Below are 72,089 nucleotides of genomic sequence, written 5' to 3'. Positions count from 1 at the left end.
CCAATTACTGATTGGTCTAGATATTATATTATTTTATAGATATTCATATTACATAAAATATTACAAATTATTTATTAACATTAATAAACTTATATTTTACATACATTTATCTTCATATTAATTTAGTTAAGTTTCACTATGCAACGAAGAAGAACCCAAAAAATATTAGCTATGATCCCCCCTGAGAGTAGTGGGAGTTCTGGGAACGAATCTAGTGACGAACATGTAGATTATACATCCAATTATGATTCTTCTTCTTTATCACCGAACGCTGATGAAAATGAGTTAGATGTACTTTTAAAAGATTTCGAATTGAACCCAATTGACGAAGTAAATATATTTTTATAAATTTATAAATATGATTTATTTTTAATTTATACATATTATAATGATAGGTGACTAGAGCATTTTTTGATAGTATCGATGGAAATATAATTGAAGAAGAAATTTCAACCACCAATTTTTCACCAACTTTCGTGCCAGATATTTCGAAGCCAAGTACATCTGGCACTTCTACATTACCTGAAACTGAATTTGTTTCCCCACAGCCAAGTACATCTGCAAGCATGTCTAGTAAATCTAAACAATTGTCTACTAGAACTTCAAAACGAATTTTAAACTATAATGTAAGAGCGCCACCCATTCCTTTACCTTCACCACAACTCTCTCCATTACCTGAAGCTCAGTTTGTTTCTCCAAGGCCCTCAAGAAAGTATAAAATAGAACATATGCAATTTAAATGAAAAGTGAAAAACAATTTAATTTTGGAGTTGAAATTCCAAACTACGAATTTCATACTAATAATAAAGAAGTATTAACTCCTTATGTATATTTCAAACGATTTTTTTCCGATGATATTTTTGATTTAATCGTGCAAGAAAGTAATATTTATTCTTTTCAAAAATTCGGAAAATCTGTTAATATATCTTCTGCAGAGCTAGCTGATTTTCTTGCAGTTCAGTTATGGATGGGTGTAAATAAACTTCCGGCCTACACAGACTATTGATCAAATTTGATGGGAGTTCCTAAAGTACAAGATATTATGCCTCTTAAAAGATACCAAAAAATATTACGTTCTCTTCATTTTCAGAATAACGATGAATATGACCCCAATGATAGATTTTATAAAATCCGGCCATTTCTTAATAAAATACGTCAGAATTGTTTAAATCAAGAAGAAGGAAACCGTTATTCTATTGATGAAATGATGATTCCCTATAAGGGAACCAAAGCAGGTTCTCGTAGGCAATATATTAAGTCTAAGCCCAAAAAATGGGGCTTTAAGTTTTTTTATAAGGGCTTGAATTAATGGTCAAGTATTTGACATTTTGCCATATGGTGGTGAAAGCACATTTATTGATATTAAATTTACTGAATATGAAAACAAATATTTTGGTTTGGGTGGAAAGGTAAAGTTATGTTGGAGTGCATCCATTGTCAACTACAAGAAGGTATAATAAAACTACGAAGTCTAGAGTGGATGTGTCTATGCCTCAAATTGTCAAACATTATAATTCGCATATGGGTGATGTTGACCTCGCTTTCTTCTATTGATCTATTTTTTTTATAATATTTATGCATTTATTCCTAATAAAATACGGTTTATAATTATGTAACTTAAAATACAATGTTAGGTTAATACCTATATGTTTTTTTTAAATTATCATCCATGTTTACTCAAATAAAATAACCAAAAATCATAGCTATCTTTAAAATTTAGTCACATAATTTTTTATTCGAATAACGCCCTGTTCTTCCACCAACTAATCGTTTTAGATATCAAATAGAGCACATTTAAAACCCAATGTTAGCTTTTTTTATGAAAGCATTTTTAGTGTTCTATAAACTGTTTCTTTTTGTTACTTAACGTAAAAATACTGTAGAAGGATTTGTTCTTAAGACAGCTTAGTGGTGAAGTATTGGTGAATGCTCGGCTCAAAATGCCTGTATTATTCATAATGCACGTGCTAATTATAGTAATTATACAAATTATTGCTAGTGTTTGTCATTTCTAAACTAAAATTAAATGGTTAAAATCACATTTATGAAATGTATCTACCTATACAGCAAGTACTATACTCTTTTGTTTGTGTTGGTATACATAATATATTAGTTATAATATTCGTAAATTTCGAACGTCAATTGTTTATACAAAGTAGTAGGTAGGTATACTTTAATAACTATAAAATTTACTTTAAGAAAGTGAATAGAACACCTTTAACGTTGAAGTTTGAATCATTTTATTTTCTACAAAGCATCATGTTGCAAAACATATTCTCAGTAGTCAGTATGAGAGAGTTGAGGAATAGTCATCTGATCTAAAGTATCTACACACTAATTGAAATTATTATTTTCTATTGATTATTATTTCTAGTTGAAACTAAGATTTAGAATTGAGTCCACGGTAATATTTTATCTTAATGTTATCTTAATTACCCAATTCACAATTTTAAGAGAAAATATATTATCACCTGGTTGAATATTGTGAATAATGTGTATTTTAAATTTCTTCTCTAACTTAAAAAATAATAAAAACAAACTATTAGGTAACGAAAAACAAAAAACAAAACATTTTAAACTAAAATTAAGGGCCTTAAGCTAATTCAATTATAATTTTATTCATACAAATAAAGAAACTAAAAAAAATCCTAATAGAATAATTATTTTAATATTTTAATAATTTTTACATTGAACCGTTACGTAACGTGAGAGGTTAAACTTGAGATAAAATGCAATTTATAGAAAGTTATATTTTAATTATTTTTCCCGTTGGATTTTTTTCCCTACCTAGTTGTATTTTTTTTGGGAATTTTTCCCAGATATTCTTCCTATATTCATTGAATTGAGTATTTCTAGACTTAAAATTATGTAGTACTCTATTGCTCCATTAGTGAACACTTGGTAGTTTAAGGTAGTAAGTATACATACACTCTAAAATAAATATGAAGTTAAATTTTTTTTTTTATTCTTGTAAGTATACATTAGTATACATATTATAACACCAAATAAAGGTTATCAGTGTTATGACTAGGGTTGAGGACTTCTGGTTTTTTCAGATTTTTTTAGGAAGATCGTAGAAAAATTCTAGTGATCAACAAATGTGTTTCATAACACCAGGAGATCTAATTTAAAATTTTATTTTGCATATTTTTTCATTATTGCATATAAATGCATATTTGAGTATATAAAAAAAATTAAGAACATATTTTGTAATTTTCGAAATAATATGTTCTTAAATTAACTTAGACGAAAAAAAACAAAATGGTAAATTTTCCATTTATAAATAAAATTTTCAGTATCGGTTAGGTAATTTACTATTAATTTACTATTAGGAAGTTAACTTTAGTTGGTTTAGTTGTCCGTCATATTTTAGCGCGTACCAGCGCCGGATTGAAAATTTTCGGCCAACCGAAATTTTAAATTTCTATCGCCCCCCCCCCCCCACAGGTACGCGACTGAAGCTAATAAAACTAATTAAACACGGGTCTACACGGCGCAGCGGCACGGCAATTTTTGTCGTGAACCCAGGTTCAAAAGCGTCTATGATACGCAGCTTATTCTCCCCGGCTCCCTCCGACCACCGGGCTATGCCATTACATGTTACGTTTGCAACTGACAGGTATCAGTTTCACTGAACCGGCGACCGTCGTAATGAGCCGTAATGACCCGCAGAAATGACTAAAATAGTATTTCTATCGAGTATGGAGATAGCTATTAATAGGTTTTCGATTTTGTGACTTTCAATATAATAATAAACAATGAAAACGATAAAATATATTTTAACCCTTTGTAGACCAACATTAAATGGTGATAGAAATTTGGTTTTTTTTTGCACCTTTATAAATTATTATTTTTTTGATGAATTTAGAAATTAAGAAATTTAAAATTGGAGGTTTTTTAATATTTTTTTAAGGAGTGGGACAAATAAGTCCCATTGGTCATTTAAGGACTATACTTAAAAGTCCCTATGGTCAGTTACGACACTACTATTTTCTTATTCCCTATGATAAATAAGTAATAATAATAAGTAATTAGTTAAAATTTAATTAATTAATTAATTAAAAATATAATGACCATTTAAATATGTATATAATTCATGTTTCAAATTAACAACAATATAAACTTAAAGAAAATAGTTATAGTATCAAAAACTAAATGGTCAATTTTTTTATATAGCAGACTAATATTAAGAACATTGAGTGGTTACTATGTTTAATATTATAAATGTTCAATTCATAATTTATCATAATAGTAATGTACAAAAAAAAAAAATAATAATTATAATTTTAAAAATGAACACATTATTTTGAATGATATTCATTAAAACATGGTTTCTTTTCATTTAAACATAAAAAAATATTACAAGTAGAACATTTAGTATATGGTTTAGATTCTATATTATTTTTGCTGCACACTTCACATCTACCTCTTGTTTTACTAAATTGTAACCAGTGGGCCCCTAAGTTCCCTAACCTCACATCTGAAGTTGTTGAAAACAACTGTTTGCCCCTTCTTGGTTGTAGACATGGTCTACCTTTTGAAGTCCCTGGAGATATATCCGTTGTTCTTTTTAGGCCACATTTACCTTGTGTTATTAGTCCTTGGGCAACTGCTCTTCGAAACTGAAGAACGGTTAATTTTGATTCACTAAGCTTGTTATTAATAACAAATGAATTGACAAATATAATATCAATAACACCCCAAAACAATCTATGCCACCATTTTTTTGATTTACTATTGATATTATATAGAGCTCGTAATTGATCTGCTTTGTCTACTCCCCCCATGTATTTATTATAATCATTAACTACAGTAGGACATTTTATAGTTTTTTTTGTTCCATCACGTTCAGTTCGCAATACACTACTTTCTTCAACACCATGGAAATTAGATGCCAAGTGTACAATTCTATTATCCTTCCACTTATAAACACTAATACCTAAACGAGAGGTCTTAAAATCATACATGCCCCTTTCTAAAGTTTTATCATGAGCTAGAAGTGGAATACCCTTTCTATTTGATCGTATGGTACCACATGCAAAGGTGTTTTCTAGCTTTAATTTTTCTAATAAATGTATAGATGTAAAATAATTATCAAAAAATACCTTCATTCCTTTATTCCAATAAGGCTTTGTTAGGTTTAGAACTACTCTCTCACCCAAACCAAAATCCACAAAGTCATCAATTACTTCCTCTTTCCCTTGATAAACAGAGAACTTACTTATATATCCATGTTGATCAGCCAACACCATATCTTATAACCTCTTTTTATTGGCTTCATTGGATTGTATTGCTTTATTGAGCTACGTCCTTTGAATAAAACCATTGACTCATCCACACTCACTTCTCTAGTCACTTTATATAATTCCATGAATCTAATATTGATAGAATCAAGGAGTGGTCTTAGTTTAAAAAGTTTATCCTTATTATCAGAAGTCTTAGCATTATTGTTATTAATATGCAAAAAACACAAAATATCATCAAACCGCTTTCGACTCATAGCATCAGAAATTATTTTTACACCTAAATCATTACTTGTTGACCAATAATCTTTCCAGGATGGTAATCTATTATATCCCAATATCCCATTACAAAATTAATACCAATAAAAGCTTTCAATTCTTCAATTCTTAAATTCAAAGTTTTCCCTCGTTGAGTGGCATACAAATTAGACTGTGCACAGATATTTTCCAAAATAGGGCCACACACTTGAAGAAATACATCAGTTGGACTTGCACAGTTGACAAAAAATCCATGAATTGGTCCTATATAACAATTTCAATAACAATTTTATTTTTATATTAAACATACTAAGTACCTATAATGTACCATAAACAATTAAATTAAATTATGAATAAACAAGTAATATTAAAAATACCTTCAAAATCATTATAGTCTGGAATATTGACATGGTGATCTAATTTTTTTTCCAGCCCATGTCACTATCAAGACGATTTTTCTTTTTATTATTTCTTTTTTTTTTCTTACTACATTGAGTATCTGTCTCTTCAGAACTGTCATCAACATGATCATCAAGCACATCTTCAAACATAGGATTATGCATTGGCACAGCATTAGATGGCCCTGCAATATTTTCAGTCTCTTCGGCAAATTCTATTGGAAGATCTATACAAAATATAATATTATTATATTTATTTATTATAATAGTAAACGGGATAGGCCCTTGACATTTATATGACATTAATAATTAATAATATAATACACTATTACATACATAATATTTAACAGATAATAATATAAAATAATATATATAATATATTATATTATATATTTATATTTATAAAATAATGCAAAAACAAAATATTATAATTATATTAAATACATTTTTTTTATTGATTACATACCCATTATATTTATTTCTGAGGTTTGTATATTCGTGCTTGAATCTAAAAAGTCTAAATAATTGTTTTCTTCGATCAAATCATCGTCACTTATGTCTTCGAGATCAGTTAGACCACCATCATCGCCAGGAATTTCAATTAATATATCTTCGATCTCACAATCGTTTAATTTTGTAAATTTATTCATTTCACCAATTAAATAAATTAAAAAAATTAACGAGTAAATAATAATTAATAAATGAACAAACAACACTCAAGAGCGAAAAAAATAGCATGCGTATAAACAATATACTTGGCGCGCGAGTGCTTGACTGAGAATATTCGTCAAAACTATAAAAATGTCACAATAGACCATAGGGACTTCAAAGTCCGTTGTGATTATTGTCAATAAACACATATTTATACACAATAATAATGATATTCAATGGTACGTTCTGTTTCTCGGGATTATAACGAAAAGAATAATAATAAAACCCATTGCTTATCTATACTGGTTCGCGCTGTGGCTATTTATATAAATATCGATATTTATTTTATGGGCTAAACTATATTTATTTTGTTATGTGATGTATTTAACGCTATCCATTGATTTCACAGAAAATTTTCGGGAACATTATTGATTAAAAATGGAGTGACTTATAAGTCACTATGGTCAGATAGTACTTAATTTATTTAACCTATGTTTAAATGGACAAAATACACAGCGGACTCAAAAGTCCCGTTGGTCGGCAAAGGGTTAAATACAAATTAAAATATTTCTATACATTATTATTTTTAATAAATTATATTATTTACAAATAGCTAGTTTATTTTTAAGGAGAGACGCAGTCTCAAAGTCTCCCCTGACGAGCCGTCCCTGGTATTATACAGTTGATGCATTTATTGTTTTAACCATGTATTTAGATCTATATTTTACTATATCACTATCTAAAAATACTAGACTACTTATGTCCAAAAATAATAACGGCCCAAATTTTACGTGGCCCACCGAGATTTTCTCCGTAGCTTGCCGGTTTAATCCGGGCCTGGCGCGTACTCATTTTATCATTGCGCGTACTGCATGAAATATTTTCGTCGCGTATAATAATTTTGTCTATTTCTAACTTTTTTAGTAATGTTTTTTTTTCATTTTCAAATATAACAAATATGTACCTAGATTTCATGATACACAATTTATTTAGATTATAACTTAGTTAAAGATAATATTTACTTTCTGTGTGTTTTTTGGTACTATAAATCATTAATAATTTACAGATGTACCAAAAGCTCTTACACCAGAAAAAAAAAGAAGAAATGGTTGGTCTCCGTTATCGTCCACAAAAAAAGTGAAAGGTAAATTGAGTATTATAATGATAATTAATTAAATAAATAAATGATAACTTGAAAATTTATTTTAACACATAATTCTAGTATTCATGGAAACCACTACATCCAATGATTTAACCAATATTATTTGTGATGTAAAATCCACACCCAATGCTCGTCATGACAAAAGTATGCAATTTGTATATATTTATATATATTAATTAATTATTAATATATTGGTTTTATGTAAGTTGTTACAAAAAATAGTTCTGTACGAAAACAGCTTTTCAAGATGTCTACATCTGAGACCATGACTGAAATTGGTAATTCTGCATCTTCCAGCCATGATTTGTCAATTGGTAATAATTTGATGCAACAATTTAATTGTTTTATTTTTTTTTAGGGAATGAATTTGAGAAACGTGTTTTAAATCTATTGGTTTATATTAAAGTAGAACTGAAAAGTGCAAATCATACACAACATAAAATCTTAGAAAGAATTGACTGTTTGGAAAAACAGATTGAAGGAAAGGCTAACAAGTTGAATCAAAGTGATTTATCAGAAGTTATTGATATGCAAGACTGTCCACTTCCTATAGTCGGCGAAGTAGATTTGACCATCTTAGAAGACAAAACATTGGGAGATAGAATGTTCAAATTAAATTTGGTATTTTATTTAGATTTTATTATGGGTGATCAAAATTAAAAAAATAATGTGTTTTAATTTAGATTTATGAACTTTCATGTATTGGTGGAAAAAATGCTAAAGCTGCAGTTAATAGGATAATGGCAAAGCTCTTCACCAACAACTTCTTAAAAGAATATTCATTTTCTGGACGGAAAGGGAAAAAAAAGTTTTCAGATCTGTAGGTACTGGTACTAGTAATTCAAATTATATTATCGGACGGTAGTTGAAATATAAATTATATTAATAAATATCAAAATGGTAAAACAAGTCATCAATGACTGGTTTTATGTACTAATTTTTGTTTTAATGTATTACTTACTAATAAATAAAAAATACACTTGTGATATATTTTTTTATACATATAATGTTTTTAAATAGGTTTAAAGTCATTATTATAATAGATTTTTGAAATATTTTAGGGCATTAACATCCCAGCCCTAGTTATGAAATTATATATACCTAACACAAAACAGAATGAATATTAATATTTTATTGTAATTTATTATTGACTGCAATATTGATAATACTTTAATTAATGATATAACTGTATAAATACTTATTTATGTCATTCTCCAATTTGTCAAAATTTTATATATGCATATTGCATGTGTTACGGTATCATATATATTATATATAATATATACAAAATAAATTGAACCACAGAAAAAAAGACAATAGGTTCGTTGGGAAAGGCTTTCACATCGGTAGTGTTTTAGTAATTTTAGTAAAATATACCATACACATATCTAACAAATAACATGTGTATAAATATAATATGAAATACAACTATTATTTATGTTTCTACTTATTTTATTTAGAAGCAGTTAAGAAACAAACAAAATTCAAAAACACAACAAATCAAGAAATAGAAGAAACTAATCGCACGATTTTGGCGCAAGCTCCATTTGCAGAAAAATATTATCAACATAAGAACAAAATATGTACTTAACAATTATTAATTCTTTAAATTAGCATAAGATATGTTGAATAAAAAATTAATATGGTTATACATTCATCTGAGGAGTTGATTTTATTCTGCATTACCTATAATTTTATATATATATATATATACAGGGTGTAACAGAAAGAACTGACTAAAAATAAAATAAAAAATATACTAATTAAACCTATGACAAAAATTGTTAATATTATATATTATAATATTATTTAATGATTAAATAATTTAAGAAATATTCTCATTTCAGAAAATTCCCAAAAATCATATTTTTTAAAAAGTATTTAGGTACCAAATTAATTTTATCAAAAAAATACTGATATTTCAAATAAATTCTAAAAAATAAACTACTTGACTTAGATAAATCTTTTTACCATCAAAATTACTTTTATAATCAGATTCATAAATTAGCCATTTTGAATTTATCTAATTTTTATTTTCAGTACTAAAAAATTTACATAAAAATAAATAAATTTTACATATAGCTCTAGAGTCTTTTAATGATAAATAAATAAAAAAGTTAAAAATATTAATTAGAACAAAAGTTATTCAAAAAGTCAGTTCCTTCTGTTACACCTTGTATATTGATCATAGTTGTAAATTCACAACTAGGCTTGTTCTTCTGAGAGGATAATGGGAATGAATAATACATGAGTGGTTTCCCCTAAAGTACACAATTATAATGAAGCTCTAAATTTTTTTTATTATATCCCCAAATACATTTTATAAAAAAATTTTTAATATTCCATAAAAGTGATAAATGGTAATATTAATTTATTTGTAACTACCTCTGATTTTTTCATGTTCAGGTAAATAACGCCTAAGTTTTTTTTCAACTTTAAAAAATACAACTTATTATATGGTACTTAAATTACCCAAAGTATTTTGGTTATACCTCCTTGCCACCTATAGGCTATATTATTGTTACACCATTGGTATTAATATGAATATTGTTATTTAATTACAATTCAATCGGGTATTAATATTACATTTCAATGTTTGTAAAACATTATTTTCATGGAAATTAAATATAGCCGTAACATTCAGAAATATTGGATATAGGTTAAATAAAAATTCAGAGAATATTTTTTGAATTTAAACTTTTATTTAATATTAAAAATTACCAAAGAGATAACATTGATTTTTGGTTCATTTAATGGAAAACAAATGGATTGCAAATGAAAATCTGATTAAAATAAAATATCATTTCAATGTTGAACATTGGAAAATGAATATTTATTTAATATTTGTTCAATGTTTATATGTTATTTGGGATGATGTCTTCAAAGGATTGAAAGGAAGTCACAGCACCAAATGATTCCGTAAATACATCCGTCACAACAGCTTTCAGTTTCCGATTCGTTTTTGTTGTCCTCTTCTCCTGAATACCACACAAACTGAGGTGGGACGTCGGTGGCCTGCGGCTGCTCTAGTTGTAGCTCCTGATTGTCCGGTGCCGTAGGCTGCTGTTTTGCGTCCACTCCCTCCTGTTTGACTTCGTCCGCTGGACATTGACTGGCCTTTAGGGTGGCGTCAACGACGATGGGACAGCTAACATTCGGCCACAAGTCACACTTCATCATGCGGGGTTGTACACTCGGCGACGATAGTGACCGGAAATGCTTATGTTGACCATTGCCTGACCAGCGATGAGTTTTGGCTGTTATATCGTTCTCAATATGCTGCTGCTTAATCTCCTCTTCCTCAGACAGCAGTTCGGTTTTGGTTGGTACCGCCACATTCCTAATGATTTTCATTTCCGCCATCGATTTGACGTGATTGTTCTCCGATGAAGTCGACATATTTATTTTCGTTGGTAAAAAAAAAAACTGTACTTATCGATAACGATCACGCGCACGTCTTGCTCACTCGGATGTAATTCGTCTACTGACGCCTGACGACATCTCCGGATCCCGGGTCGTGTGACTGCAACATGAGTTGGTACAGTTATACGACAATCATCGTCAAGGGTAACCTACACGACGTGTGGTCAGATTAAAAAGGCAGCCCGACCACGTCAGTCTATATATTATGACAACAACACGTTTTCAAATATGTGCCTAAACAATTTATTTACCGGTCTCGAGATCAGAGATTGGATTAGATATAGTCTATATAATGCATTATGTAACTGGATACTCGTATTTTTATATACATTTGTTAAAAATCAAATTATAATATTTCTATTCATGAGTTAAATATTTAAAACATTTTTCATGTTACCTAGTCAATAAATTTGATTTTTTTTATGTTTGCGAATTTAGACACTTTATTGTTTACGCTCAGTTAATATCGCATTTGCATTTGTGCAATCTGCCAATCTCCAAGAATAACATAAAATAAAAAAGCAAATATTGTACGAGTGTACCTGCTGTAATCAATCCTAGCAATAATGTATTTCAACAGAAACAAATAGCTTAATTTATTTTCTAACAAAGATCAGTGGCGTGTTTATGGCGTGTGGCTCTAGGTACCTACACAATATGAAGTAATGATCCATTTCCATTAATTTAACAACTTGTTTAATATTAAATAATAGTAAGACTGCTTGTGACGTAGTGGTCTCCTACAATACCAAAAATAATCTGTCTAATAGTTTGTAATAACATTTTTAAGTTTTAAAACGAATCTTATCATAATTTTTTTTATAAAACTCGAGCCCCTTCAGAATTTGGGTGGTTATTAGTGGTGTTTCGCGGTAAAAATATTCTTCTGAATTACTGTAGTACATGTCTTTTCAGATAAATTTTGGACAAAGTTATTTTCTGTAGGTTATTATTACATACTCATTAAAAACTATATATAACAATAATATATATATATATATATATATATATATAATACTAACATTATGGGACTGGATAACACGTCATGTAGAATGTTTTTTTTTTTTCAATTTGCTTATTTTTAAAATTAATATGTGTATATAAATGTACCTATATGATAGCCATATCTTAAAACGATGAACATAAATATCATAATGCTATAATATTGTGTTATGAACATTAATCTTATATTATGATTATAGACTGTTGTAAATATTATTCTAGTAACTCTAGTAATTCTTATAATATTATGTCAATAAATATATGATAGACAGAATTTAAAATTGCAAATATTTATCGACCACAACTCTGAATTCTAACAATTTACAACTCAACAGATATTATAACTAGGGCTATGATTTATATGCAATACAAAATTATGAAATATGAATTTGGTTTATTATAAATAAGTTAAAAAAATCCAAAACTATTTAAAAAAATATATTATTAAATCATATACGTATTAAATTATCGAGTTTATGGGTCATACTATGTCAGAGTGTCGAGCCCGGAGAGATAAGATGAATCCATACACGCTCGAACGCACACGGCACACATAACAGTTTTTACCATATATTAATTTATATTTATATATATACATATATACATATTAGTCGTATTTTCATTATATATCGATATACAGTAAAACCTCTTTTTAACAAACCTTCTTTTTCTTTCCTACTGATTACGAAAATGTATTAATTCTGATATGTGGATCAGTGGCGTACAGAACATTTTTCAGATCTGAGGCAAACTATACAATTTAACGCCTATCCTACAACCATCCGGTTTAAAAAATTATATACCTATATTTATATGGTATTTAAAATGTTCCTACGATCAAACTAGTGCCTAGTTGGCCAGTTGCACACTTAGTGTATTTTTTTGTACCGTAGCACACAGTAAATAAGAGTAGATAAATCCATTTTTTTTCTACAATATAAGTTAAAAAGTATGTTCCTACAAATAAATATTGTTGTAGTGTTTTTTTAATAATTTCTTCTACTAAAAATCAATAGGAAATTTAATAGATGCCGTCAATGTTGATCAAGTTAGCTATTTTTTAACTCGTTAGATAAGTTAGGTTAAACATTTAAATTAAATTTAAAGTTTAAAATTACCTTTATTTTGTTTCAACTTGTAAATAAGCTACAAGTTAGTTAAAAGATAAAAGTAACTTAACTAAGTTAAAAATCAGTTCATTTTTTTTTCATAGAAATTAGAAATTAAAAATTATAGGTGTTTATATCTTTTTTAGTTTTTTTAAACCTAACAAATTACATTTTTAAATAAATATCAATGACAAAATCACAAATATGAAAAAATAATTTTCGACGACACGTGACACATTCGTCAGACTATTTGCTTACGACTTAAGAGGACGTGATACCCGCATGTGTTGTCTCTGTCTTAAAGTGCATTATATAGTAAATTTTACGTTCAGCAGAACACGTGTAGCTCCGTTTGCTTAAAAATTAGAGTGAATTGACCTCTTATAAAATTTAAAGGTATGATTGTTATCTAGTCAACCTCATATGCTTTTTAATATATTTAAATTTTAAAGGAAGTTATGAGTATTTTAAGATGCACAAAAAATTCACAGTTTTAAAATACTCATAACTCGCTTTAAATTTGATATAAAATAAAAAGCATATGAGGTTGTCTAGATAGTAATCTTACCTATAAATTTTATAAGAGATCAGTTCACTCTAATTTTTAAGTTAACGGAGGTACACGTGTTCTGCTGAGCGAAAAATGTACCATGTTACGCATTTGTAAGACGGAGACAACACATGCGGGTATCACGTCCTCTTAATATCCACTATTAAAATATATAATATGTAGTAAGTACCATTGATTATAAATAATGTAATCAATGATAATAGGTACATACCGTTTTTGTAAGAGAATTTTAAACGTTGTCTATTGTCCACTATGACCAGGACATATCGGGTGGTTTATTTCCATAAAAAATATAATTAACTCGTGCCACGCAGTGTTGTTAAACAGCTTATTAATTAATTAAATTTCCTAGGTAAATAGTATAAATATTAGTTTTTACTACTGGTCTGCATTATATGCACTGACTGGCCAAGTTATCGCTTTAATTCATGAATGAATACTAATATAATTATAACTAATAATATTTATAATGATCAGATAATCAAAATAAATATGTGTATGAGATACTGAAAGTACATGTTAATGGTTACCTATTGCAATACTATTATTTATATTTTGATTTTACCATGATGTGGTAAGTTAGATATGGACAAGTCCATATAACGGCCGCCCGGGAGGGAAGTTTGTGATTTACCGCTCGGTCGCAACCAAAAAAATCATTCTTTCAGTTATAAGTCCTGGACACCGTAATTCTGAAGTCTTATTTTTGAAACTTGTACACCTAGTAGCCAACGACTATACCTATCTAATGATGTGTTTTTCATAACGATAGTACAAGAATTGGATTTATGGTGAACTATCAAAGCAGACGTACGACAAATAGAAATGTACCCAATACTGGGGTATTCTAATTATTTCCAGATATCCGTGTATAATCGTTCTTGTTATTTTGAAAATCGTTATAAATCACGGTTTTCGACTTAGAGTTATGAAAGTGGTATCAGTACATTGCTACGCACTTCTACTATCACCCCTTAGTGGTTTTGAAAACGACAAGTCCAAATTACGGCCGCCCGGGAGGGAAGTTTGTGATTTACCGCTGGGTTGCATCGCAATCTGGTGGCAAATCCGATATGTCCCAGTTCAAAAAATCGTTATAAATCATGGTTTTGTCTTAGAGTCATGAAAACAATATGAGTGCATTCCTCGTCACCTTTACTATCACCCCTTAGTGGTTTTGAAAACGACAAGTCCATATAACGGCCGCCCGGTAGGGAAGTTTGTGATTTACCGCTCGGTCGCAACCAAAAAAATCATTCTTTCAGTTATAAGTCCTGGACACCGTAATTCTGAAGTCTTATTTTTGAAACTTGTACACCTAGTAGCCAACGACTATACCTATCTAATGATGTGTTTTTCATAACGATAGTACAAGAATTGGATTTATGGTGAACTATCAAAGCAATCTGGTGGCAAATCCGATATGTCCCAGTTCAAAAAACCGTATAACATCAGGGTTTTGTTACACTGTATACATTTTTTCAGATAAATTAATGTTCGTACAACTTCACCAATTGTGTGAAAATATATTAACTATTTTATTTTAACAGCCAGCATATTTCAATATACTATTACCTTTCATATCAGAACACTTTATCACCTTTGTTGGCTGTGTCACTATTACTTTCTGTGTGTTTTTAACGGGAATCAGTGGATTACTTTAATTAATCGTTTCTACCGGCATTTTACCCATAGATAGTTGCCCGGCATAGTATTTTCGGGAATAAGATATTTTCTTGGTATGGGCAGCATGTTTAATTTCTTGAAATTATCTATGGCACATATTTTGATAGTCATGACACGACATACGTACAGTCCGCATTACACCTTGACAGCGTAAAGTTTGTAATTATCATGGACAACAACGTATTGTTATATATTGACTTTCTGTCTGACGAAATGTCAACCGACGTGTATTATAAAAAAATTAAGAGGATGATACGGGAAAACGAGAGGAGGTTGCTTATAGATTTGGACGACGTACGTAAGTACAATATTTATAATTCAAAACAATTATTAACAAATTTTATGGAAGAAGAGGTATCATTAAAGCTTGCCATTAAAGAATGCGTCAAATACATAGACGCAACTTATGCCAATAAATATAATGAATTTTTTGTCGGCTTCTATGGTGCGTTTGGTGCAAATCATGTCACCCCTAGGACGTTAAACTGCAAGTTTTTAGGCCGGTTGGTATGTTTAGAAGGTGTTGTAACTTTGAGGTCAGAAAAAAAATCAGTATTAGTAAAAAGTGTATACTACTGTCCAACAACTAAAAAAATGCACGAACATATATATACTGACCCTCTATCAAACTCAAATAGTTTTGATTCTGCTTCATCAAAATTCAGATACCCGATAAAGGATAATGAGGGCAACCCCTTGGAGACGGAGTTTGGGATTTCCGTGTTTAAAGATCAGCAGACTTTAGTGATTCAAGAATCCACGGAAAAAAGCCCAGCCGGGCAATTTGCCCGGTTTGTTGAAGTGATTGTAGAGCATGATTTGGTGGATGTTTGTAAACCGGGGGACCAATAGATGTGCCGGAATGATACTCGCTATGACCATTGCTGCTGCCGTAGAGACTGTCCTGTATGACATTGCAGCTCGAAGTGCCAGAACTCTCTGGGGCCTCAGGATTATGTCGACGTTCCTCTGGTGCTTGAGAGCCCTCGTCCATATAGGTGGCCCATACAGGAGTTTACTCTCGACCACCGTGGCAAGTAACCTCCTCTTCTTTGGTCCAGCGCCGCCTAGGTTAGGCATTAACCTTGATAACGCTAGGGCCGTAGTCTACGCCTTCCTCGCTGCCGCCTGCAAGTGTGCTTTAAACCCTAACACTCTGTGAAGTTCCAGACCTAGGTATTTGATCTGGTCCTTTATTTCCACTCGTTCTCCTCGTAGTACTAGGTTTGGCCTGTCGTAGCCCCTCTTGGTGGTCAGCATGACCGCTTCCGTCTTAGCCACTGAAAAGGTGAGGCCTGCTCTTTCCATCCATTCCGCCACCTTCTCCAGCGCTTCATTTGTCACCTGTTCTAGAACGCCTGAGGTGAGTCCCGTCGCCACCACCGCAACATCATCCGCGAAGGCGACCATAGTTGTCGAAGACTTGCCTTTCACGTTCCCTCCGGTGTCCACTCGGAGTAGTTCATCGTACATTAAGTTCCACAGGAGTGATCCGAGCACGGATCCTTGTGGAACGCCGCAGGTAGTGATCCGTGTTCCACCCTCGTAGATCATTCTGTCTTTGAGGTAGCTCTGGATCGCGGATATGAGGTAGCGAGGCATGCGTTTGTCATGCATCGACTCCTCGATCTTCTTCCATTTTGCGGTGTTAAATGCATTCGCCACATCCAGAGCCACGACCACGCAGAGCTCTTTTTTGCGCAATGGCCCAGATCTGGCTGCTTCGACAACACTCATAACCTTTCCGACGGCGTCCAACGTGGATCGACCCTTCCTGAAGCCGAATTGCCGCTCGTTCAGATCATCATTCCCTTCGAGGTGTTTCTCCATTCGCCTTTTTATGATTCTCTCAAACAATTTTCCCATGGTGTTGAGCAGACATATAGGCCTGTAGGAAGACGGGTTTTCCAGTGGCTTGTCCCCTTTTCTTAGTAAAACCAATTTCGCCACTTTCCATTTGGGCGGGAAAACGCCTTCTGTCAGACAACAATTAAACACATCCCTCAACATCTCCGGTTTCCTAGCAGCTAGTGCCTTGATCACCATGTCTGGCACCCCGTCCGGGCCAGGGGCTTTTCCGAGGGGAATCGTCTGGCTCAATTCCCTAACCTCGTCAGTCGTGACTTCGGGAAAAACGTGTTGTTCCTCCCATGGTGGCCATTCACTTATATCGTCTTTGGGGAAGAGTCCGTCGACGATGGAGTCCACCTTTCCTGGTACACTGAGCCCTGGGATCGGCCTTCTACCAACCAGTTTTTTTGTCACCAACTTGTATGGTAAACCCCATGGGTCAGTCTCTACCTGGTCGCATAGGCTTCTCCAGCTCGCCTCTTTCCTTCGTCGAATCGCTATCTTCAACGCCTTTCTTGCCGCTTTGAACGTCTGGTGTACTTGCTCCTGTGTCATGTTTCTTCGGTTGCGACTTCTCTTGTACTTACGTCTTGCCTTGTTGCACTCATCCCGGAGTTCGGCAATCTCGTTGGTCCAACAATGTGTCGGTTTTTTCCCACCTCTGTAGCTTCCCCTAGGCATGCAGCTGTCACATGCGCCCTTAAGGTACTCGTCCAGCTCTACGGTGGTTTGTAGCGCATCCGTCCTAGTTTCGAAAGGGGTTGACTTGATGTAATCGACCAGCTTCGACCTCTCGTACTTCCTCCACGACCATCTTACTTCCGCTTGCCTCCGTTCTGTACGCGTTGTCGATGTGACAGTGAACGCTATGTACCTGTGAAGTGAAGCAGTGTATTGATCAAGTACTTGCCAATCGCGCACTGTATCACTGCTCTTTCCAGATACAAATGTTATGTCGATATGTGACCTGGATATACCGCCGGCATATACCCTGGAGAAGGTTGGTCTGTCTCCATTGTTGCACACGGCGAGTCCCAGGCTAGCTGCCATATCACCTAGGGCGCGCCCTTTCGGTTCCTCAGTGTGGTCTCCCCAAGCCGGTGACTTGGCATTGAAGTCCCCAGCGACTATCACTGTACCCTCTTGTTGCGGGCGATCGCTTAAGGCCGTACCCTTGGTCGCCCGCCTGGATAAGCCCAGCTTTGGTTGTACCGGGACTGATGATGGGCGAAACTGATCGTGGGATTGAGGACACGGTCATGCGAGTTCCAGACGGAAGCGGAACTGGGAAGGCTGACAGCGGCCTACTCGGGTCTCAGGACCCCGCACCACTCTCTCAACGCCGGCGGAGGGCGCATCTCCGAACCGGCTCCCCCGGTGATATGGGGAGAATTCTGGAGAGTGGTCGACTCCAGTCTTAGAAGACCCTAAATCCCACAAACACATGGAGAAAATAGCGAAAAGTGCAACTACTCCGTGTATGCCGAACTGCGGTTCGGAAGGTGGGGATCGGATTGCGGAGTCCCACCACCCATGTGTCAAAGATTTAGGTCTTTGGACGGTGCTGAGCGGCCCGTCGACAGAAAGCCGCTTAAGCCAGGCTGCGGCCGCAACTATTAGCTGCGACCCAGCGCGGGCACCGGCTCGCTCCCGGAAGGGAGTGAGACGGAAAGTACTCAGGTTGAGAAAACGGGCTAAGTGCCCAAAAAAGACTGTCGATCCCGGGGATGTGGCACCCGGAGACTTACCAACCGAGTTAGGTGGTTTGGCAGATGCGGAAACCACTCTAGCTGTCCTCGTGGAGGAGCCAGCTCAAATCGAGGGTGACTTTGATAAGGAAGGAACGGCTGGCTCAGATGTTAGCGCCGCATCTGACGCCAGTAGACTTGAAAACACGGTCGGTCAAGTGCCACCGGAGACGCTAATTAAAATTTATCAAATAAATGCAGCCAGGAGTAAAGCTGTCATGCATGAAATTGAGAGACTATTAGTCAGGAACGAAATAGATGTCTGCCTGATACAGGAGCCTGCGACCGACGGCAGAGGGGTCTACCTACTGGATAGGCGCCCCTTTAGGGCGGTAGCGACCGGCCGCACGTCCATGGCTGCGATCGTCATCGCGAACCCTGCCGTAGGACTCCTGACTCTTAGACAATTTGATTCCAGCCACTTTGCCGTGGCCGTGCTGAGCTATGGAGACGTTACCTTGACGTTGGTCTCCGCTTACTTTCAACACAGTGAGCCGACCCAGACATACGTTGACGAGCTAGATGACATTCTAGGTAAAGTCAATGGTGCCGTATTGATCTGCGCGGACGTAAATGCACGGTCATCGGTGTGGCACGACACGGTCTCGGACGCCCGCGGAGACATGGTCGTGGACTTGATTGGTCGGAAGGACCTCTCAGTGCATAACAAGGCGGGGTACCCTCCGACGTTTAGGAACAGAGGGTCGGCCTGCCTGGACGTGACGCTGACGCGTAACAACGTCAGGGTTGCGGACTGGTCGGCCACCCACGACCTTACGTCGAGCGATCACGCGCTGATCAGCTTTAACATAATAACGAGGGCAGACGTGCGCGTCGAGACCCAGGATATGGCAAGGAAATATAATTGCACCAAAACGAACTGGACTGAGTTCCGGAAGTTCCTGAGGGAATGCAGAGACGCGAAATCGCGAAGTCTCGAGTCGCCAGACGTTGAAACTTGCACGGCAGCACTCGCCGAAGTGCTGGAAATGGCCTGTGAGGTCAACATGACCAAGAGGACCCAGGCCAGACGGAGACCTCCCCCGTGGTGGAATGAAGCGCTGGAAAGCGAATTGAGTGCACTCGGCCGCTGGAAGGTAAAGCTTAGGAACGCAAAAACCGCGTTCAGAAGACGGGCTATCCGTACTGTTTACAGGGGACGTAAGCGCACGTTCAAGAGGCATTGCTTCAGAGCGAGGAGAAGCGCTTGGCGAAAATTCGTCACGGACGCGGGAGATAGCGACCCGTGGGGACCCGTCTTCAAATGGCTGAAAACCGGAGGAACTAAGCCTTCGGAAGACCTTCCGGCCTCGATCCGTAAGCTGGACGGATCGTACACGTTAACTCTCAAGGAGACAGGCGATGCACTCATGGATGCCTTAGTTCCAGGTGATACGGAAGTAGGCGAGAACCTGGAACAAAAAGAAACCCGGGAAAGAGCGGGGGTCGGCCTGGGAACATTTCGACCGGAACAAATAGAGTCGGGACCGATTGACCCTTGCGATGTGGAGGAGGTCAAGGGAGCCATCTGGAGAATGGCTCCGAACAAGGCACCAGGCTTGGACGGCATAACGGCGAAAATACTGAGACAGGTGTGGCCAGTGATAGGCAAGGACATAACATGGGCCTTCAACTGCTGTCTTAGGACAAAGCGATTCCCGAAATCGTGGAAGATTGCACGTCTAGTAGTGTTCAGGAAAGCCCCGGGTAAGGACCCGGCGGAGCCGAAGTCGTACCGACCTATTAGCTTGCTGCCGGTGATCTCGAAAGCGCTTGAGCATATTATAGTAGAGAGAATCCGCAAAGATACGGATCCCCGCATGTCGAAAAGACAATTCGGGCTCACGAAAGGCCTCTCCACGATCGACGCGATCAATCACGTACTCAGCTGGACCGAAAACAGGACAGAGAAATACGTGCATGCCGTATTCCTGGACATATCGGGCGCGTTCGACTGCCTCTGGTGGCCCCAGCTCATACTTGATATGCAACAGGCAGGCTGCAGCAGCGGGCTCATCGAACTGACAAAGAGTTATCTCGACGGCCGTCGGGCCAGCATGAGGATCGGCGGCGTCGACATAACGAGGACCCTGACTAAGGGCACGCCGCAAGGATCGAGCTACGACCCGGACTTGTGGCGATACGCGATGAATCCGTTGCTAACGCAGGAACTGCCTGAGGGAACGGAAATTGTCGCGTATGCAGACGACATCGCGATTCTAGTCTCCGGTAAACACCGACCGGAAGTCACTGGCAGAACAAATGCGTTACTCGAGAGAGCGTCGCAATGGGCGGAGCAGCGAAAACTCACCTTTTCCGCGGCCAAGTTTCAGACGCTATGGCTTAAAAACTCGCTTTCGAAGCCGCTGGAACTCCGACTGGGCGGAGTAAAGATAAGATCGACCGCCAAGGCGAAATACCTTGGGGTCACATTCGACCAAAAACAGGACTTCAGCCTTCACCTAGCGGAGAAGGCGGAAGCGACGAAAAGCCTGTTCAGCAGACTGCACGGAGTCGCCAAGACCCGATGGGGACTTAGGAGCAACGTGGCACTACGGATCTACAAATCGGTGTTCGTACCCCAGATGGGGTACGCGGCATCGATTTGGGCAGAGAAGTGCATGGCTTCGGGACACAGGAGAGCGAGCGCAAATATGGCGCAGAGACAACCGTTATTAGCGATAACGGGGGCGTATAAGACGACGTCCACGGTGGCGTTGCAGGTCCTAGCGGGAGTGCCCCCGCTGGACCTCGAGCTAAAGAAACTGGCTAGAATTGAAAGGGACAGGGCCGCGGTGAAGCGAGGCGCGATGACGGCCCTCGAGGCAGCGAATAGAGCGGAAAGATATACCGCTGAAACCATCCTCCTTTGGCAGCAACAGTGGGTCGCCTCTAGTAAGGGAAGGTGGACTGAGTGATGGTTCCCGGACGTCCGGACGCGGCTGGACCGTGGGTGGTTTATCCCAGACCATTTCACGTCTCAGTTGGTGTCGGGGCACGGGGACTTCAATCATTCACTCCACCGTTTCAACCTTACTGGCGATGCAGCTTGCCGTTGCGGGTTCCCGGCAGGAACCGCCGAGCATCTGCTGTTTGAATGCCCACTTGCTGACCGAGAAAGAGATCAACTCATAGCTGCGGCGCAAGCGACCGGTGCGGACTGGCCGTGCAGCTTAGAGCACATGACAGAATCTGAGGTCATGTTCCGGGCGCTTCAAAGATTCGCACATGAATCGCTCGAGAAGCGCACTGATGAAGGGCTGGCTCGTTAGGCGTGTTTCGGCGTTAATGTAAGATTCCGACACGGAATCCTGGGAAAGCCAGAATCGAGGGTAAAGAGGGATAACCCCTTCCTAATCCGCACGAGGAAAACCAGACCCGAGTAGGAATAGGGGCACAACTGAAATGAAATGCCCGCAGATCTGCGACATACCGATGGGGAAATTGGGCGAGTGGAGACGGAAGGATCGGGAGAAAGTAACCACGCGTAGGTACCTCACGCCAGCCTATGCGTGGAACTCCGATTACATGCCGGCTATCGCTCGTCCGACTCCGATCGAGAGTCTGACTAATTGAACCCAGACCGTTCAGGACGCCTAGTGCACGGAGAAGACCGGCTCGGGGTCATCGCCGCTAGTAAGCACCGCCGAGAAATCGGTGCGGGAACGGAAACCCGCGACAAAAACCGTACCGCTCCAACAAGGGTTACGCCGCGGCGGACTAAAACTCCGTCCCCGACGATAATGCCAGCGGGAAAACGGTCGTTGTGGGTACCGGGAAGAATGGCTTCCGAAATCCCATTCCACGGGAACCAGAAATACGCCCCGCCGCGAAGACCGACAATGCCTCACGGCCCGGAAGGAAAGCGGTGTTCTGGTTAGCAGTGGTGCGCGTGCCCGACGGGCCGCACGCGTGCGCCGGCCAAGCCCCGCGCCCGCGCCCGACTCGTCGCACATCCGCGCCTATGTGGACGGCCTCGTGGAGACTGTGGGAGTAACGTATTAGTAGAAGGGGAGAAATTTGTCCGGAGGTAAGATACCGGCGGTCGCCGACACGGGACTCGAGACCCAACGATCGATCTCAGAAAGAGAGCCGCCGGCGGGCGAGCGGCGTGACTGGCGCCCGGGCGCCCGCGCATAAAACTCGCCGGAGGGATGAGCCCGTGTCACGAAGGCGAGGAGAGAGTTCGCCCGCGTAAGACGGATAAGGGTTTGAAACACAGCCACCGGGGTCAGAGCCTCGTTTCTCCCCGTCACAAAGTTGGTTATGTCTGTACCCTCTTGTTGCCTGATACTACCCTCGAGTCTATCCAAAAAATCCAAAAATAAGGTGTAGACCGTATTTGGGGACCAGTAGCAGGCGTACACCGTGAGATCCTCCACTTTCACCCATCTAAATCCTCGATTGTCTTTAGGACCAATTTTTTGTATTTGTAGGCCTGGGTTGTGTATTACGATGGCTGCCTTCGCTTCGATGTCGCTAAACCATCCTTCGGCCTCTAGGCCACAGCGGTAAGGTTCGCTGAGGACTAGTATGTCGATGCCCATGTCAGATGCGGTTGCCAGTGCCAGGTCCTGGGCCGCTCTGCATACACCCACATTGATTTGCAGTACTCGGATCATTTTACTTGGACAGACCTCTCGGCTACCCGGAACCTTAAAGCCTTTTCTGTCCCTCCGTTATCTAGTTGAGTGGTAAACTCCTTCGCGACTTCGGTTGTAGCCTCGCATTTTGCCGCTCGGTGGCCTGTAATACCGCAGCGCCTGCAGCATTTGCTTCTATCAGGTCCTTTACATTGGCCGGCCAAGTGGCCGCGTGAGAGACACCTGAAGCACCTGCCCATACCTCGGTCCTCCCAGAGGCGTGCTCGGCAGTTGACATAGCCAATAGGGTGGAATGAAACAATTAAAAAAAATAAAAAAAATTTTTTTAGTTTTTAATAGACATTTTTTTATGTATTTCAAGAGTATTAAAAAGTACAAAAAATTTGGAGGTCATGGGATAACTTTTTGAGGTGCCGCCACGTACTTATTTATTGTACGCATAAATACATAATGTAAATTTGTTTTATTTTAATTTTACATTATTGTTAACCAAAATAATAATTAAAATTATAAAGTTAATTATTATTAGAATTTTACTTATCATATAATTTTATAATTTAAACAATTTATATTCTTTTTTTGTATTAAATGATGGCATTATAGCCCTCGACTCAATTCTAGCTCGTATAAATCCATCTGTTTGGACTGCCAGCTATTCACTCAGAATTTGGCTGGGCAGCCACTAGAATAAAGGAAAATGGTGTTCGACTTTGGACGGGATAGGTGACCAATAAATATAAATAATAGCACGTCGTATATAAATGACAATAATATATTATAAGGCACTAAAAATGTGCATATGTTGGCCAGGAAAACGTCTTTTCCCGGGCGCAACTCAAAATAATAATAAACAATAAATATCAAATAATGATAGGGCAATAACGACAATTTACAATAATAATGATGATTTGATTACCGGTCGGCACATGCGCTGCGGTGGAGTGGTGTATCGGCGGCGGCGACTGGAACAGCTGTTGCGATGGTGCGGTGACACGCAGGTGAACGGGGAGCGGTGGCTGTTGGCGGCGGCGAATGACCGATTACGTGATGTGCAACTTACGTAATCACGGCACTGAAATAGCGTCGCACGACGGATACACACACAATAATAATAATGCCGGGGAACGATGTACCGGGTACGAATTATAGCCCGTCGGAATCAGACGACTGTGATGTACCGGCACGAATAAATAAATAATAATATGTGCGCGAATATCGGCGGCACCCACGCGACGGCGAGTAACGGTCGCGCAACGGACAACCGGTCGACGAAAATCGGTACGACGTCGAGAACGACGACAACGGCGTCGAACGGCGCGACAGCGAAATAACACAAATCGCGGAACAATATAATTACGACCAAGTGCGGATAAGTCGCACCCACGAGGTTGTCGCAAAACGGCACCGAATAACGGCCGGACGCGATACACGCACGGTCCGCTCAAGTCGAGCGTACGAAAAAGACAAGTTTTAGTCGCCGGCGGCGACTTGGCCGAAGCCCGGTGTCCGCGGGCCGCGCGACGCGCTGTCTCGCGGACCGGTTGCCGAATGTTGCGCTGGAAGCGGCGGGAAGTTCAAACACCATCTCTTGCTGATTCACCACAAACCGCAGTAGATGCATCGGTTACTAACTTAATGGCTCTCTCAACAGCTTGAGTATGACATGGAAATATATTAATATACTCAGCAACTTGTCCGGACATAACAATCTGAAAGAAACAAAAAATTAAGTATTTAAATTTAATAAACAGTTACGTAAAATATATATATATTACTCGATTCAAAACTTCATTTTCAATCATTGATAATATTGGTGGCTCAGTTATTTCACATTTGTTCCAGTCTACTAATTCAGTATAATCAGAAGCATCGAAATAGAGTAAAGGTACTTTAAAGATACGAACTCCTGTTGCTTTGCTAAGTCTTGAATTAAAAATTTTTTGTATGGCAAGTTCTCTTATACACATTCGATCATCAACTAGCATACCTAAAAGAATATTTTCAGGTGCTCCAAAATATGCATTTCTTTGAATAACTGTATCAATAATTTTTTGGTAATTTTTTGGTAAGTATCTTGAAAATTTAACGGTTTGCCAGACATGTTTCGAACCTAATGAACAAAATGATTTCATTTTTATGTGAAACCACATGGGTGCATAAACTTTTAAAATAAATTCAGTTAAAGTTATTAGGTTTTCTTCCGGTGTTTCAGTGCTTATGTATAACCGCAAAATTCTATTTGCAGTAGTCAGCCACCTTGAATGTGCTTGTTTACCTGGATTTGTACGTGCTAAATCTATGGAACATTCACCATTTATTATGCTTACACAAATGTTGAATAAATATTTCTGGTCAGTACTTAAATCAATTGCGGTTTCTAAAAACGGCATATTACCTTTAATAGGTTTAAATTTTTTAACTGGTAACTTATGACAATTCTCTAATTGTTTTCCCAGTGCTCCAGAAAATCCACGCGGTCCTGAAGTTTTTCCATCTAGATGTTGGAATAAATGACGCAAAGGTAGTTCGTTAGCGTGTAACTGACAAATTACCCATTGTAGTGGTTTATTTAGCTGTTCCTCTATTAGCCTAATAACACCCCCTTTACTACCAGTATTTACGACGGTCCCATCACAACCAATCACCAACAATTTTGAAGTACATATGTCGTTCGTTTTTAAATAACTTATAATACTGTTTTTAATACTTATAGAAGTTCCATTTACAGGAGTACAATGTCCCATAAACCGAGACCCTGGCTCTCTTATGAGTGTAATGTGTTCTTCTGTTATTTTATTACGATAATATTTGTCATCTGTTTTTTGATTTATAAAAGTCTGGTCTATACGTCCGTCAAAATATAGACTTTTCGGTTGCATATCAGTTTGTATTTTTAGATCTTGGCGTTTCTTATGTCTCTCTCTCCTTATTTTCATTCTGTCAATCACATGTTGTGTATCATCAGTTTTAATTATTCCAACATCTTGTAGTATTGCACTAGCAATAGTAGCAGCAGTTCGATCAGATATTCCCGTTCTATCACACGCTAATGCTAGAGCTGGTAACTCGAGTCTCATTTGTGACTGTTTATTAGCACTATACGTTGAAGACAATGAGGACATTGAATTTGGTGAATAATTGGAATCTTCGTCTGTATTGTCGCCAGTGTCAGTATAATATGTTTCATCCGTTTCTATTGTTTCCAAAGTATTATTTACACACAGCTCTTTTTTATTTTGTTTGTCAATTCGATTTGCTTCTATTTCTTTTCTGTGCATGTTTTTATTAAGTTTTTTTGTTGTTAAAACATCAATCGATGACATAGCCATTTTTCTCATTGATCTTTGGTCTTTAAGAAACATTTGTTCGATAATGGGAACTTTACGAGATTTTTCACAAGAGCAAAGATAGAATTCAATACATTTGCAAGCAGCTAAATCAAATAGTGTATCTTTTGCATTATTCTGAAATTTTTCTAGATTTGATTTAAAAGTTAATGTATTTTTCCTGTTTTTAATAGATTTAATTATTTTTTTGTACTTATCGTGATAATTTATTAACAATTGTAGTGCACGAATGTGCGATACTATTGGAATAGAGGCTTTCTGCCATATTTTTTCTACATCTGTCACTACTATTTCAGAAATTATTTTAACAGTTGGATCTTTACCATTATTATTTTGTTTTAATTGGTTTCTTACTTGTAAATAGAACTTCATTACATCTTCATAGGTAGGTAAAACTAAATTACTAAGATCACGAGTGTCACCAAAAATTGGACATTTTGACTTAATTCTGGTACAAACAGCCATTTCAGAAATTAATTGAAAATTAAACGAATAAACGCGTTAATAACTTTATATTAGCACTGTAAAACGTCGTTTACGTCCACACTCGATGATAAATAGTGCGATACTAATCGTAAGTCAAATGATATTAATGCTGATTGCCTTATTTAATCTATTAAACTATTAACTATGGTCAAAATAAATTTGGCGATATCGTAAAGTAATAAAAATGATGATACTTGGTTTTTCGTTTCCTATTTCTATATATAGATTTTAAAATGCTCGGCGGCACCTCAAAACAACACTCTATGTCACTCTATGTTGACAATTTTTTTTTACATATTATACATACTACAACACAAGTTTTCCTTACTATTATAAAATTAAATTACAAAATAAATATTTTCGTTCCACCCTAATAGCCAACCCTCAATCTCCCTGCAAATATTACGCTGCTTGCTACTCCTCCCGCTGGGAGTAGCATAAATAAAGTGTTATATGTGTTCAAGTGTACTGTAGATATTACTACTGCATTACTGTGTTTTGAACATTGTGTGACTTTGAATAATACTATTGTTAATCATTGCAAATATGGTTAATATAATGAAATATGTAAATGTGCTGGTTTTTGCCACTTTAGTGGTTCAAGCCAGGATGGAATACCGTGACGTGGATGAAAAGTTGAAAGATTGTGCCATTTATGATGAAGCTTGGCGTGTTGCTAAATGCGCATCAAGTCTGATGGAAGATCGCATGATCTCAAACAAGTTGTTTTCCTTTTACCTTCAGGTGGCCTTGCGTAAAGTTCCTTCATCCACTGCCTATACCTCCATTGGTTTCACCACTGGAGTTGAAAGGGAGTTGGTTATTGGGAAACAATCGCACGCTGATTTCGACCAATGGCTGTATACTGCTACTTATGACCCTAGGGCCATGTTTAGAAAGAAAGCTGTTTTGTCGATGCAAAAAGACTACATGAAACCAGTACTGTTTTTCTCGAAGACTGTGCCTGACTCTATACCACTCTGGGATGATAATGTTAATACCTAGTTTGCGTCTAGCTGGCAATGGAATGGATTTCTTCCTGTATAAGTCTAGGGAAGCTGCAACCTTTGGAGCCGACACAGAAGACAACTGTGCGGCTTTTTATGAATGGGAGAGCCGTGAAAGCTTTGAAGAAGCATTAGGTAATTCATGATTATGGACCCCAAGCTGTGTTGTCCTGCTATGGACAGTACCCGCTTCGACGTAGTGGTGGGTGATATTGAGGAGATAAAAGTGACTAACATGGCTGGCGAAGCTCAATACCAAACGATTTGGGAAGTGACAAAGAAAGGAAGCTATGGCGGTAGGTTAGATGAAACTTACTCGTCGGTTTTTTAGATGTACAGAATGAAGCCGTTGTGCCGACTGTGCCAAAACAGGGTAAAATTAAGACTGTAAATACAAATAATCAAAATGTCCAAAATATGGGCAAAGTAGTTTTAAGTTTAGTAGATAATAAAATTAAGAATAAGTTAAAAGATTTACCGGATATAACTGTGGAAACGGAATCGGAACATGAATGGGAAAAAGGAATGACGGAAAAACAAAAAAAGAGGACTGTGGAGAATGCTGAGTTGGAACGTGAAAGAGCTGTCACTATAAAGCGATTAGCTGCCATAATATCTAGAATTTCTTCGGGCGTAATTGGAACTTCCCGATGAATTGATAACAACGTTAATCCATTTAATCGAGTCTGAAAATTAAATACAAAAATAGATTTATACCAACCTTAAAGACGAAAAATAACTATTAATTTTTATTTCAGCCATCGTATTTCTTAAGTATGTTTTAAGCCTTTTAAGGCACGACAACGTTCTTTTGGGTGTTGATGTGGATACTGGTAAGGTACACAGTATTTTAAGTAGTTGATGCACATATGGAAATATTGAGGAATTACATAGTCTCAGAGCATCTATAGCTATTGTAGGATGTTGATTTGTTAAATTCAATTTTGATTGCCAGATTTTTAACTCTGCAATTACTGTCTGAACATCAGTGTCAAGCATAGGCGGAGATTTGATTGAATTTTAGGGGGGGCTTAAATGTTTCTTTGCAAAATAAGCCGTGGGGGCTTTGCCCCCACACCCCCACTCTAATATTAATATTACCTTCACTCTTCAATACCTCTTAAATTATTAAATTTCAAAACTACTAAATATATATATTATGCATTTTAGAAATCATTTATTATACAATAAATTTATTTTTATTTGCAAATATAACAATAACGTTCTCAATATCAGTATTGATATCTTTTTCAATGTATAATATTGAAGAGTTATTAAATTTTTCTTGCAGCATACTCGTGCGTAGCCATGTCTTAACTTTGCGCATTGCAGAAAAGCTTCGTTCACATGTAGCCGAACTGATTGGTATTGTTATGGCCACCTGTAATAGTTTGTATAAGTTAGGAAACACTGTTTTAGAGATATTTTGTTTTATTGTTTCATAATGTATTTCATTTCCTGATTGCAAGATGCTGTTTTTTGCCACGGTCATCTCTGACTGAATATTAATTTTTGATAAATCCAATAACCCCTGAAAACAGTTAAAATATACTATTGTAGGTACTTATGACTTTTATAATAAAACTAAAAACTGAAGATTTACATGATAATGATCAATAAAAAATTGACTTTCTTCAAATTTTAGTTGAAAAAAATTATCAACAGATACGCCCATTTGTAAACTATCATTCGAAAATCTTTCTTTTAACTTTGTAACTAGTGTGTCAAGAATTACATAGTAAGCATTTATTCTATAGAAATCTTCAGTTGTCTGTACGTTACTTTGTGTAAATTCTGTGTACTGTGCACTAGTTCTAGCAGTGACAATGAAATTTTTAAGATCATTTGGTTCTTTCCTGTTTCTTTTATTACAATATAATATATATATATATATATATATATATATATATCTACCTTCATAACTGGACGTGATGGACGTGAGTTAATATTACCCAAATCATTTATATCACTAATTTGAATCGGAGAATCAAAATCAATATTCGAAGACGAGTCATTATGAACTGTAGATTTTTCAGGAATTTCCCTTTCCGTCGGCAACACGTTTTTAGATTTCACAGCTTCATTAGGATTTTTTTTAATTTTAAATATTTCAAAAAAATTCGACATTTTAATATATAAAATAATTATTTTATTTTATTTTAAATAAATAAAACACTTATGATATTATACTGAAATACTACAGGTTAGTGGTTACAGTACTTAATAATACACACGTGTAGCCCCCCGTGTAGGTAACATTTACTTTATAATTTTATATATTCGACCGAAATTACAAATTCGGATTAACAACAGTAAACAACGCTAGTGACGATACACGAAAAACGAAACGGTCATCACGGCAATCGAAGTTCGGGCCAATCGGAACATTAATAATGTTTATCAAAGTCTGACTGTTGGAAATTTCTATTTTTGTCATTGCGATAATGCGATAACAATCCGTCGCGACGGTCAGCCGGCGCGCACTGATGACGATTAGGTATTAATATAATTATGGTATAATAAATAATTATTATTATATTGACATTGAACAATATTTCAAGAAAAAAAAAATATTTTGTGAATTTCCAAGATTTTGGCAATTGTTGTAAAATAAATACCTATTTTAATATTTTATAGTAATTTATACTATGAAAAATGTTTATACATTTGGGGGGGCTTTCGATCTGTTTGGGGGGGCTAAGCCCCCCCCCCAAGCACCCCCCAATCACCGCCTATGGTGTCAAGATAAAAATGTACAAGTTCTTCAAATTCTTGAAAGTCAATGTTGCCAGAAAATATACATTGAAAACCTAGACAGAAAGTCTATACTTATGATTTTTGTAAATAGTATTTATTAACAAACATAAATTTTAATGTAACTTGGGTACCTTTTAAAATATTTTTGTGTATAAGAAATCTTCTTTTAAATTAATTATAAAAGAGTCAATGTATGGTATTGCTATAGTAATTCTATAGTAATGTTCAGGTTGAATCGTCTTATCCTCAGTAAATATATTTGCTCGATTTGCCTGTTTCTATACTTACACTGCATGACATTTTTTTTTTTGCTAAAAAAATTATATGGTATATAGTTCCATTCTATAATTTTAGGAAAAATCATAAAAAAAAAATAAAAATATTTTTTCCCGGTAGATCTAAGGATTTAAGTGTATACCTATCAGATAGAATATCAGACGAAGATATAAGCGTATTATAATATAATATGCACTTGCATGCAGTTACGATACCTAATCGAAACCCGGTTGAATTACCTACATTTTCTTGTGAATAGGTAGTATGATAAATATAAATATTAAAACACAACGGCAATATAATTATGATACTAACAATACTTTATTTTACATCTTAACTTTTTACATATACTTTGAATTTGTATTTTTTATGTTATCTAACTAAGAACAATGAAAATCAACAAAGTTTCTATCGTTATTGTAACATAAATATACACAACATTTGGAACATTTTGTGAACGACTGAAATTTGCATTTTGGCATTTTGCACACCCGTCTTTGCTGTTCATAGTTTGGCCAATGTTCTAGAAAATCTCTTCTTATCTCATCAAACGGCGCACATGGTTTTTGTGTTCGTTTTTTTTAAATATTTTCTTGTATTTCAAATGAATCTGAGGGCCTGCCTTTTCCTCGTTTGGCGATTCCACTTTGCATTAGAGTTACAGATAAATGTTCTCGGAATTTGGCCAATGGCATTGTGTTGCCAGTAATTTTATTTGTACATTAGCCATGAATTCACGACCGTCATATCTAATAAGTGATAAAATATTTTTATGTACCATTTTTTCGATCTCATTATTATTCTGTACCGTCCTATCAATGAATCCATCAGATCAACACCGCACATGTGCTTATTATAGACTTCGATAATTTTTGGCCTCTCGACATCTACATTTTTTTTTTTTATCGTATCTACGTACTTTGGTTGGTTCGAGGGCACCAATAAAAGTGGAGGTAACATTTACAATTTTATTGTCTTTCCACGACACTGTTGTAATTGGTACACCATCGACTACTGTTAAACATTCATCATATGTTCCTCGAGGTTTTTTTAGCATTTCTTTTTCAGGCATAAGCTCTATATCGGGAAATCTATTCCTCCTGAACGTCCCTACTGTGTGTATACATAATTTTTCTAAATACACCATAACTGGAATTGACTTGTAATAATTGTCGAAGTATAATTTATTGTGTTCATTTCTCGGTATCACTCTCAAAAGTCTAACTACGACATTACCTGTTGCACCTAAGTCAGGTTCAAGCATTTGCTGGCGTTCTACAGAATTGTTTTCGTTACCCGTATAAATTTCAAAATTGTAGGCGTAACCTTTTACTCCACAGAGAACAAATAATTTATAACCCCATTTATGAGGTTTAAGGGGTAAATATTGCTTCATATACGAACGCGCCTTTGTTGGGCACAACTGTTCATCTAATGCTAGAAATTCGTCAAAAGGCACAGAAGAAAATTTTGCTTTTAGTAATTCAACAATCGGACGGATTTTGAACAGTCTATCACGGTTTTCGTGACTTGGAGGGAGGTCTAAATGGTTATTATTGAAATGTAGAAATCTTTTTATTCTTTCGAAATGATTTACGCTCATGCAGTTCTTTATAGGGATATTTGCTAAATTATCTGACCAATATGATCTCGAGTTTGGAACATGGTCAATGGACATCATAATAAGTATTCCAAGAAATCTTTGTAATTCAGTTTTTGAGAGGATAAATGGCTTTGAAGGGTCAACTTGCGTGCTGTACAGTTTTGTTTGCTCAGTTATTATTGATAATAAACAGTCGTCAAAAAAATAATTAAAAAAATCTTTAGGCGTTTCTAATTTTTTTAGTTCATGTGGCATTGGAAATTCAGTTTTAAATTGTATAACCGACTCATTTTGTGTAAAATTACCTTTTATCCATGTTGGTCGAACAACTCTTGACTTAGTATGTAAAATTGGATTTTTTACCTGTTTTTTAGCAGCATTTTTATCACAGCGAGTAATCCTTGTACGTTGAACGCACATTGTATTTGTAGATGTGTGTACAAAATTTACATTTTGCGACGACGGCGGTAATGGTGAAGTCTGAACTTGTACAGGAGAACCAGAAGTTGATTGATCGGAAACATTTTCATTTTCAACTAAAAAATACTCTGGAATTGTAAAAACATCATTGTCTTCTTCTCTAACACGCACAACAACACGGTCTTCACGAGGAGTTAGAGTTTCGTATAAAAATTATGATTGCAAAAATGTGCGGTCCAATATAAAATGTATATTTATTATTTACCTCATTTATATCTTCATCGTCACTTAGCTCAAAACCATCTGCATACTCGTCTTCACTTTCGATTGGTATATTTAAAAAAGTTTCGATTTCGTAGTCGTTAAGAGCCATATTAAAAAAAAAAATTAAAAACTGCACAACTGTTACATAAGTATTGTAAAAACATACAACAGAAATATAAAATAGTATGGTCACAAGGAACAAAGTTGCTGATACTACTAGCCAGTCAGGACCAGTACTGCATAGTAGTGCAAATATGCACGTCAAATATTAGCGGCTATAATATATTGTTGACGTGAAATACATTGTTTGTTTATGAAATGCCTCAATTACCATATGTCATAATAGCTAAATATAATTTTTCTGATAAGCCGATACTATTTTTAACCGTGTAACATTGGACCATGGAGCATGGTTTAGCACATACAAAAAAAAATACTTTTAAAATAAATTAAAAATATGTGCTGCCATCTACCATTAAAATTTTACGAAAAACTAATTTTTAACTGGTTTAAGCAAATGACCGCCAGGTTTTCATTAGCTTTAATCGAACATACCTTAGGTACATAGCCATCTAATGTTTTAATGCATATATGCCCTTGTATGCAGTGTAGGGTTATATATCTATATATATGTATATGTATATATCAATTTTGGCGTAGGAAAAATAGCGCACCCATCGCCCAATGTACCTTAGTACATTGCAATAGCCCTGCCCTGACCTTAATTGGTTGGAGTAGTCTGGTCCTCCAGGTTGATCGTAGGGTTAACAACCCTACATCAGAAAAAAAGTATGATAAGAAACCACAAAATAAGCCTCGGAATTTGATTAATGGACAACGACCGGAACTGGAAAATGGAATAAAAATTGGTAAAAATATAATACGAATATATTAGCTCTGCAAGAAATTAGATGGCCAAATGACGGAAATATGAAAAAAGATGATAAAACCATATTCTATAGCGGAAGAAAGGATGGAAGACATGAAAATGGTGTGGGATTTGTAGTGAGCGATGATACGCTACCACAAGTAAAAGAATTCACGGCAGTAAATGACCGAATATGCTATATCCGACTCGCAGGTCACATTTTTGATAGCATTATCGTAAACGCATATGCACCAACTGAAGAGAAAGAAGAAAATATTAAGGATGAGTTTTACGATGAACTAGGGCACATACTTGACACAATACCAAATAGCTGTATAAAAATATTAATAGGTGACTTTAATGCAAAAATAGGAAAAGAAGATATATATAGACCAACGATTGGACCGAATAGCTTACATGACGTAAGTAACGATAATGGAACCAGATTGATCAACCTATGTATAACGAACGGTTTTACCCTTAGTAGTACATACTTTCCAAGGAAAGATATATACAAACAAACTTGAATAGCACCTAATAGAATAACAAAAAACCAAATTGATGATACAAACACATTATGATACAAAATAAGCATAAAGGATGCATTAAGAGTGTCAGGAGCTATAGAGGTGCAGACGCCGACTAGGATCATTACCTGGTAATTACAAAACTTAAAATTAGGCTATCTGAAAGATGAAAAAGGTAAAATATGTAAAATCCGTAAAATACGATATAGAAAAACTGTCAGAAAAGAAGGTTCTAGAGGAATACATCTGTAAAACTCAACAAGAATTACAAAAATCCAACAGTAATGCAGATGAAGATGCAGAACGGATATGGGACAGAATCAAGACGGCGGTAGTCAATAGTGCTAATAATTGCCTAGGAATAAGAATACAAGAAAAAAGAAAAGAATGGTTTAATGATAAGTGCAAGGAAGCAATAGACAGAAGAAACCGCATACGAGAAAAAACTATCAAGGACCCAAGTGACATAAATTTGGAAAGATATAAAAATACTAAAAAAGAAACCAATAAAGTACTAAGATGTGAAAAAAGATTAGCGGAAAAAAGAAAGATTGAGGAAATTGAAGAAAATAAAAATAACTCCAGAAGATTCTTTAGCAAAACTGCCAACATTAAACAGGGATATAAACCACAGACTAGGATCCTAAGGAATGAACTAGGTGAGTTAGTGACAAAAGAAGAATCTGTAGTAGAAGAATTTAAAAAACATTTCGAAAGATTACTAAATAAAACACCACCAATACACATGAAGATATACCTATGCAATATAGTACAGCGGAACTATATATTAAAACTCCAACAAAACAGGAAATCTATAACATCATAAAAAAAATCTTAAAAACAACAAATCATCTTGAGAAAACAACGTAGTTGCGGAATTATTAAAAAATGGAGGAAATACGATTAAAGATGAAATTTGGGAAACCGAAGTAATGCCAGGAGAGTGGAACACGGCAATACTATGCCCAATATTTAAAAAAGGAGACACTTTAGACCCAAAAAATTACAGAGGAATCTCATTATTGGATACTTGTTACAAGATATTTTCAACGCTCCTTTTGGAAAGAATAACGCCATATGCAGAGGGTACCATCGGAAGATACCAGTGTGGCTTTATAAAGGGGAAATCCACTATCGACCACATTTTTACCTTAAGACAAACAGTGGAGAAATACTACGAATTTGACATGGACTTATATATGATATTTGTTGACTACAAACAAGCTTATGATAGTGTGAACAGACAGGAATTATGGAAAGCAATGTTACATTTTGGAATTCCGAAAAAATATGTAAATTTAGTAAAGATGTGTAATAACAAGACTGTACTGAAAGTACGTTTTCTTCAGACACTATCACCAGCCTTTGAGGTTAATTCTGGATTACGACAAGGAGATGCCCTATCCCCAACATTGTTCAATCTGGGACTAGAAAAAGTTATTAGAGAAGCTTATGAAGACAGAAGAATGGAAGTTATTGGTGAAGAAACTATCTTAGCATATGCTGATGATATAGTTCTTTTAGGGAATACGCGAGAAGAAATTTCCCACTCACTCTCTAAACTAATAGAAGCCAGCAAAAACATGGGTTTGTGTATCAACGAAGAAAAAACTAAACTTATGATACTATCCAGAAGAAACGTAGATCAATCAAACCTGAAAGTGGGAAGTATGAATTTCGAAAAGGTGGATAATTTTAAATACTTGGGTGTTGATATAAACAACAGCAACAACATGCATAAGGAGATAAAAGAAAGAATATCAAATGGAAATAGATGTTACTTCAGCATAAACAAACTATTGAGATCAAAACTGCTCTCAAGAAAGTCTAAAACCACTTTGTACACAAGCTACCTTAGACCAGTAGTAACCTATGGGTGTGAGACCCGGTCCACAACAAAAGATAATAATAAAAAACTTGCTATATGGGAAAGAAAAATACTAAGAAATATATATGGGCCAGTGTACAACGACAACCTAGGAATATATAAAAAAAGACACAATGAAGAACTGTATAACCTGTATGAAAAACCAATTATACTCACATATATAAGATGTAAACGCCTAGAGTAGTTAAGACATGTATGGAGAGTGGATGGAGATTTATTAAAGAATGTTCTGATACGAAAAATAAATAAAAAACGTCCACTTGGAAGACCAAGAACAAGATGGAAAGACACAGTGGAAAAGGATATGAGACTAATAGATGAGGATGCAACGTTAGACTGGACTTTGAACAGAGAAAAATAGAGAGGCTTACTAGTGGCAGCGCAGGTCCTTAATGGACCGTTAAGCTGTTGATGATGATGATGATGATGATGATATATGTATATATCAATATACGTTTGATAGAAATGTTAATATCCAAAATGTCTGCCATTTTCTATTTATATTTTATAAATTAATATACTATATCTATTCCTATTTCCTATATTATAAAAATAATTTCTATGGACAATAAAAATTAGTATACCTCAGCTTCGTTATACATTGATTTAAATTCTTTTTCAATATTTTGTCTCAAATCCTCAAGCATAGATACATTGCACTCTGCTAACTGTACGGTTTCTTTCAAATCAATATCATTTTTTTGAAAACATTTACACAAAGGTAAACCATGAAAAAATACCACCTATTAATACAATATAAGTAATTATAACCAACTAAATACAAAAAGAATCATTAAAACCCAAATATAATGTTTGATTACCTTAACAATTTGAAGAGCAATTAAAAACTCGGAATCCATGAATTTTACCAACATACTGGCGTCAGTTGATGATTTATCATTAAACGTGGTTGATATTTTGTCCAATGCTTCAACAACACATGGAAAAAGTTCAACAAAATCATTGACAGCAGTATACCTCTCTACCCAACGTGTTGCACACAAACGCTTTAATGATTTAGATGATGGATTAAGATCACTATTAGCAATAGCTTCCAATAGTATACTGTGACGTTTAGGTGTGTTAAAAAAAACAATGCATTTTTACTATTACACCCAAACAGTTCCTACGTTCCTACTGTTGTTCACACGATGAAGACACTGCCAAATTCAATGTATGAGCAGCACGGTGAACATATAATGCTCTAGGATACTTATTTCGTATTATAGTCTGTACTCCTTTAAATTTCCCTGACATATTACTTGCCTCGTCATAACCTTGGCCATACATTTTAGAGCAGTCAATTCCACAAGAATTTAAACCTTTAATTTAAATAAATTTTATTTTATTAATTATACACAACACTTTATATATTCATAAAATACGTTCAAGAATAGTCGAAGCCAAATGCTGACCAGTTAAGTTATGTACTTCAACATACTTCAAAAAAAACTCACATAACTTAGCATTTTTTCCGGTACCATTAACAAAACGAACACACAGGGTAAGCTGTTCCTTAACTGACACATCTGTCGTCTCATCAGCTAACACAGAAAAACACTGAGATGAATTTACCATCTTTACTAGTTTACTTAGTATCAGGTCACCACATATGGTAATAATTTCATTTTGTATCTGAGGACTGATGTATTTGTTCCGAGACTTAGATTCTAGATGATTTTTTAAATAATCTATGTCTTTAGCTTTATATTTTAAAATAGCTCGAAAATTACCTTCATTCAAATTAGAATTATTACCGTCAGACTCATCTAAATTAAACATAAAATTTTAATACAAAATGTAATGTATTATAATATACATAAGCACTAACTATTAAACTTGATTGAGCCAAAATCTCTATGTCCACGGAGTGAAATCTCCTGTCTTCCACAAAGGATAATACATTCTATGATTGGAATTAATTTCAACCTGTTTTGCTTCTTCTGTTTGATCTTAAAATATAAACTTTTTAAGTACAAATAAGTTACTTCCTAATAGGAAGTTCCTATTGACATTTTTACAATTATACCTTTCATCGTCCAATTTATCAATTATTGAAGGTGCATTGTTTGAAAAAATATTTAAAAAATGTTCTGATTTCAAAATAGAGGTTTTGTGATATTCTAAATTATTATGATCCGATAAAACCTAAAATTAATTTTTTTATAGTAATCATTTTTCTAAATTATAATTTCTACATATTAATACATCTGTAGCTTTCTTCCAATTTTGAAATGGTGTTAAAACAAGACTGCCTAAGCGTTGTGAGCCAATACCACCAGCAAAAGCAAAAACCACACAGTGCTTACAAAAAGCCCCATTAAATTTTTCAGAATAGGATAGCCATGGAAACACTTTCAACCATTTGTACTGGAATCGTAGACCTCTTTTTTCCATAAACCTAATAGTGGAAATTTATAATTTTCTGGTGGTACCCATAGATCAGTTAATACCTAATAAGAATTGATTGCATATCAGCATTCAATAATTTATTAATTATAATTATAAACTATAGATATGAATAATTGCATAATTATTTTGCTTATAGTCTTTGTTTTATAAATCATTATAAAAAGGTTCTAATAAACTTACTATGTTTTTTTCACTATCCGACAAACTACGATTAATGAATAAACCTACATCATTAGCATTATGCATTTGCTGTAAGCTATCATTTACCTTAAAGTAGAAAAAAGCATATCATTTAAATAAGCAGATAGGTAAGTGAAAATAATTATTATTGCTATAATAATTTGACTATATACTGATACTGCAATATTTTTATTGTATTAATGACTAACCTGATCTTGATGTGTACTAGACGTTGATGTTGAACACAATTCAAATAATTCTCTATCTTTGGTGGAGGAGATGTTTTTTCAACCGTACTGATTTTAGAATTAAATTTAACAGTAAAATAGTTTTTTATATTACTCATATTGATTAATAAAATAGAATAATGAGTTCACACTTGACACTTCACAAAATATGACAATATTATTATAAAATAATAAAATATAATTCATATATACTACTCCTAGGGATTTACGTGAAAATTGATATTATTGTATATTTGTATATTACAATAAATTGAGATAATATTTTATATACCTAATATTGATAATAAAATAATCACAGTTAAAGATAGTAAAGCTGTGATAATAACCAATAAACCCCGGTTTAAGATTACATGTTAGCTATCGGTCACCTAACTGTATTGATAGCTGCAGTCAGAACATGTTACGGGTTTAGTGCATAATTTCACCACATCTTTAGAGCGCTAGTAGTAAGTAGGGTCATAAAGTATGTTTTTTTAGTATAGACTATAGATCAGTTTTTCTATTTTCGGTATTTTATATTAAGTTAAAAGTAAAAAAATATTTTAAAAGTCCATGGGGGGGATCCATCCCCCATATCATCCCCCCCGTGACTACGCCCATGATCCCTTTATACAACAGATATAAGTAAAATTAATATGTTTTACCATAAAACTTTCGAGGTATACAACTGTGCTCTTTCTAAGTTACAAGAGGCTGCTTTTCGGCCATAACATATTTTGAAATATTTCCACTTTCAGACCACTGACAAATAAATTGTTGTAGAATGTCATTAAAAATAATCCATTTACACGGAACAACTTCGGCAGATTGTTCATTAAGAAACTCTACAATGACAAATTTGAATAGTTTTAATTGGTCTACAGTTGCTATGAATTTGGCCTTTATACAAGAATCTATAATTAAAACAAAATAAAATATTTCATATTAATTATTATGTTTATATAACTTATATAACACAATAAGTAATTAAGTACCTGCAAAGTTTAAGACTCGTCCAACTTTTTTAGTCCAATCATTTTCAACATTAACATAATGTTCAGATTTTAGAATTGGTGATTCTAAAGGCCAATGCCATTCACAGACTTCCCCGATTGATGGAATATTTGTACCTAAAAGCCAGGTTTGTGGTATTACTGATATGTCATTATTGAAGTTTTGAACAATGACATATGGTTTTATATTGTCCATCCTACAAAAAAGTATTGCATTATAATTCATGTTATACAATTTTATCCAGCCACTATTACTTTACTAGGTAATATGAAGCAATGCACACATATAAAATGACGTTTTTGTCAAATCATTATTCTTATTAGGAAAATAACAAGCTTTGAATTGCATATTTGAAATGGGAAATAATTTTAGTATTGGTGACAATTTGCTACATTCAAACATACCAACTGATTTACTAGAACACGGTTCATTATATATAGGAATGACTTTCTCAAATCGTTTGCATAAAAGGAATAATTTGTCATAAATTTTCAATATATTTTGGACTATACATATTACAGATGAAGAAAAAATTACGCAATCATCTTTTTTAGTACTTTTACGATTTTCAAATGCAATTCGAATGGTAAACATTTTCATAATTAATGTTGAATATTGTAATATTGGTTTATTAAATACACTACATGGTAATGGCCCTTTAGAATGAAATCCATATAAGAAAGGAAAATTGATACATAATCCACGAGTAATATTAAATTCACGTTCTTCTACAATTCTATTATATAATTGCACCAAAGGAGCTCGACCCGGTTGAACAACTTTTTTTATATGTTGGAGGTAATTTTCATATGGGAATGATGAAAAATTGTCAACAACTCCATATTTTTTTGCATCTTTAACCAAATGAATAAGTGAGTGTACATTTGCGACGGAGCAGACACAATGCCGAACGTATTAAAATTGCAGTCCGATTTAATCTCTGTTATGCACAAAGCGGGATTAGAATTGAAAAAGTGGGCGTCAAATACGCCATGCGTTTAGAAGCGGTGCCAGCCGCAGATCGCGTGTGTGCGCCTATGCCGTTCGAAGTTCGAATCAGCCGACTGCTACGGTACTAAGGTGCTTGGCTTACAATGGCATCCCGAGGGGGACTATTTGTGTTGCGCGTTAAGTCTTGATTCAGCACCCGTATGCACTAAACGTGGCATTCTTTCTTTAGTAGCGCGTATATTCGATCCGCTAGGCGTGTTCGCTCCCGCGGTATTTTTGGCTAAGTCTATAATGCAGCGTACCTGGCAACTCGGCATGACTTGGGATGAGCCTTTACCAAGTAATATACGAGACGTTTCCTTTACCATAAACAGCACAAAATGTTTTTAAAAAATATTTTGCATGACTTTCTGCATAATCATTTTGACTATAAACAGTTTTATAGCAACTCAAGAGTCGCATCAAAATATTAAATATCATAAAATTATTATAAACTGGTTGCCCAACTATGTTAACAATTAATTCCTACCTTTGCCCCTTATTATTATTATTTTTGTTCATTAATAGACGAACTAATGAAGAGGATAGTAATAATATTTAGTTAAGGTAGGTAATATAAAAATAATTTAATGCACTTTCAAACTTTATTATATATTTACAATTTACATATTAATGATAAATAAATAATTTATAAATATAATAAATAAATACATATTAACCAATATGTGCTATAGGCTATAGTGATATAAAATAGGTAAATATTTATTTTTATGAATGGGTAATTTTTTTTAATTTTTTGTTAGCTGTTTTAATTTTGTATTTGGCCATATTATTATTACAACTTTTTATGTAACTATTAATTAAAACATTTATAAATTTTTTGATGAATTTAAGTTTACATGTATTACATATATTTATTGTCCTTATACATACAGTCTGAATCAAATTAATAATTTTACTTCTTACATTGGCTTTTGATTCCAATAGCATTCTTTGAATATTTTCTTTAAATAAACAAGTCATTCTTTTACAAAAATCAATCGTTGAATCAAATGGATACAGCAAATCACTATTATCATATTCTTTCATTTCAATGAAAGTAGTACATGGGTTGAATACAGCTGTGTTACTTTTGTTTTTTGCTGCCAATTGATTGATGCATTCAGGATGTTCAAGTTTACTGCATGCCCATCCTTTGACATAAGTTACTGCAGATGAATTATGTAGATCCATGAGTATACTGTTGATATTTGTTGATGACAAATGTACATCTAGTATATTGTTATACGTATCTTCATCATCTTCAATTGTATTATCCGATGTATTAAATGAATTTACTTGTAATTTAATTGTTTTTATTTCATTAAGTCTGGTTAAAAATTGGCAGGCATCCATTTCACAATTTCCTTCATTTGATGGTGTAAGCAAATTGTTACACATCAACATTCTTATTGCAGATTGAAATTTAGTAGCATCTGGAGTTGTATTGTTACCACCTTTTGCTCTGATAATGGAAAATACATTTTCAATACAATCTTGAGTTAACCTTCTAGTTAGTAAAAATTCTATGGAATATTCTGTGTTTAATTCTTCAAACAGTAACTTAAGTGCATTTATATTTTCTCTCCATCCTTTAATACACGGCGGCTGCTTTCCTGACTTATTATGAATTTTCAAATTATTTAAAAACTTATCAGCATTTTTTAAAAATTCCCAGTGACAGGAATCTTTAGTCAATGGTCTCCTTAAAAGTTTTGATTCGTTGTATGTTATACTATTAAAAATGTCAAAAAGGCTATCAAAAAATGAAATTAATTTGGCAGTGTATGTTGCTTTACTTCTCATTTGGTTCAGTGCCACTAGTGTTAATATACCAGAACTAACTGTGTGACTTAATGTTTGGGTAGCCAAACAAACCCGCATTGGGGAGAATGGTGGTAGATCCATGTGAATGTTTTTTAATTTTGGTGCTAATCTCAAGGTTTTATTTTTATCTAAATTATAAAAAGTAACCAAATCTTGCCAGGAATATACTTCGTCATCATTGGAAATGTCATACTTTTTAAAGTTATTTCTTACAGATTTTATAAGGTGCGGGCTATCATGGAAAAAATAAATGTTTTTACCTTCAAAATTAATGTAAGGTCTTGTATAAGTGACTCCAAACAAATTACGCATGCACAAGTTATTCGTTCCTTGATCACAAATCATCACTTTTGGTATAAGTCCTATTTCTTTTAATTTTGTTATTGTATGTGCAACAATTTGTTTAAGCCTATATCCTTTGACTGGTCCACTTGAAAAAAAGTACCCAATAACTTGTTTCCAAGGAGTAGTGAGAACTTTTATCATTACAACTAAGGCTTGGTCACAGTATTTAATATTCTTTAAATCAACTATTGAATCATCTGCAAAATCTTCAAAACCACTAAATAAATCATTTTTTGAATTGTATGAAATTAATTTTTTGATTGACATTTCATCAATGATTATAGATACTAGTTTTTCCTTATCTTCAACAGACGTAAACTTAGTCTTAAGTATTTCAAAAATATTTGAGTTCAATCCACATGAAACATCTAATAATTGAAGCCAATTCCTTAATGATCGTACAGTTGGAAGACATAACCATTTCTGCATGAATTTATATGATTTTGGTGAATTATAATATAAACTAAGGGCAAATAATTTTTCATTTTCCTTGTACCTTAAACCTTTCTTTTTCACCTGACTAAGCCTTAGTTGTGTTTGTAAAATAAAATTATTCTTTATGGTATTTTGGAAAAGCTTTTTTTTTTTTCCAAAACATTTAGACTTTTCTTTTTAAGCATGGCTATTCTCAATTTTTGTTTGGACACTAATTTTTGGTAAGCAATTATTTTTAATTTCAATAATTTTTGTCTTTCTGAGCATAATTGTTGATCATGCATATGGTGTACAGGTAATTTGTAACCTACATAATACAGTATTTTTATAATAATTAATAGGTACCTACTATTATTAACAGTGGTTAGTAACTACCTACTCTATATACGGTGTATACTACAAACATAGGTTAGGTTAAAACTTAGTTAGCACTCAAAACTTTTTCAATGAAATTATTAAAATCTAAAATTTACTTACAACACTCAATGGATAATCTATTATCCATAATCCATCCCAAATCAAATAAGTAATATAATAACAAAACAAATACATACATGCAACAAATAATATATTAATATGCAGTATAATAATTAAATATTAATAAATTCAAAAGTATGATTGCTGGCAAATTTTTTTGATCATGTTACTCATTTCCGTTTTGTACTAGATTACATAATTATGCTTATTGACTATTGTAAACATTATTACAGGTTGTATATTTCATAATAAAATAAACAAAAAAATATTGAATAATAAATATTAGATATATTTTATTAATTAACTAATTAATAATAGGTATATTATAAATCTAAAAGTTACTTACAAGCATTATTTCGATAAGTTATGCTATACAATACAAAAACAAAAACAAAAAACCACACATCATTGTAAAATCAATACTTTCATCACTTCGTCCAGAATCTAAAAAACACACTTACGTTTCTTAATATTATTTTCTGAAGCTGTTGGTAATGGCTTAACAGTTATAATATTTGGAGATTCCAACTCAGGCTCTGACTGAATAAAAAGTCTACGATGGCATAATTTATTCATTGACTTCTCTTGTACTTTAGATTTACCTACATGTTAATTTAAAAAAAAAAAAAAACAATGTAAATTATAAAGTACAATATAATATTACATAATATTATAAAGTGCAATCAAATAATAAATAATTGTAATATAAAAAAAAAAAAAATAGAACTAACCTTGGGAATTAGTAATGGATTGTACCACATGAGACAAAAGGAAATTTAACTCACATATTTTAAACTGTTTGTCATTATAGTATATTGACTATCTAAATGAAAGTATATACCTAAAACAATTATAATTTTTTAATAACCTGTTTTAGTCGTTTTAGACCAATGAAATTAAGCATTATTCTAAAAAAGATTTGGTACCTACAGTGAGGGAAATTTTGCGACAGATGTTTCACGACGAATTGTTGAAGCATTACAGTTATGTTGTGCAAAAAGGGAAAAAAAATTGTTCTTCTCTGGCTTCATGTACAGTGATAATATGTAAGAATACACAAAAAAACTATATGTAATTTAAGCAAAATTATTATGTACATGTTAGAATTTAAAAGACTTTTTATTAGCTTAACAACATTTCTCAATACAATTTTAAATAATTGTAGTATTACAAGATTACATTTTTTAAGGTTTTTTAATTATTTTATAATTTGATAATTAATAACCTGGAATAATTTTGTACAGTTGTTGTAAATTAAAACTAATAATACTATTTAAATAAAAAAAAAAATTAATAATGAATTACTTATAGTAACATACCTAAATGGCATAATATATTATTCCTTGGTTGATTATTAAAAAATAATTATTTAAATTATTTGTTACAGAAGCAGTAAAAAAAATGAACATTCATAGGGAATCTACAAATGCTCAAATTTCAGCGCCTATAAAAACATATTTGTCGGGTGCACCATCTCGTCTTTTTGAAAAATCAAAATTATATCAAGAAAAAATGTAATGCTCTGATAATTATTGTTTTGTGTATAATAAAATCAAAATTATATAACTACCTGATTTTATATTGTGTACATGGTTCATCAATTCATCATATTTTGTCAAATAAATATCATGACATAAATAATATATTATTATATTTGATAATTATAACGTACAGCTACTTAATAACTAATTTTTGTATTTACTCTGCAATATATTGGTATTTACTTATCTATACATTCTACAATCTACATGTGTATAGTAAGTTATGATGGCACCTCAGTCTTATAATGAAAATAGTAAATTCATAAATGGTTACATTCAATTACACTTGCACCTACAGTATCTTGATTTTTATTTGTAGATATATAATGTACCTACCTAGGTACCCTAATATTAATAATATATTAATATAAATAAAAAAAACCAATGACAACAATCTGACTTGTAGAAATATGAATTAAATATAGAATATATTTCTTTACATATTTGCAATTGTTAATAGAAAATTAAAATATTATGCAATTGAGGAAAAATGTTATTATAACATTATTTGAACTCATAAAAAAATATTATAGTGTTAATTATATCCTGTTATAATAATATAAAATGTACGAAAAAATAACATTTTTATTAAAATATTTTTGAAAATATTATACAAGTGTCGTTAATATAATGAGATTGCTTTGGCCAATAAATATTACTAAAACGTTTTTATAACATTTACTATTTTACTACTAAAGATGTTGAGACTGGTTTTAGACCATTAAATTTATATACAGAAAGAATATTAAGTAATCAAATATTAATTGAACCAAATACATCAACAGTTGATGCTAATTTGATTTCAGAATATATTGATCCAGTAACTGAAACTAATGGAGGTAGAAAGAGAAAAATTCAAAATAAAAGAAAAGAAAAACAATTACAAAGAAATATTATACCAAGTGGATGGTATAGTCTATTACGAATTTATTGGTTTCTTGATGGTTGAACGATTGTTTGATATATAAAGTAGTTGGAATCTGAAACAGAATACAAAACAATTGAAAAAAATCATTTACATTGTTTAGGTAAAATCTCACCTTATGGAACACTGCACTCGTTGTATATGTTAGTGGAGTAATATTCAAAATTGTTTTTATTGTTTTATTAGTTTTAAATTTTTCTGTTTCTTCTATTATTTTTTCTAAGTTAGGCTAGTATACTTTTTTTGTTTTTAATGCTATGTGTGTATATATGAAATTTGATGTAATTAATTTTTCTAATGTTAATTTAAGTTTTTTCCTGTTTATAAATTCGTATTTTAATATTGCCATTATCACTTTAACATGACCATATAAATTGCATAGCTAGGTAAGAAATTAGTGTGTCATTAATGTAGTATAGGTGGTGTATTTCTAAATTTAATTTTATACATACCACATCGTTGTTGCTTCTGAAAGTGTCTTGATAGTACATACGTAGACATGCTAGTATTACTATAAGATTGAAGTTTTCCAAATTACTTGGTAAAATAAATTTGATAGCATTATTTTGATTCAATTTCAGTGTAACGTATTCATTATCCTCCATATACCTATATCTGATGAATTAATAATTTACATTATTATTTTAAATTATGTTTGTTATAGAATCGGTGACAGATGCAGTGTGGGGAGGGAGGAGAGCTAAGGGCCCAGCTTGAATAAAATATATTATAGAAACAGCACTTCCCCTGAGACCTTTTCACTGGATCTATGCCATGACACACTGAAATGGAGTATTTAATACTCACATCGCGTTGGTATGATAGATTTTATATGGATGGTTCCACCATTGATTTAAGTTTTTGATGAATTCTTTAAATCTCTGATCTAAGCATTGTAATCGGTTGAGATTGATGTATTTGGCTTGATTAATAAATTTGTAATTGTCATTGAAATCAAAAAACTGTGCTACAGATTGTTTGAATTCATGAATATAATCAATTATTATTTTTTGCTTACTCAGATTTACCTTTTCAGTCATGGCATTGATTACACTTGAGGGCCAGCTGAAAATAAAAAATAATAAATATAAGAAAAATCACTCACTAAATCATTTCACTTACTCATTTATTTCCCAATTATTGAAGATCATTAGCTTATCAAAGGTGAAATCAATTTGATCGATCGAATTGCCTAACAGGTCTTGGAGAACATTAAATGTTATTGGTTGTAACCTATAAGGCTGAGTACCAAAAATGTTATCTGGGGGTAATACATCAAATACATTTTCGTCTCCCATACATTCTTTATCCACTTCCATTTTGAATTTTATGTAATAATTAATTGCACTGCTGTGTAATACTTCCCTGGTGTCTTTTATTTTTCCTGCAATAGCCTTCTTTCCAATTTTTTTACTGAAATGTTTTGTGACATATTGTTTAGCACAATCTATGATTTGCTTATTGTCCCCAGATAAAATTTTTTTTGAACAAGCATCCTTCCCCATCAATAAAATCAATGACATTATTGATGTTTTTATACCTCTTCAGGACCTGTGAATTATTGTGTGAATTATTATTGTTTTTATTTTTATTATTGTTACATACATTGGTGTTACTATTGTTGTTATTAATATAGAATTGAATTGATGAATAATTGTCAATTATAATTTTGGTCATAGACTCGACATCTTTCAATTTAAGACCATAACTACGCATAAACATAAATAAAGCTTCTGCAGAAATTTTCGAGTTATTTATCAACACAATTCCTGCAGAAATTTTCTGTAATACATCCTATTAAAAATAAATAAAATTAATTTCAGATATGGTAATCTTAATTATTGACAATTTTGAGTTTATACTTCACTGGTACATGACCGACGGTGACTGGTGGATTGGGCATGTACTATTGATAAATGTTTTAAGAATGTACACTCATAAATAATTTTTTTTTTACAGAACAAACAGGGAATCAATAGAAAATGTATCTTATTCGTCTCAGTCTCTTCCAGACATACACTATTAGGCATAATCCCAACTATAAAAAAAAAATATGAAATTGTATGTATTAATTAATTTGCATTAATAAAAATATCGATTGGTACACACGTCGGCTACTCGCTGTCAAAGTTTCAAAGTTCACAACTCAAAATTCCGGTGTCCAGGGCATAACGTTAAAAAAATATTTGTCTTACCACTAGATAAATATCTACCGTGGTAGTGCATATTATATGTACCCGGGACATATAGTTCGAAAAAAAATTATTTAAAATCAACCATCCACCCTACAGCTATAAAAAATACGTCCTCGGAAAGAGGAGGTAGTCTTCTATTCTGTGAATGTATATTAGACTCACTCGGTTAAGTATAACACAATTATACGTATATCTCGGTCATGGTATATTATTATATTATTGTCAATTCATATATTAATTAAGTTTTGTAGCTGTAGGACCGTGGGTTTTCTTGTAAGATTTTTCCAAAGTTGTAATATACTATACGGTTGCCGCATGATGCCAATATATGGACTTGCTGCGGTATTAAGCTTCTCCTCGCCAACCAGTTCAAATTTTATCCCTAAAAACTTATTCACAGGATAGCAGACTACCTACCCTTTCCAGGGATGTATCTTTCATGGCTGTAGGGATGGTAGCCAGAAACATTTGCAATCTAACAGTGAAGGTTTCAAGTCGGTAGTCCTATTATTTGATTTTTAATTAATTTCTGAATCAGAAATTTGCAGAACAGAATTCCTTGCGATCGGCCAGACTCAAGCCTATAAATACGGTCGCGAGAGATATGTAATGTATTAAGGTTATTACCTGACTCAGTGGTGCGTTTGCAGGTGTTTAAATCACTAATAAATTGGAGAGCTTGTTCTTTGGTGGGGAATACTTAATTATCATTATTCATTTTAATATTAATTATTATTGGTATGAATTATTTCCCTTGATTATTATATATTATGATGTTTGAACTAGTTTATTTATTTTCTTATACTTATTTCAAGATTTTAGTAACCAATTATTTTTAAATAATGGTTATTTATTGGATGTGGATATATTTTTTTATTTAATGTTTTTATCAAGAGATTTAGTTAGTTGAAGGATCAGATTAAATAAATGGCAAGGAGAGAAGATTTTTTTTAGAGGCTTAAATTAGTTTAGGAATTTGATAAATAGCAAGAAGAGTAGTCCAGTAGGGTGCTTATTTATTATTTATTCCAAGTCAAACTTTTCAAGTAAAACAATATTCAAAGTCCATTTGGCTTCTAATTCATTTTTAACGTTTTGCACTATAAACACAATTGAGGCCAGCTCAACAAATTTCCACCAGGGATAAATGTGGTCCGATACACAAAATTACAAATAAATATTTTGAAACCAGTTTGTAAAAATCTCACCAAAATTGGATAAAATACTGAGAAAGGTGTTAAAAGTTGTACCAATACAGTTAGCAAATGTGTGAATAAGTACTAAGTTACAACACCCCACAGAAATATCTATCCAGCAGAAATTTCTGTGGAATATAAAAGTAGTATATTTAAAATGCATATTTCATCTATATACCTACAGAATAACTGTACAGAAAACATTACTGTAGCATAAAAAAGTATAATGATATCTTGTGAAACGTTTAAACATTTTAAAGTGTATCGGACCATTGACAATTCAAAAAGAAATCAGTTAAAAATCACAAATTTGTTAAATCTAACAATATAATTTAACAAATTTGCAATGTTTAAAAAATATTTTTTGGCGATAATATGTTGAGCAAGCAATATATGTTTAAGGTGCATTCTTACGTGTAAGTTGATGTAAAAACAATATTATTGATATTTCTCCAGTCTGTATAATGTGTATAAAATAATTTAAAACAATGCCAGTCTTTTAATTAATGAACATTGAGTGCAATTGTACACAATATGTGCAATCCATGGCTACTAGGTTGATAATAATTATCGGTGGACGTTGATTGATAAGAGAAAAGTTATCATGCCGGAAAAATAATAATAATATAAAATGATTATTCAGAAAAGCAGTTCTACAGTAGTACCAACTGAATGAATCAAAATTACCATATTAACTATATTATATTCAATTATCATCGAGATAGATATTGTTATCTATAATTTATATTGACAATAATTATATTATTTATGATAAAAGTTATACAATTATACTACGCGATTTTTAAAAGCGGGAAAAACTATTAGTTAGGTTATTGCCAAATTTATAAAATGTAACCGGGGTATAGTCACAAAATTGTATCTTGCTTTGAGGAAAACTGTCCCTGTTTGTTAATTTTTACAACCAACTATAAATTGTTTTGGTTGTTTTTCCTTTTTTTAAATGTTCCAGGTCTTTTATGTATACTAAATTTTTGTATGATCAAAAATGTACATATTTACCTAAGTACCTGGTCACTTTGGGCACATTGGTACTCATTCGTATCAAGAATGTAAAGATAAACGTAGAAGTAATTATGTTAGGTGTTTATATTGAGTGTACAATATACAGTATATAATTGATATTTATCAATCCAAATAAATTATTTATTCGTAATCATAAGAAAAAAAATACTGTTTTAAATGTTTTAACTGTAAACGGTGATTAAAAACAAGCTTATACTCTGACTATCAATAATTAAATTTTTTAAGTTGAACATTTTTTTTATTAGTAACTCATTATACGTGCGTGAAGTTGCTCCTCACCCACCATAACCGAATTTTTGATAATAATGTAATTACTCATTTTGCAAATACTTTGCAAACATTTGCAAATTGGTTTTCAGCATTTGCAAATCATATCTCTGGCCGCAAAATAAGACGGAGGAGCCAACTTCACGCACGTACTGATTATGGATTTAAGAATGAATATATTTAAAAAAACGCTTGCCAAGGCAGAGATCGGCATGTAAATTTTCTTGATTTTCAATTTTCAGAAATGTATTAATTGTATGTAATATATGATGTAGGTATGTATATAATGTATTTTATTTTCATTTTAAATTAATGAGATACATCTCTGAAACCAGTGATCAGATTTTATTCTTTGGGGTCTTGTTAGATTCACATTGGCTAGGAGAAGTACAGTGAAGATTTTCTGTCCCTGACAAAATTGCTGTTATCTGCTTCGCGGTTTGGTATCCAACATTTTTTTCAATTAAATATAACAATTTTTCTTGAATTATTTTTCCTTTTTGTCCTGGTACTTTTTCCATCGTCAAAATAACATTATTTACAATTTGAATAGAATCACACAAAGTTAAACTAGAATGTTCCAAATTGTTTATACTTTTCACTAGTATAAAAAAATGAGATTGAATAAATGTAAGGTCATTTTTAACAGACTTCAAACTTAGCATATTATTACATTTTTGTATACTAACAACAGTTTTATCTTCTAATTTCTGTAAAATTATTTTAAGATTATCTAAATGGTCTGCACAAAAATTAGCTGCTTTAATCCATGTCCCCCATCTGGTTAATACTGGTTCTGGCGGCAAAGGCACACTGGGCATTATTTCTTTGTATACATCTACTCTCTGAGGTGCTTTAAGAAATACTTTTTTTAAATTACTAACTAAAGTATTTACATTGGGGTACATTTCTCTAACTTTTTCTGCTAGACGCTGGATCATGTGAGCAAGACATGAAATGTGTATCATATTAGGAAAAAATACGTTTAGTGTTTTACCAGCTTTGATCATATATGGTGCTGCATCGGAACATAAAAGTAATACTTTTTCATCATTCCCTCCATGAGGCCACAATATTCTCAGACTGTCATTTACGAAGCGAGAAATTGTCGAATGATTAGTTTTATCTAATTTTTTGCATGCAATTAAAAATGGTTTACTAGGACTTTGTTCGTTTAACACACCAACCAAAAGGTTTGCAATATAACTACCGTTGATATCTGTAGTTTCATCAACGACTAAATATATATACGAGTCCCCAATTTTTTCTCTAATTTTTTCAATTGTTCTTACATAACACGGATGTAGGAAAGACTTTCGTAGAGTGCTTTCAACAGGAATGTGTTTTTTTGTATAATTTTGTAAAAAATCGTGGAAGACTGGATTTTGTAGCTTAAACCAAGGTATATTTGCTGCTATGAGGCTCAAACACAGATCTTCATTAAAACTTGATGTTTTTGGTTTGGTTTCATCTCCCAACAACATTTGTTTGCTATTGTTAGAACTTTTTTTCAAACATTTCAAATGAAACTCGGTAGTTACATGTTGTGTTATTTGAAATTTTTTGTTACAACGCACTTGGCGATCACAAACTTGACAATAAATTACTAATCCACTAGTGGTAAACACAGTTTTGTTTGTTTTTTACTACCTACTATAAGCACAATTAATAGAGCTTATGATCGTATAGGAAATCTAAAATACTGTAAACCTCTAGTTCGGGCTTTAAGTACAGGACTCTCTAAAAGGTTGACACAATGATTACTATTTTAACTTATAAGATATTTATTTTAAAATTTAACTATTACTTATTAGATTCCAGCGTTATATCACATGTGATAATTGTCAATTGGCTGCAGTTTTAGTACCAAAATTTAAATTGAATTGGGCTAAACCTCAGGAAAAGATAGCTATAAGGCAACGTTTAATTGATTATTTAATTGAAGACATTGATGAAGAAGACTCAGTATATACTGCTTCTCAAACTTCAGTATCAATTGAACAACATACAGAATGTGAATCTGAAGATGATTTCTTATCATTTAACGTTACTGCTACTTCCAGTGATAATGAAAATATTCAAATGTTGGTGGATAATTATTTATCCAATGCATCAATAAAAAATCCTAATGACTTACCAATGAAGTTGAAAAAAGCTTATTTTAGGTTTAACACAGCCATTCCATCATCAGCTCCAGTAGAAAGGCTTTTTAGTGGTGGAGGGCATTTGATGGGTAAAAAAGAGGCAAAATGGCTGACAAGAATTTTGAGATGACACTTTTACTTAAACATAACAAGTATCTTAAATGTTAATTTTTAATTTCAATATCATTGAAATTCTTAAAGGTTATTTTATTTTACCAAAAGTATGGTATTTTCCTGTTTTAATTTTCTGATTGTAAGTGTTAGCTGTTTTAGTTGACAATTATAAATCATGAATTATTTTTGTTGTTACTGTTATTATAATTATTATCTTACACTTTACAGTAGTGCTCGCCATTACACGTGTAATGAATTACACGGGTACACGTGTTCTTAACTGAAACGGGATTAAGGCCCGTGTAATTAAAATACACGTACATACTACCTGTGTACCCGACATTACCCGTGTACCTATATACCCGACATTATCCGTGTACCTACATACCGACAAAAACCGTACCGCTCCAACAAGGGTTGCGCCGCGGCGGACTAAAACTCCGTCCCCGACGATAATGCCAGCGGGAAAACGGTCGTTGTGGGTACCGGGAAGAATGGCTTCCGAAATCCCATTCCACGGGAACCAGAAATACGCCCCGCCGCGAAGACCGACAATGCCTCACGGCCCGGAAGGAAAGCGGTGTTCTGGTTAGCAGTGGAGCGCGTGCCCGGCGGGTCGCACGCGTGCGCCGGCCAAGCCCCGCGCCCGCGTCCGGCTCGTCGCACACCCGCGCCTATGTGGACGGCCTCGTGGAGACTGTGGGAGTAACGTATTAGTAGAAGGGGAGAAACTTGTCCGGAGGTAAGATACCGGCGGTCGCCGACACGGGACTCGAGACCCAACGATCGATCTCAGAAAGAGAGCCGCCGGCGGGCGGGAGGCGTGACTGGCGTCCGGGCGCCCGCGCATAAAACTCGCCGGAGGGATGAGACCGTGTCACGAAGGCGAGGAGAGAGTTCGCCCGTGCAAGACGGATAAGGGCTTGAAACACAGCCACCGGGGTCAGAGCCTCGTTTCTCCCCGTCACAAAGTTGGTTATGTCTGTACCTACATACCCGAAATTACCCGTATATTTTATTCTTCACGTGTTTGTGTTGAAACTATCGTGATTTCTCGATTTTTTTTTTTTTTTTTTATTAATTGCTCATAATAGTTAATCGAAGTGTGAGTAAAATAATAATTTAGGTAATTAATGTAGATAAATAATAAGACTTTATGATTATGTAAATAGGTACTTTAATATAAATGTAACATACAACTGAACTGCTTCAATGACTGTAGTACAGACAGTACAGTACACAGTTTGACGGTTTAAGATATGTGCACAATGTGCTTACAAGTTACAACGATCGAATACTAATATTCATTGTATATTTCAACATGAGTAAATAAATATATCTAAGAAATTGATAATTGATATTGAAAAATAATAGAATATTTATATGTTATATACTTTACTAATTTGAATTTCTTTTGAAAAAAAAAATTATAAATTAATAAAATAATGTTGTGTTAAAATATTACGTAATATTTTGGTTAACACGAAATATAGGCCATAATATAATAATGACAAAATAAATAAATCCAAAACTTTTAGAAAATGTGATAGATAAAAATTAAAATAATTAACAAAAACGTATAAACAAATAAATAAATAGTAGCAACAATAATATCAATAATAATAATAATATATAGAGGTATATTGGTAAGTATTTATTCCTAAAATGTTATGAATAATAAATAAATAATAAACCAACAACAAATCACCCTCGATCTCCTTACAATAATTGTTTGTTTTGATAAAGGAAAACCAACATATTTACCGTTTCGGGCGCCAAACAACTTCTCTTAGCCGTCACAATGTTTGTGTCAGAATATGTTAACATTTATCAACCTTATCAAAATAATAATAATATATAAATAGTATAACATATGATATTTGCGTAGTAAAAGTATATAGATTAAAAACAACATAACTCCTTCAAAAAAATTATTTTTCATGTGCTAATGATACCGGCGTGTGTTGGTCACACTGTAGAATGTAAATGCACTACAATAAACCCGATAAATGAGATTCCTAAAGAGATATCAATTTTCTAAAAACATATTACCTGAGATCCCAAATAGAATCTCGTGGCAGGGAATTGAAGTTTTGGTGAGACCCCATATAGGATCTCATGGCAGGCAATTTAAGTTTTCAAAAAAATACGTGGCAGTCAAGTTGTAGTATACTAAGTCACTGCTTAAAAGATCTTCTGGTATATTGTTCGTTGAGGTATTTTCTCCAGTTATAATTTTGGATATATTTGATAACTGTCGAAATCCGTCATTTTTTTCAATGGCATTTTTAAATTTATTGTATATTTCAACACCATTTGTACAAGATACTTCTTTTAACTTATTCTTACTATTTTCAACAATTTTTAATTTTTAATGGAATCAGCTAACGGAAGACATTGGTTTTCTAAACTCGTTATGGCTGCTTTTAATATTCCATAATTTGAATAAATAAATACTAAATCGGCTTTCAAAATATTTTCTTCCAACATTATTTTTTTTTTACTTTTTCGATGCGTATTGCGTCCTCGGCATTTAATTGCTGAACTACATTTAATATTGGTTTAAAATATGCACAGTAATACATTGCTGCCTTGATTTTTATGAATCAAAATATTTAGAAAAATATTCTGCTTGGAATATTACATTAAAACTATGTTGCCATTCAAAAAAGTAAAAACTTAAAAAATTATAAGGATAAAAACTATTTAAAAACATAATTTTTTAATAAAAACGTTGGTTTTTTAACAACTTGAAACTGTGTCAAAAAATATTTTCAAAAACAATAATTTTTTAAATAATGAGTGTTCAATGATAAAAGAATCTGCACACGGTATATTGTGCCAAATAAAATAGCAAGAATAATTTGTCAATTTTGAATATTTTTAATAATAACTAAATTTCTTATGGATTACTAAACAATTTCAATAAACAGTTTCTATTTTTTATGTTATTATAATTTATAGATAACAGCTGTTTTCCTATGACACATAGCCCATTTTCATCTACCAAGATAAAAACAGTTCAAAAAGGTAACAATATATTATATAACTATATGATGCATATAAATAACTTAAAATTGTATTTTGATCTATTTATTATTATTATTAATATTATTATGATTGAATTAAAATTTCATTTTAAATGTGTGTTGTTTATGACAATATTATCATATATGGTAGATTACCAATCGAAAATGAAGAAAAACTTGAAACATTCGAAAATGATTTATCTAATGATAAAAGTTTTCGGAATCAGTTGGTATGTCATATATTCTGTAGGTCATTGATAACTTATAATATACTTATTACAAGAAAATATACAATTATTACTAATAATAAAAAAAGTGTCATTTCGCGACGCACTCGGGCGCCCATTCTATAACATATATTATATATATTATATATATATTTTATAATAACACTTCTTTATAATATATATTATTATTAATTAAGTTAAATTATTACTGTCACAGGTTCTACGTTTATCATCTGTAAGTGGAAAGTCTATAAAATGTATGGTTAAAAGAATTATGACTTTGCTATTTACACCTGAAATATTAGGTAAATTTTCGTATAATGGCCGCGGGAATAAAAAGCGCTCTTTTGAAAAATTGCTGGTTAAAAATGTTATATTTGGTAAGGAACTTAAATTACAATTATAGTTTTTATTTCTAATGAATTTTAATTTTTAGAATCCATGAAAACCATATAAAAATTTGCTTTGTTTGACAATGCATCAAACGAAATAGAACAAGTCATAAAGTATGTTCTAATCCAGACTCCATTTAAGATTAAACTAAAACAAGTGGTTGATTTTTTTTAAAATTATTTTTGGTATTATCATATTGTTATATACCTACATAACGTTATCTGATTATAATTAATATTAACAATTACATTTTTACTCTTCCATACTAAATATTAAAAATATATAGGTATACTACCTATATCATACTTTGATTTTTTTTTTTTACTATTTAAATTTATAATATTTTAATATTAGATTTCTTAAATTATAAGTGTCTTGCATACGTATATATTATTATGATGTTAAGAATTTGTATACTTTTATTAATGATAATATATATTATATTATATTGTACTATAACTGAACCTTTAGTAGTAATGTAATGTATATTCGGATAATCGAATTATTTGAATACTTGAATTCGAATAGTTCTATCGTAAATAATTCGAATATTCGAATATTTGAACATTCGAATATCAGTATTCGATGCTACAATACCCATTTATTATTAATAAGTAACACATATCTACACAACTAAAGATAAAGCTAATGTATGTCAATGATTAATCGACCTAAATACGAAAATAGTTCTTATCTTGCAGGTAGGTACCTGTTCGTAGTTAGCTTTATTTTACTCGTTATCGCCAATATCTCGTTTCTCGTTGTGTTATACATTGAGTTTTTCTAATTGGTAAATGGTCTTTCGTTATATGATATCTTCACTTAAAATTATAACTTTTCTTTTCAAAATTTGTACTTTCAAAGAGAATAAAATATGGCTCAAAGCAAAGTTTGGCAATTTTTTTCACCAATTACCAAAAATACGTCAGCAGTTTGCAATTTATGTAACCAAGTAATTAAGCATTCAAACTCAACAACCTGTTTATGGAATCATTATAATTCTCAACATAAACCCGAGAAGAATGAAGTTGATGTCGTTCGCAAAAGGTACGAGCACATTTTGAATTTAAATAGAGTAACGTAATAAAAATTATATTATTATTAATAAAAATAAACTAAAAATTATTCGTTTTAGAACTTGAAAACAATAAAAACCTATTATATGTAAAATGTCTATTAATAGGCCAAAATTGAAAAAAAATACATTTATGAACATTTCCTTTATTAAAAATTTCTGTTTTCAAAAGATTAAATATTTCAATACATTTGTAGAGTCACAATTGAGAGTGATACTAGTGATGAAGACGGTGAAATTTCTGAACAGATTACTTTCAATACCCCCACTCTTGATTCAGACTATTCAAATTATGTTCCTTCAACTTCCGTTCTAGTTCTTCGTGTTCAACCATTGTACAACAAAAAAGGTTCGTACTGTTCGTAGGTGAAGATATGCTTCCAATTAATACAGTAGAACATAGTGGATTTAAAAATGTAATGAATGTAATGGAACCTAGTTATAACGTCCCATGTAGAAAAACAATAACTACTCGTATACAAGAACAATATAATGAAAAAGTCGATTTTATTAAAGAAAAATTGATGACTATAAATTCAGTTTCATTAACCACAGATTGTTGGACATCCAGAAATGTAGACTCATATATCACAGTTACAGGCCACATTATAAACAATTGTTGGCAATTAGAATATTTTAACATTTGTACTTAAGAAATTGCTCATAGTCATACGTCAGAGAATTTATTTGAAACAATTTAAAGTGTTATTACTGAAGGGAAACTTGATAATAAAGTTCAGTATGTTAGCCATGATAACTCTTGCGGTAAAAATGATGTCTTTAGATGGAATAATTAGTAATCCATGTGCCGCTCATATTCTACAATTATGTATTAAAAAAACACTAGATATACAAATATTTTCTAGCCCCATAAAACGAGCATCGAGTATTGTAAGTGCTTTTAAACATTCTTATAATAGATCATATGCTTTGGAAAATGTGTTAGAACAACTAGGCAAACCAAAATTAAGCCTTATACAAAGTTGCCCAACCAGATGGAATTCGACCATGTTTATGCTTGAACGATTATTAGCAATACGACAAGGATAGTCACTGTAATGGCTGATCGTACGCATTTTACTCGACAACAAGCCAAAAGTTAGAGTTTATTGAAGAAGTTTGGGACCATTGTAAATTCGTCGTTGCCAAAACAATACCACGTATCTCCAAAATGTAAATTTTTCAGGAGACACAAAAAACTAATTATAAAATCAAATTTCGGGAATAGATTAACCTCATATTTAAAAAGGCTATCAAAATTATGTTTGAAAAAATAATTTTTCATAAAACCTACAATTAAAATAATCAGTAATTATAATTAGGACTTACGAGGTATTGTCTCTACTATTCAGACAATATAGTGGAGATACGTGATATTTGATCATAGTTCCATAGTGCTTAGTAGTAATTATTATGTTCATAAAATGTGTGTATATTGTATCAATATAATATAAAAAATACTTAGTATCACATAAAAATTCACTTTATTCTGTTAAACACTTAATTCTATTTAATTAAAATTAAACTAATATCACCAACATTTTAAAATGTAAAACAAAAATAAATTGTTCCTGTTAGTTATAATTAAAACAATATAGTAAAAAACAATATTATAATATCACTATCCATTCAGTCTTGAATATAAAAATAGTAATAGTATGTAATCTTTAAAAAAAAAAATTAAAATATATCTAATTATTTTTAACAATATTAAACAATAAAAAAACAGTTGTAATATCACTATCCATTCAGTCTTGAATATAAAAATAGTAATAGTATGTAATCTTTAAAAAAAAAAAATTAAAATATATCTAATTATTTTTAACAATATTAAACAATAAAAAAACAGTTGTAATATCACTATCCATTCAGTCTTGAATATAAAAATAGTAATAGTATGTAATCTTTAAAAAAAAATTAAAATATTATATCTAATTATTTTTAACAATTAAACAATAAAAAAACAGTTAAATCACTTTAAATTCAGCCTTGCATTACATTTTAATATTTTATTTGGTCATAGAATGAATGACAGTCATTTGGAAGTACTTTTTTGAGTTGTTGTAAGTGATCCCATTTGGTTTTAGGTATTTTTAAACTTGTCTCATGAAGCTGGTCATACACTATAGGTGATACAGGTTGTTTTTCCTTATTTCTTTTTTTCTGTACAGAATCTAGATCAGAATATTCATGGTTAAAGTCTAGTTTGTAATCAATAGTACCATTACAATTATATCGGATAGCTTTAATATCAGTCACAGTAGGGTCTCCAGCTACCATCCCAGGTCTTATAGAACTATACCTAAAAAAGTTAGTCTGGTATTGTCTAAAAAAAGAAATATCACATGATTTGACTTCATAAGAAAATGGTTTTGATCTTGCATTTTTTGTAACTTTTAAGTAATCAGAAGGCAAGTAGATATCTATATTTTTTAGTTTCCTCTCTATGGCAGAGTGCACTGAGTCACACTCCATTTGAGTGTGGCCCTTAGTTAAATACTTTTGCTCAATGACTACTTTATTACTGACTGCAAACTCTAACAATGCATTGGCCAAAATGGTATTTTTATTTTGATAGCAGCACCCATCACTCCACAAAATAAAATTTTTACTTGGACTTTTATTATTACACTTTGTTAGCTGGTCAATTATACAACTTGTAAATGAAGACGCTGAAAGATCGGACTGAGTCTCGTCCCACCAGTAGCACAAACATTCATGGGAAGAAAGATTGTACATTGTGAAATTATGAACACATAATTTACATTTATAATATAATGCACTAGCTTTCAATGATGGGCATATTTTAATGGCCTGTAAATCCATGGTAAAAACAAAAATTTCATCTGAAAGTCCCTTCTCTTTATCAATGTGTTTCTCTTCTCTGCTTCGATTTTTATTTTCAATGTGTTTGTGCCATTCTTCATCATTTATGTTTCCAGTTTTATGGCCACAACATAAGTCACACTGGTCCTTTTTAGGTGAAAATAATGACAGGTTTTTCTCATTAAAAATGTTCATGAAATTAGTTCTTGATACTAATGTTTTTCCCTCTTCCTTACATTTTTCTGTGTAGATATTATAGAGTTGTAAGTGAGATTGTACTATAGGTTCAAGATATAATTTTGAAGTAGATTTTCTACAATAGTGAGACTCCATTTTTGGCAATGATTCTAGAAAAGTACTAACAAACATTTTGTTGTTTGTTTTTGTTTTGCGTGGAATTGAGTTTTGACTAGATGCAGTTTTTTCTTCACCTTTATCTATAAACCAACCTTGTATTTGACATTCGCCCACACTTAGAGTGTTCAAAAACATCTTTTTACATACACTAACAAGTTCACCATGAAGTTTTAAATAATAATGGTATGTATAATGTCTTCGAGATGATGAAGCATCATTCCTCCTACGTTCTACAGGGACTTTTTTCACCAAAAAAGATACATACATTTGTTTCTCATCCCAATTTAAATTTGTCCAAAAATATGTAAATATATCAAGTCTATCATTTTCAGAAAATGTATTACACATTCGTTTGGAAGACTTTTCACAAATCTTGCTATTACATGTAGGACCCATTTGTTTAGCTGCTCTATCAACATCATGATGGATTTTCTTTTCATTAGTTCTCCTATAACCTAAATAAGGCTTACCTTCCATACGTAATATTTTATTTAAATTTTTTTTCCGGGTTTTAGGTGACCTTTTTTTATTTTCCTGTACATCAAGAACAATATCATTACAAACCTGTAAATCATCTTTTGTATTGCCCTGATCTGTATGGTCTGATATGTTGAATTCTAATGTCAAAAAAGTAAAATTATTATCACTTAAAATATTTATTTACAATTATTATAATGTGACTATTCAAAAAATTTAAATAATTTACCATCATCAACGACTTCATCAAATTCTTTTAACAGTGTATCAATTTCGAATTCGTTCATATTATTGAGTTTAAAGTTATAAGAAATGATTTATTAAATGACGTTGAACGTACAAATAATTATTAATCATTATTTCATTATTATAAATTATAAAATAGTACCTACTGTAGTAACAGTTGTTGTATAAAATGATAACCTGGAGATACGATATATTTTGACAGTAATATTGATAATGGATATACGTGATAATGTTTCAACGTTTATATTCTCTTTGGATTTTGTGTATTATACGTGATATTTACACTAAAACATGAGTTTTTTTTTCTGAAAAATTTGATGTATATAAATCATTTTTGATTTTTTTGGAGATACGTGGTATTGTTTTGGCAACGACGTAATATTCTTTGCAATTTATTGAAACCGATACAATTGGCAACTACTGTTCTGTGTGCCGATAAGAAAGTGACAATTTCATTAATTTGGCCAATTATTCATAGCTTAATTTTTAAACATCTCAAAATTAATGAAAATGAAAATAGTTTAATGACAAATTTTAAAAGTACTGTTTCACAAGAGCTCTCAGCTCGTTTCGAAATTTGAGAAAATTCTCCGGAAGAAGTTAATATTGCTCAAATATCTAGTTTGTTAGACCCTAGGTATAACAATTTAAATTTTGAGTATTCCGACAATATTAAAAAAAAAAGAAAAGAAAAAGTGCGATCAAAAATATTAAATTTATGTACACAATCGGATATCCCAAATAATGTTACACCAATACAACCTACAGCATTAGACACTTTACTAGGAAATGATTCTGAAGAAAATATTGATGAAATTACAACATACTTATTGGAACCACAAATAAATCATAATTTGGACCCAAATAATTGGTGGTTACAATACGAAAAACAATATCCAAGAGTAGCTTTATTGGCTAAGCAAATTTTGTCAGCACCAGCTTCATCAGCATCTTCCGAGAGAGTTTTTTCAACAGCTGGAAATATAATCACTTCTAAACGCAGCAGATTAGATCCGATGAACGTAGGCACGTCGCCAAGGGGGGCCTTAGGGGGCCTGGCTCCCTAAAAAATGTCAGTGGCCCCAGACTCAGTGGCCTCCATGATTTTTATTTTTAAATATTATGGTGTGTAATATAATTGTCCCAAGCCGGTTAAATTCTAATTTTATAGTATATGGTACTCCATAATATAGTAAAGTTAACAATCGTATAACAAAAATTAAATTCCGAAATTTTATAAATATTCGTCAATAATACAAGATAGACAATAAGACGTCTATTAATAAATTAAAATTTAGGAATGCCAAATACTGGTATCGAACGCACATTTGGGGTAAAACACGATTGCGTACGTTCGTTATCGGTGATACCTTTTTTAGGTACACGATTGCGTACGATTTTACCTGACTTTTAACTAAACGATTGCGTACGAAATTTTAAGCGCTGTTGCCAATTTTCATACCGGTATATATGCCACATATGACCAGGGTTAGGATTTTAAAATTGTATAAAAATGTTTTCCAGACGCCTATTCATAGTGCGAGCTCTTTGTTTAATTATTTTATCTGCATAATTAGGACTCGCATGCTCTTCGCAGTTCGCATTAGGACAAACACAGTGTCCGGCGGCTAGAGGTGATGGGACACGCAACTTTTGTGGCGCGACACACACTCCGTGTCTGTGTCTCGTGTGTACGAGTGTATTCATAGCAATAGTAGCCGGCCAAAAGTGTCTCGTCTGAAAGCGCTCTTACAGCGATAATATATATAGATATAATGTACTATTACGATAATTTCGTATTAGATATCTGCACGAGTGAATAAGAGCTCTAGAAAAAGTTAATAAATACATTGCGTTTTATCACTTTTATCGTTTTTACTATCTAACTTATTGTTAAAGATATCACATATAACGAAATATCGTTATTTCCGTTACGGATACGGTATTTTCTGAGTTTCAGTCGATCGTTGATGATTGTTGTGCGCTGAGTGTTTATACCGATAATACCGAAATCTAGTAATAATGGAAAATACAATTAAACTTATACAATCCGAAAAAGGAAAACAGTTAGTTCTTTTAAATTTCAATAAGTATAGGCATGTAAGAACACGTAAAGACGGAATGCATAAATGGCTTTGTACAATTAAAACGTGTTACGCAAGCATAGTTACTGATGCGCATAAGACTTCTATTGTAAATATTTTTGGTGAACATACGCATGAATCTAATTCTGAAGTGAAAATAGAAAGACAAATTTTGCGAGAAAATTGTAAAAGACAAGCAGACGATGGAATTTCGACACGACCAATCAAAATTATTAGAAAAGAACTAATGAAAAGTGTAAGTTGTAATTTCGAAATGAAAGACATTATTTCAGTTCGGAAAGCTATGTACGATAAGAGAAGACAATCTTATCCCCTATTTCCGACTTCATTAAATGATGCTATACGTCAGTTACAGAACATGAAAAATGATGATTGTTGTATTCTGTTAGAAGAAAATTTTGTTCATGTTTCGACTGAAAAAAATTTAGTTTGCCTTACAAATAAAGAAAACTTGCAGTTTATGATGAATTGTTCAGAGCTATTCGCAGATGGCACATTTCAATACGCACCCAAACACTTTTATCAACTTTATACTATCCACTGTTATAAAAATGGATTTTATGCACCGGTTGTTTACTTTTTTTTGCCAAATAAAACCAAAGAAACCTACCAAAACATGTGGCTATTTCTTGTGGACCTGTGTATGAAGTTGACTTTAAAAAAACTAGTAGTTACTCAATTCAGACTAGACTTTGAAATCGGAGCTCATGAAGCAATTAGAGATATATTCCCGGACGCAAAATTGATGGGTTGCAGATTTCACTTGGGGCAAGCATGGTGGCGTAAAGTATGTAAAATATAATATTTTTTAGATAAATTATTTTTTAAATTTGACAATAATTTTGATACATAAAAACTGAATATAATTATTTGTATTATTTAGTATTTCGATGCATAATAAAGTACATACATCGATACATAATACACAAAATATTATAAATAATTTATTTTAAATACCTATAAATTATTTAATTATAAAATGTAATATTTAAATTTTAGATACAACAAGAAAAAGTATTAAGAATAGCTTATATGAACGAAAGTGACCAATTAGGAGCATGGTTGAAATCATTCTTTGCACTTGCATATCTCCCATTTACTGAAATTGAAGATAGTTTTATTGAACTAATGGCTACGTGTCCGAACGAAAAATATGGTCACATTTTTTCAGACTATGTATTAAACACATATATTGAAGCAGGATGTCCATTTCCTCCAGAAATGTGGGCTGAAGAACCAAATACGAATCCTCGGTGAGCAATTTATACAATATATATTTTTAATATTCTTAATTGTTTATACAGGGTGTCCCACGGAGATCTGACAAATTATATTTAAAAAAATATTTATTAGATCAAAAGTTATTTCATTTGTCAGATCTCCGTGGGACACCCTGTATTTATAATAATATAAATATATAATATTTATAATTTTTATTACCACAAATGGACCTGAAAGCTTTCATAGGACTTATAATGGACAATTTCACAGTGCTCATCCTCCAACACATGTTGTTATTCAAGTATTGAAAGAAACTCAATTGCAAACCAGAGCGATTATACAATCGGTTAATAATGGGAGAGTGAAGAAAATGGCAAAAAAAGACTTAAACAGAATCCAAAGCACCATAAAGGATTATGATGAGTATAAAAAAATCCATAAGAATGTAACCCAATATTTAAAAGTAGTAGGCTATAGATGCCAAGGAATCGAAATTTAAACTTAGATACTTATTCATTAATTACTTTTTTACCATTAACTTTTTTTTAAAATTATTTTAGAACTTTTTAATTTATTCGATATTTTTTATATTATTATTATTTTATATTATATTTTATTAAATTTATTTATATACGATGAAAAAATTAAATTTGACAACGTTGCATACAATTTCATACGCAATCGTGTTTATTTATTTTTTCTTAAGGGTACTTTTAACCCATCTACAAACATACGCAATCGTGTTGCCAAAAAGGACAAACGTACGCAATCGTTTTCTACCCGCACATTTGATAAACACAACTACACACAATACTATATATAATAGTGGACCAATACGGCAATCGTATAATAAAATAAACATGCCTAACAAAATGATATGTCCCAATATAATATTATTAATAATAATTTATTATGTATCAAGTTAGAGACTAAGCAGCGAACCATAGAAATAGACAACTTGTCCTAATATAGTTTTTTAAGATGTATATTATTATATTGTATACCTATATTAATAAATAACAAAAATATAATGCTTAACTAATACAGACAATACATTGTGAAACGTAGTATTATTTTTTATAGATATTGTCTGATAAGGAGAGGAGTGGTATTGGGTACAAGAAACAGAAAGGGGACAATATTTTTTGGCCTCCTTACAGAAAAATGTCTAATTACGTACCTGGATGAACGCATCAGCACTTTATCTTCTTACATCAAAACAAAAAATTAAAAATGTAAAATGTATTTTATCAATGATGTTAAACGTACGAGTGTTAATTTATTAATTTATAATGAACAATTTTTCTTCTTAAACTTACTTATATTTATTTATTTATTGTTGTTACTAAATTATATGTTAAACTAATACATTATTATTATTATTAATAATAATTTAATTATGATGTATTTTGCACAATTATATTTTTTTTTTTTGCATTTAAATTTGTGTACCATTTATTTATTTATTATTTTTTTGCTGTAACTTATAAATTACTATTAATAATAATTTAATTATGAAATTCGAGTATTTTACATTATTTATTTTTTTTTTTTAATTGCTCTGTAAAATAATAAATATTGCTGGCTTCGAGTCTAATTCTCGCAGGCCTTTATGCACTATAAGCCATATAATATTATAATTAAACGTTTTGTGTTGCGCGAAAACATAAACGAATAATTTTCGTTACGTATTATATTGTAGCATCGAATACCGATATTCGAATGTTCGAATTTTTGGAATATTCAAACATTCGAATTATTTACGTTAGATCTATTCGAATAATTCCCATCACTAGTACTTAGGTATATTACAGTAGATTTGTAATAGATCTATTTTTTGTTATACTTTTTAAGTTCTAATTTTTAGGTATTAAATAGTAAATCGCTTATGCTCATCAATTGGTATAGTATATTTGTTGAAACTTGCACATAAACAAATTGAAATTTTAAATTTCATTTGTATTGCTTATATTTTATAGATTGATATTGATATTGAGTTCATTTATACTGGTAAAGGTAATCTATTTGATACTTGGAGCAATTTTGTACAAAAAATAATACCTAGTAATGTCACAGAATTTTGAGACTTATTAGTATACCCATTAATATTATTCCCTACCGGTTAGCGTGCCTTTATTATCATAACCATTGTTAGCAAGATAAATATCACGCGCCAATGACTATGTTATGTATCCATGTCCCCCGACCCTCACATGTAGAAGTGTTCACTGTCGTCACCACCATGACAAATTAGATAGGTATCATCACAGTTTTTTGATACGCATTCTCCGCTTTTTACTTCACCTATTGTAATGAACATAGAGTGAGTCTATAAAACATTTGAAGTGATATGTAGCGCTTACATCTTTGACATTAACTGCTAATTCAAACGATGATTCATACAATTCCAACTAAAAATACATGGGTACCTTGAGTTTTTTAGCAACACCATTTTTTTACTCAACAAAACGTTTGCTCCGTCGCTTACAAAATACAACCACTGTTGTAAATAGTTTTCATCAAGCCCTGATGTATGTAAGCAGTTAATTAATTGACTTACAATATTTTCTGCAGTTTGATTTTTTAATTCGACCAAGTCTAAAAAAATTAAGGGAGGTTCATTATTTGATATTGATACTTTTAAATAAACAACCATGCTACACAAAGCACCGAGTGTAGTTGATTCGTTAATTAGTATGAAATATTTTTCATTTGTGTCAATTATATTTTTAGTAATTTTGTGTTTCATTTCTTTAGAAATGTGTTAAATAATATTAGTAGATGAGTGTCAAGAATGGAGGGTAAACCCTAATTTTATACCATTTAGTTCCTGTAACTGTACTAGTTTTAAAGGATCATCAAATGGACTATTGTATTTTGCTATATAATAAGCAGTGCGGAAAATAGAATTTGTAGCTTTGTTTATCTGGTAATCCTTTTCTTCCATAAGCTTGGACAACATATTCTTGTCTTTATTGTCTAATATTTGAACCGCAGCTACATGTGCGTTAAATTCAAAATGTTTTTTAAGTTTATTTCTTAAAACAGTGAGGCGAGTTTTCTTGTTAATATTTGAATATTTGATCCTCCATCAATTTCACTTGTTGCCCATTCTAGAGATATTTCAATCTTTTTAGGGGTTTTTAATTTACTCACTTTTCTGCATATATCACATCCAATTTTGCCATCAGCACAATAAAGTCCTTTAAATTTTGATTTTTTTTCTGTCCATTGTGCTGATGTTCACTCAGGCGGCCACAGCGAATCCTCAACATTGTCTAATTGAATAGACGGAGACGTTGGTTTGGAAAACAGATTTTCTTTTACCTACATAAAAAAAAAACCCATCTGAGTATATAATTAGTTCAGATACCATTCAGAATTTCCAGTATTTTTAATAAGAATCTATTTGGCACCGATATAATTTTTAATTTATTTAGTTAAAATATATATTATTAATTATTCTATATTTAGGCACATAACTATTACAGTATAATACTGCTATCAATATATTGCTACATACAAAACTACAAACCAATATTCCTTTGATATATTTAAATTATAATAAAGTAAATGGTTCAAAACAATTTTTTCAGATATTTTTATATACCATAATACATTTATTTTAACTTTTATATTTTTCCACAACAGTGTGATGACTTTACCAGTCTAATTAGATTGTTTTAACTAATTTTTTTGATAGAAACTCTTAGAAAAAAAAATATATATTATGAAAAGCAAGACATCATTGTTAATTTTATATAAATAAAAAAAGAAGATCCTTTTGCAGTAGCAGTGATTATCACTCCTATGATGAAAAGAGCCCATATGCTTAGGACATCTAGTGACATAATTTTTGTAGATACAATTTCAGCATGTGATCCACAAACTCATGCGTTCACATTTATTTTATGCTTGCTCCTTGTGCTGCAGGAGCGGTTCCGTTTATCATTACTAAAGGTATGAATATGATAAATTAATATACTCTATAGTCTCAGTGGTACCCAATTTTTACACACAATTTTAATTGTTTAATCTATTTAGTTAGACTGGTTTATTATTTATTTTGACAAAACATATATTTATTTATAAACATGAAAACTGAATTTTATTTAACAAATTAAGTATTCTGAATGACTAGAATAAATTCGGGTTGACTCGAATATTTTCTAAGTTCAGAATATTATTTTACGAGAATTTTCCTAAGTATTGGACATTTTTATATAATATCACTATCATCACTCATGGTTTTTTTTTATATAATATATAAATTAATTAGTAATAATTAATAGGAAATATCGTTACATTTTTCAATTTCTTAAAATCAATTAACTAAATGTCTAGACTGATAGTGAAATTGAATAAAAAATCCGATAAACAATGAACTTATTTGACTATTTGGCATTTAGTAAAATGCCTTGTTTGACTATAACTTATTCTTCAGTGTAAACACATATTCTTTAATGGTATACTATTGTGGTGTTTGAGGATGATAGTTATCCTATTGGGGTGGTTGTTTAGTTACATTACAAAAAAAATCCTCAATACACATTTAATGTTTTAGAATCTGAATGTATTTTGATATTGTGTGGTTATGAAAAGCAAAAGTGAGCTATTTTATTTTAGTTATTTCAATTAAATTTCAATATCAATAATTGTACTATCATATGCCTAATATTTAATTAAATAGAGAGTAATTTAATATTTCCTGAAGTTTGAACTCTTCTCTTGGATATTCCATTGATAAATAAATAAAATTAAGGCATGGTTTGATTATAATTAACAGGAACTTAGTATAAATGTTATTATATTTAAATATTCGATATGTGCATAGTGATATTTAAGTATTAAAAAAAACTTACCAATTTGCTCCTTTTGTTTTTGAGGACCTCCCTCAGGTCCTTTGTTGTAGTTTTGTAAAATTTTAAAAATCGCGTCTGAATACAGGCCGTTTCGGGGTCCCTTATATAGTACTACCCTCTACTCCCTTTAGTCTACTTGCTCTTGTCGCTGTTCTCACGGATGTGGTATAATCATCTAAACTGACGGAAATGCCACTCGCCACATACAAGGAAAATGCGCATCCCGTGCAGCTGCAAACCTCAATAATTATATTATTATTATGTAAAAATATATATGGCCGTAGCCATTTTCCTCCAAAAAAGAGATACCGTTTTCCTCCACTGTCCATTTTCCTCAAAAAAAAAAAATAATAATAATAATAATTTTGACAATTTTCCTACACTTTCCATTTTCCACCAATAAATAAAATATTGAAATCGTCATTCGTTATCAGAATGTTAAATTAAAATAAAAGAACAAATCAAATATTTAAATTTTAAAGTATAATTATTAATTATAATATAATAATACACCGTACGCGCTGAACTTGGCAGTTGGCTAAAAAGAGAATTAATAAAATAAAAAAGTACTCACGTCGATAAAAATGCATCAATTAATAAATAAAAAAATAATACAAAATTAGTTAATAATACGGGATTGGTGATAACGCAACCAGACATTATGTAAAATATAAAATATGGTAAAAAGATAATGAATATAATAAAATAGTATGCACGTCAATAAAAATACTTCAATCTATTAAAAAATAATAAATTAGTTAATAATATAATATGTAAAATAAAAGATAT

General features: G+C 32.5%; 1 protein-coding gene and 3 pseudogenes across 1 annotated transcript; all 4 read right to left on the bottom strand.

Moving 5' to 3' along the window:
• Positions 1–28,947: 28,947 nt before the first annotated feature.
• On the bottom strand, positions 28,948–39,807 carry LOC107170955 (uncharacterized; annotated as a pseudogene).
• LOC149060177 (52 kDa repressor of the inhibitor of the protein kinase-like) lies at positions 29,727–30,236 on the bottom strand. The gene is made up of 2 exons (XM_089218236.1): positions 30,150–30,236; positions 29,727–30,077 (listed from the first exon to the last, which is right to left on the bottom strand). The coding sequence occupies exons 1-2, from the start codon at positions 30,219–30,221 to the stop codon at positions 29,727–29,729; spliced, it is 423 nt and encodes a 140-aa protein (XP_089074362.1). The 5' UTR covers positions 30,222–30,236.
• Positions 39,808–40,619: 812 nt separating the features above from the next.
• LOC149060176 (uncharacterized) lies at positions 40,620–41,207 on the bottom strand (annotated as a pseudogene).
• A 27,531-nt stretch (positions 41,208–68,738) lies between these two features.
• The window catches only part of LOC149060175 (E3 SUMO-protein ligase KIAA1586-like), a 14,399-nt pseudogene continuing 11,048 nt past the window's right edge, over positions 68,739–72,089 (bottom strand).

The sequence above is a fragment of the Diuraphis noxia genome, unplaced genomic scaffold (assembly GCF_037042655.1).
Source record: "Diuraphis noxia isolate RWA-SAM2 unplaced genomic scaffold, SU_Dnox_SAM2 contig0001, whole genome shotgun sequence".
NCBI lineage: Eukaryota > Metazoa > Arthropoda > Insecta > Hemiptera > Aphididae > Diuraphis > Diuraphis noxia.
This window is presented reverse-complemented; position numbering and strand designations above follow the sequence as displayed.

Excerpts from the sequence above, each read along its gene's own strand:
- LOC149060177 (XM_089218236.1), bottom strand. The coding sequence starts at position 30,221 with ATGGGCGTATCTGTTGATAATTTTTTTCAACTAAAATTTGAAGAAAGT. Across the intron at positions 30,078-30,149 it reads TTTTTATTGATCATTATCAT|GGGTTATTGGATTTATCAAA; the intron begins GTAAATCTTCAG and ends AACTGTTTTCAG.